This window comes from Zea mays, chromosome 5 (assembly GCF_902167145.1).
Source record: "Zea mays cultivar B73 chromosome 5, Zm-B73-REFERENCE-NAM-5.0, whole genome shotgun sequence".
In the NCBI taxonomy this organism is placed as follows: Eukaryota; Viridiplantae; Streptophyta; class Magnoliopsida; order Poales; family Poaceae; genus Zea; species Zea mays.
The window spans coordinates 12,612,373-12,684,461 of record NC_050100.1 but is presented as its reverse complement, the minus strand read 5'-3'; the positions used below and the strand labels follow the sequence as shown (position 1 = coordinate 12,684,461).

Sequence of the window (72,089 nt, the reverse complement as noted above, 5' to 3'; positions counted from 1 at the left end):
CAAGAAGTACACTCGGGGGCTTGCGGCCACCACGCAGCACCCCGAGCCCTTGTTGGAAATGCTTTCCGGCAAAGCTTCTACTGGCCAACGGCAGTGGCTGACGCCACTAGAATTGTCCGCACCTGCGAAGGGTGCCAATTCTATGCGAAGCGGACACACCTGCCCGCTCGGGCTCTGCAGACAATACCCATCACCTGGCCCTTCGCTGTATGGGGTCTGGACCTCGTCGGTCCCTTGCAAAAGGCGCCCGGGGGCTACATGCACCTGCTGGTCGCCATCGACAAATTCTCCAAGTAGATCGAGGTCCGACCTCTGAACAGCATCAGGTCCGAGCAGGCGGTGGCATTCTTCACCAACATCATCCATCGCTTCGGGGTCCCGAACTCCATCATCACCGACAACGGCACCCAGTTCACCGGCAAAAAATTCTTGGATTTTTGCGAGGATCATCATATCCGGGTGGACTGGGCCGCCGTGGCTCATCCCATGTCGAATGGGCAAGTAGAGCGTGCCAACGGCATGATTCTACAAGGGCTCAAGCCTCGGATCTACAACGACCTCAACCAGTTCGGCAGGCGATGGATGAAGGAACTCCCCTCGGTGGTCTGGAGCCTAAGGACGACGCCGAGTCGTGCCACGGGCTTCACGCCGTTTTTCCTGGTCTATGGGGCTGAAGCTATCCTGCCCACTGACCTGGAATACGGCTCCCCAAGGGCGAGGGCCTACACCGAGCAAAGCAACCAAGCCAGACGAGAGGAATCGCTGGACCAGTTGGAGGAAGCTCGGGACAGGGCCTTACTACACTCGGCGCGGTACCAACAGTCCCTGCGACGTTACCACGCCCGAGGGGTCCGGTCCCGAGAACTCCAGGTGGGCGACCTGGTGCTTCGGCTGCGACAAGAAGCCCGAGGGAGGCACAAGCTCACGCCCCCCTGGGAAGGGCCGTTCGTCATCGCCAAAGTTCTGAAGCCCGGAACATACAAGCTGGCCAACAATCAAGGCGAGATCTACGGCAACGCTTGGAACATCAAACAGCTACGTCGCTTCTACCCTTAAGATGTCTTCAAGTTGTTCATATGCCTCGCACCTACGCAAAGTTTAGTTGTCAAGGAAGGGTCGGCCTAGCCTCGGCAAGGCCCGACCCTCCCTCGGGGGCTAAAAGGGGGGAGACCCCCTCTGCGTCGAATTTTTTCCTCGAAAAAGGACCTCTTTTTAGCAGGATTTCTTCCGTGCTTCTTGACTACTTTGGAAAGCGGATCCTGGAAACGACGAGGTACACGTAAGCAGCCAAGGCTGACCGAGCCGAGGGACTCCTACGCCTCCGGGATACGGATACCTCACTCGTCCCCTTCTGCGATAAGTAACTTGCGCCCGGATAAAGCGACTCCGTGGACCGAACGAGTCATCACGTTCGGAAGCTCTCCTGCCGAAGCAGTCCTTCAAGCTTTCTCGACTAAATCGGGGACAGGGCCTCATGGACGGGTGAAAGTACGCGTAAGCGGCAAGGCCGACCGAGCCGAGGGATTCCCACGCCTCTGGGATACGGATACCTCACTCGTCCCTTCCGCGAAAAGCAACTCTCGCTCACACAAACATCCCTATTACCGACAGAATCCAGATGCTCGAAACAGGAGGAAAAAAGGACGCAGCTTCGCAAGCGCGGCGAGGGCGTGTTCTTCTGGCCTCAGCGGCCGCAGAAAGCGCACGCTACAAGATGATCTGATCCTGCAGGCTCGGGTCTTCACGCCGAAGGGAGCCGTAGCACCCTCGGCATCGACGACGTCTACAGCAAAGCCCGACCCAGCCTCGGGCGGCGCCGAGGTCCAGGGGCTCCTCCAGGAATCCGGCCCGAGCAGGCGGCTCAACCGGTTACCCCTGGGGCCTCGGGCAACCGGCTTCCAAGGGCGCTAGCCCGATCCGAGGCCTCGACTGACCGACTTGGGCGTCGGCACCGCTGACGGGCGACACGGCTAGGCTCCGGCCAACCAGGTTTCCCATTCTCGAGCCAACTCCGCCTCTGTTCATACTGATATCGCTACCCCCGGCCTCGATCCACCAAAGGGCGGCCGAGGGGTCCCTTCAACTAAGCTAGAGGAGCCCCAGACAACAAGGCCGAACGGGCCGAGGGATTCCTACGCCTCCGGGATACGGATACCTCACCAGTCACCTTGACACGGGGCAACTCATGCTTGGTAAAGCGGTTCAGATAATAAAACAGGCGAGACTTAGTGCTCGGAAATGGGGAAAAAACACGGCTCCGTGCCGAAATTACATACACGTTCAGGCCTCGACAGCCACAATGAACGAACTCACTGGCATTCGAAGTGCCATTGCAAACGAGACTCCGGTTCCGTCCCCGAGGATACAAGCGACCTCGGGCCTGCGGGGCAACGGCCTCTGCAGCGGCAGCCATGGCCCCAGGTGAACGCAGTCACCGGAAGGCTTTTGTTCGCGGTCCCACTCAAGGAATGCGAACAAGCCATCAAAGCCAAAGAGCGGGCCGCCCCCAAGCGCTCCGGTAGATCTTCGCTGCCGTCCTCGCCCCGAATGCGAGGGGGAAGACGGAATGTTGCATCCTAGCTGGACAGCAACAGTTCGCCTTCCCCGGCATGACTGGAGGACGACTCCGTCGCAGCGCGGGAGGACGATTGCCACCACCAGAAGCTGGAAGAGGAGGTGGTTCGCCGACCCGCACGTGAGGTAGAGCCCCGGCTCGCCTCGGCCCCCGCCCCAGCGAGGATGACGAACGCACCCGACGCTGAGGGCGGGACCACAGCCTGGTCTGTCTCTCCCCATCCAGGAGCTGGAGGTCACTGTCTTGGGTGGCCACCGGCGGAAGGGAGCAGCCAGGCTGCGCGATGAAAATCCTTGAAGCCGAACGATGGCTGAGAGGTACCAACTCCCATGGAGTTGCGTTCCTCCAACGAGGAGGCAGAAAGGCGGCGGATATCCCCCATCCGGGGGCTTGGAAGACGGGAAGACCCGGCGCTTAAGGGAGGAAGAAGGCATGGTTGCCTTACGAGGGGAGCCACCCTCCTTTTAAAGGCAACTCCCCCTACGTGCGCCCCCGGGCGCCGCGGGCCGAACCTTCTCCAACACGCTCCAAGGCCCTCCCCTGCGACTCGGGGGCTGGGTCCCGCATGTCATACAAGCCGGCTCAGGGCAGAAGAAGCCAAACCGCTGCGCATGGTGCGCACGACCGTCCAGCGGTTACAGGCGACCCCCCATTTTCGCCCAGACCAACGGGCAGAAGGGGCGAGCAGCCATGCAGGCGGCATGCAACCGCGCCAGATGGACGCGCTTCTCCAACTTCTGACACGCCAGCCTGGGGCCCAGGCCCACGCGTCGAGCAAATGGCACGCCAGTTGCTGCATGCAAGCAACCGCACCGCCACTTGTGCCACCATCGCGCCTCTTCGGTTGCGAAGCCTATGCCACGACTCGAGGCGACCCAACAGCGCCAGACCGGCGCGTCGGTCAAAGCAACCGAAAGTGGGACGGCAGTAATGGCGGTGGCAGGCGGGCGGGCGCAGCGGTCGCGTCGTCAGCCGGGCTCACGTCCCATCCTGAGACAGCAAGAGAGCCTCCTCTCACGGCGTGAAGACGGTGCACCCGTGACCCGTTCCTCGAACGGATCGCACACGCGTAGCGGCCGCCCCGCCAACCACTCGCCCCGTCGCATTAACTCCGCGGCGGGGCACGCGGCGCTTCTGGCAGGAGGAGCGCGCGACGCTTCACCTTCGCCTTAATAACCGCGCCAGAAAAGGTACGCCACGTCGTTTGATTTCGTATCCTTTTCCGTTTTCCTCTTTCTCTATCTCTTGCAACAGGGACCGGGGAAGGGGGATACCCCGAGAGGGATCCTTCTCCGCGAAGGAACCGGGCTCCGCGCCCTCCATTACTGATCAGGGGTTCGAAGGCTGGCCCCCCGAGGGTTCAACAGCCGCCTCAGATCGCGTGGGCCCGACACCCACTACTGGTCAGGGGTTCGAAGGCCGGCCCTCCGAAGGGCTCCACGGCCGCCTCAGGCTACTCGGGCTCCGCGCCCATTACTGATCAGGGGTTCGAAGGCTGGCCCCCGAAGGGTTCACAGTCGCCTCAGACACCGAGCGAGGGATGACCAGGGGTACGTTCGATACATAACCGAGGCTCGGGCTGCGCTCCCGAGGTACCCTAGGACATATCCGAGACCAGTGGGAACGATCTTGTAACGGAATCCCATCGGAGGGAGGCATCGAGCCCTCGGACCCCGTCGCCAGGGGACCGGGTCCGGCAAGTCACCCGCAGGTACTTTTGGGCGTGCCTCTGGGCCCCTAGCCGACCCCCAACGAACGGGGCACGGACGTCCACTCGGATTGCCCGCTTGCAGCTCACCGGAGACACCATGTTCGGTGCCCATCGAGGGTAACATGGCGCACTCCCCCCCCTCCTCCTTGCGGAAAGGCGACGTAGGGGCGTATGTAAAAAGCCGAGTCTGTCCCTGATCGTCCTCTCGCCCTGTGCAGAGGCTCGGGGGCTGCTCTCGCAAAAACCGGCTCCGGCCAAATCGTTGACAGCGTCAACATACCAGCCCGAGAGCTTGGGCCCCGACCGTGCACCCGGGCTACGGCCAGTTCGCATAAGGGAACGACCAGACCAGCCGAAGCGTTAAGCGAAGTATTAAGACCTCGAAGGAGTGTAACCACTCCTCCGAGGCCTCGGGGGCTACACCCGGCGGGTGCGCTCGCGCGCACCCACCGGAACGAAATGCAACCGAGAAAGGCTGGTCCCCTTGCAAAAAAGTGCGACAAAAGCCTCCAAGCGAGTGCTAACACTCCCTTCGAGGCTCGGGGGCTACTGTCGGGGACCATAATTAGGGGTACCCTCAAGACGCCTAATTCTCAGCTGGTAACCCCCATCAGCATAAAGCTGCAAAGGCCTGATGGGCACGATTAAGTCAGGGATCAGTCCACACGAGTGACTCGATCGCGCTTCACCCGAGCCTAGCCTCGGCCGAAGGCAGCCGACCTCGAGAGACTTCCGTCTCGCCCGAGGCCCCCTTTTTATGGCGGACACATCACCGGCTCGCCCAAGGCCTTGGCTTCGCTCAGAAGCAACCTTGACTAAATCACCACACCGACTGACCAAATTGCAGGGGCATTTAACGCAAAGGTGGCCTGACACCTCTATCCTGACACGCGCCCCCGGCAGAGCCGAGGTGACCGCCGTCACTCCACCGCTCCACTGGCCAGTCTGACAGAAGGACAGCGCCGCCTGCGCCACTCCGACTGCAGTGCCACTCGACAGAGTGAGTCTGACAGGCAATTAGGCCTTGCCAAAGGCGCCACGGCGAACTCCGCTCCGCCCGACCCCAGGGCTCGGACTCGGGCTAAGACCCGGAAGACGGCGAACTCCGCTCCGCCCGACCCCAGGGCTCGGACTCGGGCTAAGACCCGGAAGACGGCGAACTCCGCTCCGCCCGACCCCAGGGCTCGGACTCGGGCTAGGACCCGGAAGACGGCGAACTCCGCTCCGCCCGACCCCAGGGCTCGGACTCGGGCTAAGACCCGGAAGACGGCGAACTCCGCTCCGCCCGACCCCAGGGCTCGGACTCGGGCTAAGACCCGGAAGACGGCGAACTCCGCTCCGCCCGACCCCAGGGCTCGGACTCGGGCTAAGACCCGGAAGACGACGAAACTCCGCCTCGCCCGACCCCAGGGCTCGGACTCCGCCCTGGCCTCGGCCGGACGACTTCCGCCTCGCCCGACCCCCTGGCTCGGGCTCGGCCACGGCAACTGAAGGCAAGACTCAACCTCGGCTTCGGAGGAAACCCCACGTCGCCCTGCCTAGAGCACAGACCGCCACATCAACAGGAAACGTCATCATCATCCTACCCCGAATCGACTCGGGTCACGGAGAACAAGACCGGCGTCTCGTCCGGCCAGCTCCGCCAGAGGGGCAATGATGGCGCTCCACAAGCTCTATGACGACGGCGGCCCCCAGCACTCTTACGGCAGCAGGACAACGTCAGCAGGGACTCGACCGCTCCAACAGCTGTCCCTCCATCAGGCTCCGTCGCACCTCCGATAGCCACGACATCACGCCAGCAGGATGCCCAGATCTCTCCGGCTGCCACATCGGCATGTACCTAGGGCACTAGCTCTCCCTCCGCTAGACACGTAGCACTCTGCTACATCCCCATTGTACACCTGGATCCTCTCCTTACAACTATAAAAGGAAGGACCAGGGCCTTCTCAGAGAAGGTTGGCCGCGCGGGACCGAGGACGGGACAGGCGCTCTCTTGGGGCCGCTCGCTTCCCTCACCCGCGTGGACGCTTGTAACCCCCCTACTGCAAGCGCACCTGACCTGGGCGCGGGACGAACACGAAGGCCGCGGGACTTCCACCTCTCTCACGCTCGGCTCCGGCCGCCTCGCCTCTCCCCCCTCCGCGCTCGCCCACGCGCTCGACCCATCTGGGCTGGGGCACGCAGCACACTCACTCGTCGGCTTAGGGACCCCCCTGTCTCGAAACGCCGACAGCTGCATTACAAAATGTAAGGTTAGTTAAACAGGAACACGAAGCGGAGATATCAGCTACACCAATGCGAAGGTACTGACCTGGAGGGCTCGCAAGTACAACCCAGCCTTTTCACACAGCTAAGCAATACGAGGGCGATCATAATGACTGAACATACCATTAGCAAGAATGGCATCAACAACATTTGGGTAAGTCACTAAGTTTATCTCCAAAACCTACAATTCATAGATAGAAACTGCTGAGAAAAGAATAATGTAAACATCCAAGCGCAACCATTTGTGTTCAAACGACGAAGATGAAAACCTTGGTTTGAAGAAAAGCATGCTCTGGCAAGTTTGGTTTCAGAACATCCAACAGAAAAGTTGTTGCCTCCCGTATCATATTTCTCTGTTAACAGATGCATAAAGCAAAAATCCATAAGGACTCATAAAACCAAGGAATGTAAATAGACAACAAGACAGTTACCTATGATTATGAATATAAGCATAACTGAAGGAAAAGATCAGTTATTGTATTATAATCTACTGGGCAGCCTCCCTCCATTTGTGACATCATAAGAGCAAAGTTCACAGCTCCCTGGTATTATAGACAGTGAGAAAAGGACTCATAAGGTTAATGAAGCCACAATCGAATGTGTGTCTTACAAATGACCGATTATGTTTAAACAATCAATCACTTGTGGATCTGTACGCAAGATGGTCTGGAGGAGGAAGAGATAATCTGGAGTGTACCCAACCTGGAACCAAGTTGTAGAAATAAAATGTGAAGCTCAAATGAGTTACAACAACTGAAAACAGAATCAATAAAACCAAATAACGAACCTGCTTTGAGTATATCAGTGTCTTGTCAAACTCCCTCCTTTCAGCAAAAGCAGCAACAACTTTAGGGGTTGCCCTAGCCTTTATGTATATTTTCAGTGCAAGATCATTGTCCACAGTCTACATAAAAGTGCACACACTTAGCAAACAACCAATACATAAGTGAATGTAAATTGGCAAAGTATAGTAAGATCCATGCATCAACAAACACGGTATGACATGCCTCACCTTAGCTGGGACGTGTGGAACTATTGTGTGTACTGCTTGTCACCTTCAAAGCATTAATTCTGCAAAGTTAACTATGAAATCATAACCACAAGGGATAAAATTCAGAAGTTATAAAAATGAGGTGTTATAAAAAAGACAACTATTGGCAATGACAACTACTCAACTGGTAGGTTAAACTTGACTTTTTAAAATAGTAGTAGAAAAGAGTTGTGTACCAAGGAATACAACTTCAAAAAATTGATATTACGTGAGCTACATATATTTTATTCTATTTTCTCACAGCCCTGACTGTCCCTAGAATGTTTTACTTTACCTAGACCATGGGCACATTTATGAACACAATATCAAGAAAAACATATCCATGTTGTCTGATTACCATGGGCGCATATATATGTGTTAGGATACCCTTCCTTAAAAGTTTCAACTTGGTGTCTCTATTGATTCATACAACATGTTCGCGGTACCTGAAAGAAGGTAAGCAGACAAATGTAACCTCTCTTAATTCAGGCATGATAGGGAGGAATATTTTGGTGCTTGGTAGTTGGTACACAACAGAAAGCTAAGGGTGTTATCAGTGCCTCATCTCCTCAATAGCTGTTGAGCCATGGAGCGACGGCGGTGTGGACTCCTGTGCGGAGATGCCGGCGACACATCGGTGAGGGAGAGGTCCCACCACGCTCCACCACACGCATCAGCGTCCCCGGGGGGAACCACGACAATAGGTGTCATGTCATCTTCACCGGCGACTACGCTTAGGCGCATCTGTGAGGGAGAGGGGATGAGGGATGCAGGGGAGGGGAGGTGATCCTAAGCGGGGATGTAGGCGACGCATCAGTGAGGGAGAGGTCCCGGTGCGCTCCACCACACGCATCAGCGTCCCCAAGGGAACCGTAGCAGTCGGTGGGAGACGGTGGTTTAAGGGAGACCGAGGGGGCCTTCGCGAGTGGAACAGGCGGGGTTGTTGGTGGTGGTGCTGGGTCGGCGAAGGCTATTGCGAGGCGAGCGCCATGGCGGGCGGGCAATGGCGGCAGTTGTGGGCAAGTGTCGAGGGTTGAGGGGCGGCAGTTGAGAGAGAGAGAGAGAGCGCCGGCTAGCAGAAAGCAGATGTCATGCTTGGAATCCCAGAGAGCATGCGTCCAAGCACGAAGCTGCTTTCTGGGAGCTGCCTGCGATGCAGCAACGATGCTCAGCCTAAAGAGGGCTAGAGAAAAAGAATGGCCAGAGCAGCAGGATAATGGAGCCTCGCACGGCAGGCTGCAGACGCCAAGAGGAGCCATGATTGTTTTGGTTGTCCTTGACTGGATACGTAGCTAGGATGGTCAACATCTGGCTCATCTTGGCCATTCCCATTCCGCTAGTACACTGTGCTTTTCAGTTACAGACTTACAACTGGTTTAGGGTCTGAGCGCATGGTTTAGTTATGCCAGCTAATAATGCAGGAAATCACCAGATAATACAAGCGGTTGTGGTTTTGTGGGATACTTGTTCTTCAGCACAAGAAAGCACCCACCAAGCATATCTTTTCAGTGGATAACCAAAGTCACGACCGACCTGAAAACGGGCACACACCACACCTTTCTTTCTTTCTTTGCTCACTGCAGTGGGTTGCTTGTTTCAGAAGCAGGTAACAGTAACCACCCACAAAACAAAACAAAAAAACAACAGTGACTGGGGGTCACAGAGGCAGACAACACATCCTGCCTGCGCACCAGCTAGTTCTCGGAGGATCACTTGGGATGGGAGAGCATTAGGCCAGCATGTTTGTTGGGGATCCTCCGATCATACATTAGCCTAAGCACTAATTAGTGCCCAAGCGAGAGGTCGCTGTTAGAGAGTTGGGAGGCAGTGACAGGCCACTTCTCCATGTTGCTTGTGGAGGAAAAAGGGCAGAGTAGAGCAGGTCTGGTCTGGCCATCAGACGGAGGAGGGGACTGGGGGACTGGCGTCCGAGAATGAGATCCAGTGGGTTGCTTCGCTTCTTGTTCTCAGCTCAGGTCCACCCATGTTACGAACATCTCTTGTGCTCAAAATTATTGGCATAGAACACCCATCATCATGCACGAACGAAAGGTCTTCTGATTCGTTATTGGGAGGGAGCTCTAATCCGCGTCCTAATCTATCCACCTGTACATCGTACCACGCACTAACCTAACCTGGATATCCTTGTTGGCATGCAGTGATGGGATAGCAATGGCTGCAATGACAGACGAGGGCTGGCCGATGCCTTATTAATTAGACAGGCATACTGCCTGCCTGTCTACCTACCAAGCCTCTCCTGCAGTTGGGGCAGCATGTCAACTTGCTGTATTGTATCATGGCCACAAGTCATCGCAGGTTTTTATATATAGAGAAACAAAGGTGAAGTAGAGCTAGAACCTTGTGCTTCCAGCAGTGAAATGAAATGCTAACAGAAACCGAGGCTTGTAGTTAGTTAGCAGATCCAGCCTAACTTTAGGTGGGATGTTGTATCCGCTACTACTGCTAGTTGAGAGAAGTGGGGATGGGGTTCTCTTCGTCTCTATGCTGCCTACCAGAGAATCATACATTTGTCTTAAACACCTGCACAGTTTACTAAAGACATGGCTTAGCTGGCCATATTCTCTGTTTCTTTATTTTCAAACAAAGGTCCCCCTTGATTTTTCCTTTCTTTTGTAGGATAAACTTCTCTCGGGGCATGTTTAGGAGCAAGGAGAATGGAGGAGGGGCTAAAATAGAGGATTTTAGCCATTCATTCCCCTAAACAAGCCCTTGATATTCTTTTTGTGTGTGGATATTTTTCGTGTTCCAAACAAAACATTAACATAATAAAAGCAAGGCATGGCGATGAGCCAGCCAGCAAGAAGTACATATTTCAGTGCCCTGAAAGGTCGAGATCATACGACACGGCAAAACAAGCACGGTGGTAACTATATTTAGGTTTCATGAAGGTGATGGTGCATGCACTGCACCATCAACGCCGATCGTTCTTGCCCCCCCCATCATAATCATATGTCAGGGGAATCGTGGCCATGGACTTGAGGGGAAGATAGAAAGGATAGGGCACCGCATTAGCAGCTCGACTCGAAGCCTTGGAGAGAGGGGGAAAACTAACGACAACGATCGGGGTTAGCTGAGTGGATCTAATCCCAGCTTTTGGCTACATAACTGGGCTTAGCACGAGGACAGGGAGGGCTCACCACCTAATTAGTTTCTGCTCAAAGCGTTATGTTTCTTGATAGAAGGGTTAAAGTAGCACTCAGATTAATTGTTCATGGCTGAGTTCCTATTTAGTAACTTATGCAAATTATTAGCTGTGTAGAAACCAGTGAGCAAAATGAAAACCTCATTGGTAAACACTACATCGCGTCTAAAATTAGGCCCCATAAAACAGGGAGACACACTAACCAGGCTGCACACAAGCGTTGCACTTTGTTCCAAGATATTCTAAACAAAAAAAAACACCAAATGAACTAAAATGATTTGACAAGAACAAAAGAGATATTATGCTTGGAAAGAAAGTGGTACCTAGCCAACTGTGTTGCATCCGCTCCATGAAGTGGCACGTGGACCTCGACGCCATTGGAGCGAAGCAAGGAGCCAGAGAAGGCGCGCCACTCCTTGCACCCCCTGTGGGCTCCATCTACGGTGAGGCGGCCCTCGCCTCTCCTGGCCATTCATCTGTTTTCGACAATGGTTGACAACAAACATTAGTCACTACCGGGACACAGATTGGTCTTTTCGTGTGATTTTAGAAAAAAAGGTATAATTGAAAAGTATCTAAAATCACAAGAGATGATGTATGTATAATTATAGTCATTAGATATGTGTTTGTTTTTTGTTCTTTTCTTATGAACCAAGATCAAAGTTAACACAGAATGTGTATATATCAGAAACGGAAAATGAATCTAGTTTAGTTTGTGCAGGATGATGGAGTAGTTCGGTATGTTGTATTGGTAGGGGATTGATGATCGACTGACCTGTCGGAAAATCAGGCACGCCTATCTCGGAGCAGCATGACAGGAAGTCTGATGGCAATGCCGAAGAGGTTGCGATAGGTGAGGAGCGCCAAGGTTTGCTGAATGGACTACAATTCCAATTACGGGGTAACAGTAAAAAACATACACACCCGTTGCGACCTAAAGAATGGTCGGTTGGGTGGGGAGGGGGAGGATTGTACCTTGCTGTTGCGCTGGAACGAGTAGCGTAGCTCAGGGTCGATCAACTCCTCGTCAAAGTCATCGATGGCGAGCTCGAGATCCTGGCGGCGACCGTGGGGCACACTCATGGTGACAGTCTCACCAAGGTTGTGGCCTTGCAGGTGACGCTCACCTTCCCCTCGTGGCTCGGTCAGGCAGCCTCGTCGTCCTCCCTCGCTCTCCTCCTCCACCACCCACCTCAGAGTTCTGCAAGAATCAAAATTAGGATCGGACTACTGCATCTGATAATACTGAATTCAAACAAGAAAACTCACATGTCCAGCCCAAAACGCTTTCTCCTTCCCCAATCATAATCAACAGTTCAACACCAACTCCCACGCAAATCAACACGAACCCCAACCTCCATCTCGTTCCCCATCCCAAATCAACACCAATCCCCCATATTTGTTCCACTCCTTTTGAGAGTGCAAGGGCTTTGTTCCTAGGCTAGAGAGGGAGAAGGTTGCAGCAATGATTCGTGTATCCCACTCAGCAAACAACCGAACCCCAGATTCATGTATCCCAGTTAACAACCGTCAGGGGAAATCTAATAAGGATATGGGGCAGCCATGGCACTACCTCTCGCAGCTGCTCGTCGGTGAGCGCACCCTCGAAGGCTTCCTCCTCATCTACCGCCACCGTCGATGCTCACCCCTCCACACGTCGTGGACCCCCGATAGGCTAGATCGGCGGAGATCTCGAGCGGGAGGGGGATGGGGGCTAGATGCCTGTGCGGGTGTGGGAGCGAGGGGCACGGCGGGGGGGGGGGGGGGGTCCGCGAACTTGACCTCGAACCTCTTGGCTCGCGGCGGGGTGGGAATCACGCCGAGCGCCGGCTGTCTCCCGTGGCCACCATCACCGCCTGCGTGCTTGCGCTAGAGCTAGCTAGGGTTGCAGAAACGGGAAAAGTGTGTGCGAAATCTCAACTCGGTCTTCTGCTCCTCGAGTTTCTGCTGCTCGATCTGGGTGGCGAGCTCCTCCGCGGTATGCGTCGTCATTGTCTCGGTGTCGTGGGAGGGGATATGAGGGCAGAGGGACGGCGACGGTGATCGTGGGAGCGGAACGGGGGCTCTTTGCTCGCGCCGGACGGTTGCGAGCTGGCGGCGGAAGACAGGGTGGGAGAGGCTGCGTCGGGTATGGGCAGGATCGGACGGCTACGATCGCAGAACAGTAAAACGGACGGTCGAGATTACAGAATGGCAGAACGGCAGGCTACTCTTGCACTCTTAATAAGTAATAGAGATGTATATATTGACTTTGAATATAGTTTCTTAATAATAGGTTATGTGTTTTCCTAATCAAAATAAGATAATTAATGGTTTCTTTCTTTTACCTGAAAATCCACTTAAGGCCTATAACCTAACTCATCATAAATAGGTGATTAATAATATAATTAAGATCTCACATAAAAAGTTGTTTAAGCTATTTATTAGTTTTTTTATAAAAGAAATTGTTTAATTATCTATTGCATAAAAACTTATCTAGGTCATGTATAATGAAAGCAAATATAATTATCTGTTTAATCACCCTTCCACATAAAACTCGATTAGGCTTATATAATAACTTTTCATCGATAAATGTTTTACAATATGTTTTGTAATGTTTCATAAATTAATGTTTAATGGTGTGTTTTTGACTCACTAACCTTAGATATATAACATATATCTTTTCTAAAAACTTAAAAATGTTTAATATTGTTATAACGTGTTTTATCATCTTATGAACCCTTATTCTTAGACATACCACATACGACATTTATGAATGATTAAAATGGTCAACCTAATATTTGTATATTTTAATTAAGACATTTATAAGCTCATGTCTTGTTTTATAAAGTATAGGTCACACATCTTTGAAAAAAATACCTTCTTATTATATCCATTACTTACGACGTTTTTGAAAAATGAACGTTCTTTTCGTTAGGCTTTCTTTTAGATTTATGTAAGGTGAATGTTGTATGTTATTGAGTGGTGTTTGTTTCTCTTGTTTGTTTGTGTGATATTCGGTGGTTGATCTAATAGTTGAGAATCAAGTGCTATTCCGTGGAAGAACCTCAAATTTTCAGTAAGCAAGGCAAGTGGACTTCTCCCTCTGCATACTCTGTTTGATCCCAAACAATATATTTAATAAAGTTTATTCTTTTGGATATATATGCATAATTTGATGGGTTACCTATTTAGATAACCTTTTCAAACTTATTCCTTGATCAGACCTGGAAATTATACTTTACCTTCGTAGCTATGCTATTGCTACAACTTAACTTTATGCAGTCACTCCCGCTTATGATATTAATGTTCCAAAATGGTAAGTTTACATTATTGTTGTTAACCCGATGGTTAAACAAGATTATTGCATATTAATTGGAACATGGAGTGACCACCCGGGAAAGCAGTGCAACCACGAGTGCTACCATGGCTCTGGCTTTAGTAATTAGCTTTATATGCTTAGTGCCTGGCAACCTTACCTGAAATATGGGCAAGAGGGGGAGCGGTAGGTGTTGGCAGCCCACGTTAACATGGGGATGTATTCTTGGCTAAGGTACCTCACCCAGGGGGCCTCCACCATCGTCTTTAGAAACCTTAGCGGGTTGCTTCGTATTAAGTGTATTTTGTGAAAGCCTCATAGTGGATCCCTAGCCACTCACCTCAGAAGTGTTTACGGGTTTTGGCCGACCCAGGCTAGAGGGGATACACGGCTTGTGGGTAAAGTTGTACCACCTCTGCAGAGTGTAAAACTGATATATCAGTCGTGCTCACGGTTATAAGCAGCCTGGACTCCTCACATGATAATTGAACTTGAAGATGGAAATAAATCGAGATCCGATGATCTACCAATGGTTTGCTTAAGTGGTTTCACTTAAGTGTTTTTTATATACTTTTATACCTTTGTTTAATGGGAATACTTGGGATTCACACTTATTAGTAAGACAGTGGTTGTTAATAAAATGTTGACCAACTAAAATGCTTACTGCTCAACCTCAGCCTCACCTTGTTAGACTTGCATTAGTTTTTCCCCACTTGCTGAGCCCCGACCATAAGTGAGCTCACCCTTGCTTAATTTTGATCAGAAGTTGCAGATGAAGATATGATGCTGAACTCCATGGATGCTAGTCTAGTGATACCCCCTGGTCATCTTCCTGTGGATGGATGTTCATGTTTCGCTGTATTTTGATGAATAAAGGTTAAGACATTATGTCTGTTCGAAGTGTAATGTGTTAATATAATCTTATTTACGCTTTTATGCATTTTTCTTTTGATATATTACACTTGTGACGTCAACATATGTGTGGAAATAGATCCTGGCACACATATGTGATGCACCCGGCTCTGCCCCTCAGGAAAGGGTGTGACAATACCCTACTAACGGAGCAATCGGCTTAAGTCAGCGACGACTTAAGTTGGTGCGACATGCTCATGCTTACTCGACTTAGGGTGACCACTATACCCTACTAACGGAGCAATCTGCTTAAGTCAGCAACGACTTAAGTCGGTGCAAGATGCTCATGCCTACTCAACTTAGGGTGAGCAATTGGCTTAAATCGGCAATGACCTAATACGATGCGATATGCTCACGTCTACTTATCTTAGGGCGACCACTATGCCCTACCAGCTAGGCGATTGGCTTAAGTCAGGAAACGCCTTAAAACCAGCATGGCACACTTGCTTTCATGATTGTTCAGGGTGACTACTATACCCTAACAACGAAACAATTAACCCTTAAGAAAAAAAGAGAACACTTTACTTGGGGCATGTTCTGGCGCCCTGTCCATAAAATATTCGAGTTCTAACACAACCATCACATGCACATAGAATTCATATTACATCAAGTGTTTTGTAGGACATCACTGCATCGAAACATCTTTGCTAGCAATGTCTTTCACAGGAGCGATGGAAGAAGAAGGACGACTTGAAGCATCGGGCGCAGCCTTGACATCGGCGACAATATCGTCAGGCACCACGACGCTGGGCCTCCTCATCAGGATCAGTCCAGCGCGAACGACTTTGTCCATAGCCTTGTCGCGCTGAGCCTTCAAAATGGTGCAATTGTCCTCTAAAGCTTTAACAGCTAGTCGAGCGGCCTCTAGCTCCTGCGTGATAAGCTTCTTGGAAGCACGCAGATCCTTGATGGTGGAATCCTTAGTCGCTAGCAGCTGTCCAAGTCGTAGAACTTCATCTTAGGATACTTGTAGCTCACGGCGGTGATGATCCAGGTCAGACATAGTGAAGCAGTGACTCCTCTCCAATATGGTCAAGGAGTTACTAGCGTCACGATACAGCCTGTCCAGATTGTCACGGGAGGCTGCGAGTGCTCGTTTCTCCTCCTACGAATAGAAAGCAACATTCAGCACCAAGGCAACAACAACGAAGCAGGGTCAACCAAGGAAATTTACCTCATGCGCCATTTTCTCAGAGTCAAGCTAGGCATTAAGAGAGGAATTCAAAGAACATGCACCGTCCAGAAAAGCAGATGTCTAGGCCAGGTCGGACTGACTCTAAGAATACTTCTCCTCAAGGTCAGAACACGATTGAGCCATATCCTACAGTGCAACTTAGAGGGAATGCGCAATTAAGAACAAGTTGATCAATCAAAGTAGCTAGGGAAAGTTGTAAACTCACTAACCAACATTCGACGCCTTCAGATCATCGATCTGTTTCTAAAGCAGCAATGGATTCCACTGCATCAGAGATAGAGCTTGTTTAGGAACAGCGGCACCGCAAGATTTCAACTGAGCAGATACCCCATCAATGAAATCCTGTGATCATAGATAGATGAGAAGAAGAAAGATAGTTCAATAGTATATACAATGTAGAGCAGAAGACAGACTCACCTGAAGATTGGAAAGGAATAGCGGTAGACCCAGGGCAGGAGGAGCTGTGGCATAGCTTGGCGAAGGAAGATCAGCAGGAACAATTTGAAGAGCATTATCTGGAGTGACCTCAACCCTGCTAGCAGACAGCAGGCTTCTCATGTCTAGCTCGCCAACCTCTAAGACGACTTGTCCAGTTAAAGCTGCAGAAGCGCGGGCTGCCGTCGCTCCATCGGACTGAGGTGAGGACGACCCAATGTGGACATCCATGGAGGCATTGGAAAGGGAGCACACTTGAACACCCTCGGGAACTGGGTTGCAGTTTGCACTACCCACCAGAGCTAGATCTCTACCAGCAACACCCTCAGGGGCTGGGTAGCTGCCAGCACCACCCTCGGGGGCTAGGTCTTTTGCAGTAGCCACCTCTAAGGCTGAAGGCCCCTCTTCCACCTCCATGGGGGTCAGGCGACTCAGATCAGCATCTCTATATGGAAGACTGCCCTCCAAAGTCGACGATGCATGAGACACCACTCGGGTTATTTCTTGCCCAGTAGAGTTAAACAACGAAAGCCCATCGTCTAGGACCTCTGAATAGACGACTAGGATATCATCCTTAGGAGGCTCTGATAGCATATCTTTAGGAATAACCTCCTCCAGTGCCGATAGAGATCTTGAAGACTAACAAGCACCGATAGAGCTAGAGTAGGGATGTCGCTACTCCCCTCACTTCCTCTATAGTGTCGGCTGTTCTTGCGGATCAGCGGGACTTCCTCTTCTTCTTCCTCTTCATCATCGTCAAGCAAGCATCCAACAGACTGTGCACGATCACAACCCTCGGCATCAACCTCAGGAATGGTCTCTATTGGGACATCATCAGGAACTGGCACAGAAGGACCGACATCCTGACCCAAGCACGACAGTCGCTGAAGCCGTCTCTTCTTCTTAATCTCCTCGACAGGTGCAGTTGGGTGTTTCACTCGGCGTGAACGCTTTGGGTGGGCACCTTCAGGTTTATGAGTTTCCACTTCTTCACCAAATTCCTGCCCGGTCGTGATGGCCATTGGCTTGGTGCGGGTAGAGTCGGATGATTTCCTAGCCAGCAGGCTTAGCATAGCATCTATCTCATCGTCATCAGTGCTGGCTGGCATCTCGAAGTGAGTCTGCCTCTCATCTTTGGGAAGGCTCTGAAGTGGAGTGATCAAGGCTTCGATGTCTGCAGGGAGGGTCGCAATCTATGACCCGGGCAACCGTCATGAGCAGGGGGTTGGATACAAACTCGGAAAATGGCCTAAGTGGCGGCAAGTTCCATGTAGAATAGGCCACAAGAGCACCAGCATTTGAGACTCTGCCCCTTAGGATCATGTCCAATCGACTCAGCAGATCCCCAGTGGGGATTCTTCTGTTCGTGGCCCGAGTGGAGTCGTTTACACCGCTATACAAGTAGGTGGGGTAAACCCTATCCTTTAAGGGCTGAATATTCTTGAACATGAAGTCAGCAACCACAGCCTCAATAGTCAGACCTCTATCCTTCAGCAAGCAGATCTCAGCAAGCAGTGCTTTAGCTTCTGTTATCTCCGAAAGGGTCGGAGATTCTATCCAGCTCTGTGTGCGAACATCTGGCTGCCTCCCTAACCGAGGGGGAGGGACTTGTAGTGGTTCTCCACAATGAACCACTCAAGGCGCCACCCTTTGATGCTGTCCTTGAGAGGAATGTCGAGGTACTCTGTTTTCCTCCCCCGGTGAAGCTCCAAACTCGTGCCGCCAACAAGTTGGTGCTGTCCCTCGGCCATCCTAGGCCGACAGTGATAAAGATATTTCTAGAGACCAAAGTGGGGAAGAATCCCAAGAAAGGCCTCACACAGATGAATGAAAATGGAAATTTGAAGAATGGAATTGGGGTTTAGATGTGTTAAATTCAATTCATAGTAATCAATAAGACCGCGGAAAAAGGGAGAGATGGGAAGAGCAAGTCCACAAATGAGGAAAGGAACGTACACGATAGATTCATGAGTATCCTCTGTCGGAACAGTGATACCGCAGCAAATCCGCCAAGAGCAGAGCTCTTTTGGAAGCAAAACCCCAACTTCAACGAGATGAAGAAGGTCAGATTCAGAAACAACAGACATGTGATTACCAGCGAAGGGAAGCTGGCTGTTGGGGTCGATGGGCGGGATGAGCGCAGCAGCGGTGCTCTGCCTCTTCTGTTTTGGCGCCATCGCGATCTCTTTGGCAGAACGAACAAGCTCGAAATATTAGGGAAGCGGAGGAGTGGTTCGAAGGCAAAAAGTGAAGTTAGGGCTCAGAAATCAAAAAAGCACGTTGGCGCGAGTATAAATAGGGTTTCCTGGGTCGGGCACTATTCCTAAAGTGTCAGGTCGCTACTCGGGAAAGCAAAGTTTCAGGCATTACTCGGCGGTTACCTCTAAAACGCCGGCAGTTTCAGGCATCACTCGGTGGTTACCTCTAAAACGCCGGTAGTTTCAGGCATCACTCGGCGGTTACCTCTAAAATGCCAGCAGTATCAAGCATCACTCAACGATTGCTTCTAAAAACGCCGGCAGCATTAGGCACACGGGTGAACTATCAAGCATGTAAACAGAAAAAGCAGCAAAAGACAGCAACCACTCGGAGCAACTAAAGTTCTTCATTAAATATTGAAGGGGGTTTTCACAAACTCAAAAGCTGACTCATTATGAGTCAGCCTTTTTCCCCTTTTTTACTACATTACATTACTCTACATTACATTAACTTACATTACATTACCTTACATTACATTACACTACATTACTACACTACTTACACTACACTACACTACTAACTACCACTACATTATTCTACTTCTACCACTACTACTAATTATCTATACTAATATTTAGACCAGTGGCGCTTTGCCACTAGCCTTGCTGCTGCCGCTGCCGTCCTCGCCGCCACCGTCGTCGTCGCCGTTGTTGCCCTTGCCGCCGCTGCCTTCACCGCCACCCTTGCCACCGTCGTCGTCACCGTCGCCGCTGTCATCGCCACTGTCGTTGCCTTCATCGTCCCTGTTGTCGCCGCTCTCTCCCTTGGACGGGTCGGAGGAGTTCTCCTCATCCGAGGAGACCTCTGACTCATCCAAGCCTTCGAGCCCGGCGTGCTCGACGGAGCGGATGTACGTCCACATCTCGGTGGCTAACCCCTGGAAGTCGTCCGAGTCATCAGACGACACCGGGGAGGAAGCATAGACCGGCGACCCCTCGGACTCAGAGGAAACCTCCCTTGAATACTCCGAGTCGCCGAAGTCCTCCGAGGGAGGACTTGGGTCACGCTTCCGCTTGTCTCTTGAGCGGCGAGGCGAACCTCTACCTTTCTTGCCCTTGCCCATGGTCGGCCGGAGGAGAAGAGGGAGTTAGAAGAAAAGCAACAGATGATCGCAAGATGAGTGAAGAGAATGATGGTGCAAGCAGGCTATTTATAGAGGCTGGGAGTGACCGTCCACTTCCTACCACGCTCGCCGAACAGTCGCAAGTATTCAATAAGCAATTCAAGCCGCCTGAAAATGAGTCAGGCAACAGGCGCCGCTTCGCGTAACACGACACCGTTTGGACCAAGGTCAACTGCTCGGATGGCATGATTACACCCCACGGTCACATCAAGTTACTACTCTAGGATAGTGTGCTAAACGCTCTACATACCAAGACGCCCCTTGGTCACACCCATTAGGGGGCAGCCAGGAATTTTCAAAAGATTTTCTGAAGAGGTCATATCCATAAAGTATACATAATGAATGTACTAAGACAGAAGGAAGAGATCGGTAGAGATCAGTTGGGGGTATGCTTCGTTGCCGAAGATCCTAAAGAAAGGAAACACCTTCGGAAGATCTCCCAGAAGCAGCGCCGAAGCTGTCACGTATAAAGCTTCGGCACAATGGCGGATCTCATGACGAAGGGGCGAACCGACTTAAAGATGAAATGACTTAAAAGCCCATGACGTTCTGTGTCATTATTATAGTTAATTGTAAAGGGCATATTTGTAATTATACACAAGTTGTGCCCTGTGCCCATAAATAGGTGAACAGTACCCTTGTACTGTTCACGCAATCTTGTAATCGCTGACACATTGCACTGGAATTATCACTTTCTGCCAAGACGAAGGTATAAAAATGACAAAACATGTGAATAATGTTATTTGTTTTTAGCATATCACTTTATAATGTTTTACAATTTATACTTCATTTTACATTATTTCTGATCACGAAGGTATGACCTTCGTGATATTCTGATCATGGCCTTCGTCTGAAGTTCATTAAACCCTCGGGGAGATAATGCTTCAGCGGGCGAAGGACATTAACATTTAACATTCTATGTTGCCTTGTTCTTAATTTATAGCATTTGAGAACAAGTCCCCAACATTGGCGCCCACCTCCGGTGAACTCACTTCCACTTTTTGAGCTAATGGCTTCATTCAACAACCAAGCTGGAGCTGCTTCGGCTACGAAGCTGGTGCTCCCGATAACAGGCAGTTCATGCTCAGAGCCAGCCAACAAGAAGCAGAAGAAGGAGGCACAGAGAAGGGTACAACATGTCGGGGTGCAGGGACCCTTCATCAAGTCAAGATGGTCTCACATCCCAATTACCTTCTCTCAAGAGGACCTTCAGCTCAAGGATTACCCTCACAATGATGCTATGGTTATTTCTTGTGTTATCAAAGGATTTCTAGTCCACAATGTTCTGGTCGATACAGGCAGTGCAGCGGATATTATATTTGCTAAAGCCTTCAGACAGATGCAAGAGCTAGAGGATAAGATTCATGATGCTACACACCCTCTTTGTGGCTTTGGAGGAAGACAGATTGTAGCGCTTGGCAAGATCATGATGCCAGTCACCTTCGGATTCGTCAACAACACAAGGACTGAACAAATTGTGTTTGATATTGTCGACATGGAGTACCCCTACAATGCAATCATTGGTCGTGGGACACTCAATGCTTTTGAAGCAATTCTTCATCCAGCATATCTTTGCATGAAGATACCTTCGGATCAAGGACCTATTGCTATCCATGGAAGTCAGGAAGCTGCCAGAAAGGCCAAAGGAAACTGGACAGATTCAAAAGCAATCCATAATATAGATGGAGCTGAAGCTTGTGAGCAGTACAAGTATAGAAGGGAGAAGGCTGCTTCGGCCGATCAGCCGAAGCCCATGCTCTTATGTGAAGATATAGCAGAGCAGAAGGTGTTGCTGGGATCTCAATTGTCTGAGGAACAGGAGAAAAACCTAACAAGGTTTCTGTTCAACAACAAAGATGTTTTCGCATGGTCCGCCAACGATCTATGTGGTGTCAACAGGGATGTCATTGAACACTCGCTCAATGTTGATCCATCCTTCAAAACCAGAAAGCAGAGGCTTCGGAAGATGTCTGATGACAAAGCCGAAGGTGCTCGGAATGAAGTGAAAAGACTTCTCAGTGCTGGAGTCATCAGAGAAGTAAAATATCTAGAATGGCTAGCTAACACTGTTATGGTGAAGAAGGCCAATGGTAAATGGAGGATGTGCATTGATTTTACTGATCTCAATAAGGCTTGTCCGAAGGATGAATTTCCATTACCAAGGATAGATTCTCTAGTAGACGTAGCAGCTTCGTCAGAACTCATGAGTCTGCTAGATTGTTATTCAGGCTACCACCAAATCTGGATGAAGAAGGAAGATGAGCCAAAAACCAGCTTCATAACCCCCAGTGGAACATATTGTTACCTTTGGATGCCTGAGGGGCTCAAGAATGCTGGAGGAAGCTTCAGCAAAATGACAGCTAAAGTCCTTCATTCTCAGATAGGCAGAAATGTGCTAACATATGTTGATGATATCATAGTAAAAAGCACGAAGCAAGAAAATCACATTGCCGATCTGCAGGAAACATTTGCTAACTTTAGGCAAGCTGGCCTGAAGTTGAATCCAGAAAAATGTGCCTTCGGAGTAAAGAAGGGAAAATTCCTTGGTTGCTTGGTTTCGACAAAGAGAATTGAAGCTAATCCGAATAAAATCGAAGCTATTCTTCGGATGGAACCGCCGAGCACAAAGAAGTGGGCCCAACGGCTGACAAGAAGACTGGCATCCTTGAACAGATTCATATCTAGATCAGCAGAGAGGAATTTACCATTCTTCGAAGTGCTGAAGTCAGCCGAAGTCTTTTAATGGGGACCAGCTCAGCAGAAAGCCTTCGAAGAGCTGAAGCAGTATCTGATAGACCTAACGATGCTAACTCCACCTGCGCCAGGGGCTCCTCTGCTGTTGTATGTGGCAGCTTCGCACTCTGCAGTAAGTGCAGCACTTGTTCAGGAGAAGCTTGAAGGACAAACTAAAAAGCAAGCTCCAGTATATTTTGTTTCTGAAGTCCTCAGTTTATCAAAGAAAAATTATACAGAATTGGAGAAGGTGCTATATGCTGTCTTAATGGCCTCCAGGAAGCTTCGTCACTACTTTCAAGCATTTCATATAATTGTTCCTTCATCACAGCCTTTGAAGGATATTATGAGAAATAGAGAAGCTACTGGAAGGATTGAAAGTGGGCTGCGGAACTCAACGAGTTCACTATTGACTATGTACATAGATCCTCGATTCAGTCTCAGGCGTTAGCAGACTTCATCGCTGACTGGACACCAGGGGCTCGGGAGGAAGAAGCAAGTAAAGATACCGAAGCCTGGACAGTGTTCTGCGACGGTTCCTGAGGAACCTTCGAGGCAGGCGCAGCAGCTGTTTTAGTTGCACCTTCCAAAGTCAGAACATGTTATGCAGTGAAACTTGATTTTAGCTGCACAAATAATATTACTGAGTACGAAGCACTTCTATTGGGGCTTCGGAAATTAAGAGCAATGGGAATAAGAAGGGCTATTTTGAAAACCGATTCTCAAGTTATTGTTGGTCACATGGACAAAAGCAGCAAGGCATGAGATCCGAAGCTTGAAAAATATCTAGATACAGTTCGAAGGTTGGAAGCTTCTTTCGAAGGCTTTTCTGTCAAGAATATTCCAAGTGGTGAAAATGAACATGCAGATTTGTTAGCCAAATCAGCGGCTCAAGGGCTCCCTATACCTTCGGAGGTATTCTTCGAAACAGTAAAGGCACCTTCGGTTGAACTTATGGAAAGAGCTATACTTAACATTTCTCCAGTACATAGTGAGGATTGGAGAACTGAAATCATATCCTTCCTCCAAGGCAACTGTCTCTCTGATGACGAAGTTTATAACAAGAGAATGGAAGCAAGGACAAGACCATATGTAATAATAGAAGGGGAATTGTATAAATATGGGGTTTGTTCTCCACTTCTCAAGTGTTTATCAAGAACCGAAGGTATCGAATTAATGAAGGAGATACATGCAGGTCTGTGTGGATCTCACATTGGGTCTAGACCTCTGTTGGGAAAAGTTTTTCGACAAGGATTCTACTGGCCGAAGGCAGCTTTGGATGCAGCAGAATTAGTTCAAAAATGCGAAGGCTGCCAAAAATGTGCGAGAGACCAGAAACAACCTTCATCCCTGACCCAGTTAATACAGCCCACTTGGCCGTTGCAAAGATGGGGCCTTGATTTGCTAGGCCCACTTCCACCAGCATAGGGAAATTTAAGATATGTTGTGGTAGCGGTAGAATACTTTTCCAAATGGATTGAAGCGAAGCCTTTAGCCACAATAACCTCAGTCACTGTTCAAAAAAATTTTTGGCAAAATATTGTTTGTCGCTTCGGAGTGCCGAAGGCCATTACTGTGGACAATGGAACACAGTTTGATGCCGAAGCTTTCAAAGAGTTCTATGAGCAAATTGGCACGAAGATTCATTTTGCATCAACCCAGGGGAAAGTGGCCAGATGAATTAATCAAAGTGGTGTGGAGCCACAATACAACAATGTCAAGATCAACAGGCTTTTCACCATTCAAGTTACTGTTTGGTGATGAAGCAATAACTCCGGAAGAAGCTAAAGCAGGATCAATAAGAACAGTGGCCTCGGCAGAGGACGAAGCTGATTGTTCTGTGGCAAAGGATGCCTTAGAAGGGATCAGGCTTCAGGTTGTGGAGAACATCAATAAGTATCAAGCTGAAACAATAAAGTGGCGAGACAGAAAAGTTCGGTTAAAAAATATCAGGCCAGGTCACTTGGTACTTCGGAGAGTCGCCAACCTAGATACAGTAGGCAAGCTACAGTTGAAATGGGAAGGACCTTTTCTGGTAGTATCTTCGTCAAGACCTGGTTCCTACAGATTAAAGGATATGGATGGTGTAGGAAACGGGTGACGCCTAAGAGGGGGGTGAATTAGGACTTCCAAAACTTTCACTAAACTAGGCCACAATTAAATCCCTAGAACAAAACCTATGCAAGTAATCAAACTAGAAGGTGCAAACTAGGTTTTGTCTAAGTGTTGCTATCTCTACCGCAAATGCTAAGTTTCAATCTACACTAAATAAGTATGCAAAGAAAGATTGAAACTTAAATGCTTAATGTAAATGCGGAAACTTAAAGAGCAAAGTAGAGAAGCAAACTCTTGTGGATGACGCCGGTATTTTTACCGAGGTATCCGGAACCACGCAAGGTCCCGACTAATCCTCGTTTGTGCCCCTACGCAAAGGGAAGCCCACGCGAGGGCCAAGCACCACGGTTGAGTAACTCCGTAGAGAGCCGCGGGCCTTCTCCACGCGCAAGTGGTGCTCCGCTTCTGGCTCCTCTCGGACGCTCCCCGCCGTCACCACTATCGAGCTTCCGGCCGAAACGCCGCGGGCCTCGTTCCCTCCGGTACACGGTGGCGGTCGTGACACAAACGCGGTTGTCACGGTCTCGCAAGACTCTCGCCCCACTCGGTACAATTACAATGGCTCACGCAAGAGCCGAGGGGTTGTGTGGTTTTACAAAACTCACTCAACTAACTAGGGTTCACCTAGAGCAAGCGCTAAAGCGGTCTAACTAACCTAAGCACTTCGCAAAGCACCTACGCTAATCACCGAGTGATTCTATTAAGCACTTGGGTGTTTGAGCTCTTGGAATTATGCACTATGTGTCTTGGTATGTTGCTTGGGCTCCCACACTTGAGAATGGCCGGTTGGGGTGGTATTTATAGCCTCCAATCCCCAAACTAGCCGTTGGACAGAAAGCAGCAGCTTTCTGTTGTCGGGTGCACCGGACAGTCCGGTGCACCACCGGACAGCCACTGTGCAGTGTCCGGTGCACGCCACGCCAGCCGACCGTTGGCGCCTGTAGCAGTCGACCGTTGGATCCGACCGTTGCCGTCTGTCCGGTGCACACCGGACAGACCGATGCTACAGCCAGAGAGCGCCTGTCTGTGGCCTCTCTGCGCAGACTGTCCGGTGCCACACCGGACAGTCTGGTGCGCCACCAGGCGCTGGCTGACAGCCCGCTTCTTGGGTTTCTTCGCTGATTTCTTTGGGCTTCTTTTGTTCTTGAGTATTGGACTCTTATGCCTCTTTTTATGTCTTCTTTTGAGGTGTTGCATCCTGTGAACTATAATTATAAACACTAGCAAACATATTAGTTCACAGGTTGTGTTAATCATCAAACACCAAAACTCAATTAGCTAAAAGGCCTAGGGTCCATTTTCCTTACAGACGGCAACAACATTCCTAGATCTTGGAATGCGGATGAGCTTCGACGATATTATGTATAGCTTGATGTAAACTTTTTATTTTTTCCTATGGCACCCTTTTCCTTTCCGAAGGGGGAGAAAGGTTTTTAATGGGGCCATAGCATGTAATTTCCCTTTTTCTTATTACAGCTCTACAAGAGCAATATCCCCCAAAGATGTAAATGTAAAACTGAGTTCGCACCATCGAGTGCAAAGAAAAAAGAAGAAACAGGGAGAAGCTTGAAAGACGTCCCTAAGGGGATGCAGAGCATGACGAAGCTACAAAAAGTCGTTCCTAAGGGAGCGCAGCGTAAGTTTTCTGCTCAAAAGTCGTTCCTAAGGGAATGCAGAGCTTACAGCGAAAAGTCAACGCTGATTCTGCCGAAATATAAGGCGAAGCGCGAAAAATCAACGCGATACCGCCAAAATAGAAGGCGAAGAAGTTCAAAAGACGTTCCTAAGGGAATGCAGAACTTACAGCGAAAAGTCAGCGCTGATACACCGAAAAATAAACGGTGAAGCCGAAAAATAAACGGCAAATAGACTTTGTTTATTCCTAAGGGAATGAAGGCTTTGGGTGTTGCTTCGTATATGTGTTTGGACATTCATTTGCACGGTACATTACATCATAACATTTGCATTCATAAACATTCATTTAGACATATGTAGGATCATCATTATCATAACACAAGCAGTTGCTTCGGCTCTAAAGATCAGGCTTCGGCAAAAGAGAAAAAGAAGCAGTTTTTATGCTTCGCTGTGTACGAAAAGAAGGGAAGGTGTTTTTTGCCTTTGGCTCAAAAATACTAATTTCGTCCACACCAAAGCAGTTCATACATTTATGGGAAGGTAGGGATATATTACAAGGTACGACCAAAGTTCATCAAGTCAAATTTAATTACATTTACAAAAGTTATTACAAAAAGTTTTTTGAGCTTTTTCTACAGTCATCTGTTCAAGCTTCATCAGTACTCATCAAGCTTTAGCTTCGGCATAGTCATCCATTAAAGCTTTGGCGTCATCTTCCTACTCTTCAAGCTTCGGCTTCGGCTTCGTCATCCTACACGAGTTAAGGCACTGTAAGCAAAATTCAAGTTCGAAGGAAGAGGTAAGCACAAGGTATGATTTTGTTACCGGCTTAAGATGACTCCGAGTTTCGTCACTAGCTTTGTCTCGTCCACCCTTTGTCCATACCACCTTTATAAATTTATTTGTTATATTTTGAGCAAGATTGGGGATATCATCTAGATCTGCTGGTGATAAACTAAAATTGGGTCTGTTGATAATTTTTCCATGCTCACAGCCAGATTTCAGGAATGCAGCAGTGCCCCGAGAAGCTACCAGGGCATAGAAATCACCATGTCCAGCAATAACATCATCAAGGTCATCAATTTCACCTTCGATGTGTTCAAAGGCCCCTGGTAGATCTTCAGCTGAAGGAGTAAATTTTTCGCTGCTGGCCCCGACTGAATAGAAGACCTTCAGCCGTTGAGTACATCGAGTGCTGAATTCTAAGCATTTATTTTGAAGGCTCGTTAATGATTTTTGCAAATTTGAAACCTTCTGGACTTCGGCCTCAAATTTTTCATTTAGCTTCTGTTTTTCTTGTTCGAAACTTTCTGACTGGCAGAGAAGCTTCGTATTCAGTTCTGTTATTTTAGCCTCAGCTTCTGCCAATAAGCCTTCGGTCGTCTGAAGCTCGAAATCTTTCTTTTCAAGAGCAGCAGATTGGTCTTTTATTTTGCCTTCTAAATTCTCGATTATAACCTCGTGTTTTTTGTCTTCCAAGTCTTGTTGCATTTTTAAAGCTTTGCTCAGCAACATACTCTGTACATAAACAACATTCGTTAGAAAACATCTTCGTTATTACAAACGATAAAAAGATTGAGAAAAGTTGTTTACCTTGAAATTAGAATAAAACAAACTACCGACGATGTGCTGTCGTCGGTAGTGGCTGATGTCTGTTTCAAGCTTCGGAAAACCGATACTCTTTGATAGAGTACCGATAACCTTTGCTCCGGTTTGATCCCGGATACAGCCCAACTTTTCATCATCAATACCACCGAAGAGAAATGACCCCGGCCGATACCCGCAAGATATGGCATACTCTTTTAACTCTTCTTTTTCGGCCTTGGTCAGCTCTTGCCCAACTAAGTTTTGAAAATTAAAAATTTCGTCTTCTAAAGTGTTTTCGGCTATTTCCTTCTTTTTCTCGGACTCTGGGCCGAAGTCTCTTCGGTAGCTGCTGCAGCTTCTTCTGCGGCCATGTCTAGCAGTATTTTATCAATATTTGCAATGGTGGTTTCTAACTCTGTATCTTCGGCTGTGGCAGCTTTGGCAGCTATAGCCTCCGAAGGTGCAGCTTCGGTAGCCGATATGTCCTCAACAACTGGCGCCTTCGGAGCTAAAGCTCTTGGTGGTGTCTTTTCAATGACTTCCGTCACTGTAATAATTCTTTGCTTTTTTGGCCTAGCTGCCTTCTCCGTTTTTGCGGGCTCCTTGTCCTTCTGAAAAAGCTTCGTCAGATGTGACCCTAATGGACTCAGCTTGACAGACAAGGATTCAGTCATTACCTTTAAAATTTCCTCCACGACGATGGAAGAAGGTGATGCAGCAATTTCTTCTTCTTCGTCAATTGCCTTCTGCTTCGGAGTTGAAATTTTTGGCTCGGGCTTTGGTTTTTTATTTTTCAATTGATCTTCATCATCTTTAGTCAGATCATCAGCCACTCGTTTCCCTTTTTTGCCCTTCGGCACCCTTATCTAGCCGCTCGTAGTCGGGATATTCAAAGTCAACAGCATCCATTACTCTGTTCAGTCTTCACTTCGGTCGGGTGCCGAAGGCTGCAGTCATCAACTGATCTTCTTTTCGAGAGTAATTGCCGAGTATCTCGTTGCACATCACTTCGATCGTGTCCAGCCATTCTTGGCAAGGCACTTTGAAATGTCTCTTGAATTTGTAATGATAAGGCAACCGAACAAGCTCCCCTTCCTTCTTTTTTCCTTCAAGCTTCGGCATGGCCCACTCTTTCATAGTTGGGAACACTCTGAAGGCCAAAAATTCTTGCACTAAGTCCCTAGTGCTGATGTGCTCTGCAATAACTCTAAATTCAGCCAGAGCAATTTGGGTCGGACCCTCTGGTGTCATGTTGCACTGGGGTTTGGTCTCTCCGAAGACCAATTCCAATGGACTCTCGACCAATTTCTCCTTATCTTCGTCAACTTTGATGTAAAACCATTCGGATTTCCAGCCAGCTCGCCACTTGCTACGGTAACTGATCACAGGAAATTTTGTAGTCTTGCGGTAGGCAAAATTGTAGCAGCCAAAGTTTTCATGTAGCCCATCTGCTCTAGCCTTGGTATGGTAATGAAGCTCGTGCACTCGGCAAAAGCCTTCGGCAAATGGTTCCACCCCTTGGCTTCGGAGGGCCCAAATATAAACGCTAAGCCTAACGATAGCGTTAGGAGTTAGCTGATGAAGGTAGATCCCAAACTTCTTCAGCACATCAGCAATCATCTTGTTCAAAGGGAATCTTAAACCAGCCTTAAAGAAACTTTTGAAGACCACTACTTCATCTTTTCCTGGCTTCGGAGTAGCTTCTTCCCCTCCAAAGCGAATCAGCTCTTTCTTCGCTTCACTAAAATAGCCCAACTTCACCATCTTAGGTAAATCACCTTCAGAGATAGTAGATTTTCCGAAATCCAGGTGGCTGGGTTTACTCAGCACTGCACTGTTGTAATCATCTTCGGAATCAGTTTCCTCAATATCAGCCTGCTCTGCTTCAGCGGCAGGTGCATCCTCCGATGTTACCAGTCCAGACCGCTTCATCGCTTCGGAAATGGGAACAGTCTCAGTAGCTTCGGTTTCATCTCCCTCACGATCAACCCTAGCAGTGGAGCGTACCCTCGCCATTTGATTATGAATTTTTTGAAATTTTTTGTTGTTGACTTTTTTTATTTTTCCGAAGCTCTTCCTCTTGTGACGAAGCAGAATCAAAAGCGGCGCTTCGTTCGAACACGATGATCAAGCTTCGGCTTTGGTTAGATTTTTGGCAGCGAAACAGTGCAATAGCAATGAATGCTGTGGTAACTTCACACCTACCCGTCTGTTTATATAGCGCCGCAGGTGGGAAGGTGAATCGTCAAGGTCTTCCACACCGGTTAAACAGCCACCCGCACGCAACGGTGGGCCACAGGGTCCGGGAAGGTGAATCGCTAGGGCGCGCGCAACTGCTGCAAGATGGGGCCACCTCGCGCACGGATTATTTTAATCGTTTCTCGCCAACGAGCTCAGGGAAGGTGTTTTTCGGATCTTCGGCATCCCGAAGCCTAGAAGACTTTTTCACGGATCAAGCTCGTTACGATAAACGATCTAGCACCGCGAAGGGGCTACTGTTGGGGGTATGCTTCGTTGCCGAAGATCCTAAAGAAAGGAAACACCTTCGGAAGATCTCCCCAGAAGCAGCGCCGAAGCTATCACGTATAAAGCTTCGGCACAATGGCGGATCTCATGACGAAGGGGCGAACCGACTTAAAGATGAAATGACTTAAAAGCCCATGATATTCTGTGTCATTATTATAGTTAATTGTAAAGGGCATATTTGTAATTATACATAGGTTGCGCCCTGTGCCTATAAATAGGTGAACAATACCCCTGTACTGTTCACGCAATCTTGTAATCGCTGACACATTGCACTGGAATTATCACTTTCTGCCAAGACGAAGGTATAAAAATGACAAAACATGTGAATAATGTTATTTGTTTTTAGCATATCACTTTATAATGTTTTACAATTTATACTTCATTTTACATTATTTCTGATCACGAAGGTATGACCTTCGTGATATTCTGATCATGGCCTTCGTCCGAAGTTCATTAAACCCTCGGGGAGATAATGCTTCAGCGGGCGAAGGACATTAACATTTAACATTCTATGTTGCCTTGTTCTTAATTTATAGCATTTGAGAACAAGTCCCCAACAAGATCGAAGGAAATCCAAATATAGCTAACCAGCCAAAAGCCATCTACCAAACGTCGAATCTATCACCAATCAAATAAATTTCAGACCTAACAAGGTATGGGCAGATAATATTGTTTGAATTCGCAAGAGCATGAGATGAATACAAAATGCTGATTTCTAAAGCATAAGATGATGACAAAATGCTGATTTCTAAGGCATAAGACGGAGATCTTTGAGTGGATTATTTTCAAAATTCCACTCAAAGCTCGGGGGCTACACCCATTGGCGGTGCACCCAATATATTTTTAATCCCTGAAGGCAGAATGCTGATTTCTAAAGCATAAGCCGATGGCAGAATGCTGATTGTTGAAAGGGAAATGTGCCCTTGGGCAATTTCTATAAGTATTTTGGTGATTAGATGCCTAACACATATTAATTGAGTCCTCATGTGCTAAATGTGTGAAAATTGTAAATCAAGGTACAAGGTATGTTTCTAGACTTAGTACATTGTTTTTGAGTACTAACATGCTTATCTAAGTGCTAGAAATAGTGCCGAGAAGAAAAGAAATGAATTAGAAAAGAGTTGGCTCAGCTCGGCCTAGCACACCGGACTGTCATTGCCTTTTTGCTCTTAATTGACATTTTTGGTGAGTCAATGGGGTTAAGAGGGCTAAAAATGATCCCGTTTTGGTGCTTAATGCCAAAGGGGGAGAAATTAAGGCCAAATCAAATGGATCAGCCAACCACTTGTGAATTTTGAAAACACTAGAGTTAGAATTTGTGTTTTTTTCCAAAATACTCTTATTGCAAAATTTGGTCTATTATGAGGGAGAATTTTGATTATGGGAAAAAGGGGGGAGTTTTTGGCACTTGATCAATTTTACTCTTGGAATATCTCTCTATTTGCCTAAACAAGTGTGTTTGACTTAGAGATAGGAAAAAGAATTTGATTTACAAAAACAAACCAAGTGGTGGCAAAGAGTGATCCAAATATGCCAAATTATAAGCAAAAACAATTTGGTCTTCAAATGCATTGATGTTGCACTTCTTTTGTTGCTTTTTGATGTGTTGGCATAAATCACCAAAAAGGGGGAGATTGAAAGGAAAATGTGCCCTTGGGCAATTTCTATAAGTATTTTGGTGATTAGGTGCCTAACACATATTAATTGAGTCCTCATGTGCTAAATGTGTGAAAATTGCAAATCAAGGTACAAGGTATGTTTATAGACTTAGTACATTGTTGTTGAGTACTAACATGCTTATCTAAGTGCTAGAAACAGTGCCGAGAAGAAAAGAAACGAATTGGAAAAGAGTTCGCTGTGTACAGCCAACTCCAGCTCGGCCTGGCACACCGGACTGTTCGGTGGTGCACCGGACAGTGTCCGGTGCCCCAGGCTGGACGACGGTGAACCAGTTGCTCTTGGGAAACGACGGAGTTGTACGACTATAATTCACCGGACTGTCCGGTGGTGCACCGGACTGTCCGGTGAGTCATCCGCGACGAACTCGTCGCTCTCGGAAAAAGAAAAGGCGATATGACTATAATTCATCGGACTGTCCGGTGAGCCAACTACGCCAGCGTCAACGGTCGTCCACACGATCAGCGCGCGACACGTGGCTCGCTCCAACGGTCGACTGAGCGCACCGGACTGTCCGATGTGCACCGAACAGTGTCCGGTGCGCCAACTAGCCCCGAGGAGCAACGGTCGGCTGCGCCCGATATGGAAGGAGATTGCGCACCGGACATGAACAGTGGCTGTCCGGTGGTGCACCGGACTGTCCGGTGCACCACTCGACAAAAGGCAAGGATGGCCTTCCAAATTGATCTCCAACGGCTTCTAGCTGCCTTGGGGCTATAAAAGGGACCTCTAGGCGCATGGAGCAGTACACCAAGCTGTCAAGAAACATCCTAAGACTTCTAGACTCTGCCTCCACGCATTTGATTCGTTGTGTTAGTGATTTGAGCTCCATTTGAGTTGCAAACTCTGTGTGTTGTGTTTCAAGCTCAAGTCTTGACTTGTGTGCATGGTTGTGCTGCGGCTTTGAGTCTTGCGTGTGTTGCTCTCCCATCCTTACTCATGTGCCTTCTTTGTGATCATAACTTTGTAAGGGCGAGAGGCTCCAAATTGTGGAGATTCCTCGCAAACGGGAAAACACTCTAAAGGAAAAGACCGTGGTATTCAAGTTGATCATCGGATCACTTGAAAGGGGTTGAGTGCAACCCTCGTCCATTGGGACGCCACAACGTGGAAGTAGGCAAGTGTTACTTGGCCGAACCACGGGATAAAAATCACGTGTCTCTTGTGTTGCTTTATCTATGATTGTTGTGTTCAAGAGAACTCGCTTCAAAGCTACTTAGTCGTACCAACACTTTAATAACCAAGTTGTGGCTATTTAGTGTTTGATTTTACAGGATCACCTATTCACCCCCCCCCCCTCTCTAGGTGCTCTCAATTGCCAAGGCGTGAAATGAAGACCTTTGAGTGGTTTGTTTTCAAAAACCCACTCAAAGTTCCAAATGCTGACCTCCAAAGCACGATATGATGACAAGATGTTGATCTCCAAAGCATCAAATGAGGACCTCTGAGAAGACTGTTTTTACTGAGTCACTCAAAATTTAGGAGCAACACTCAATGGGAGCACCTCGGGCGCGCCCATTGTCAGAATGCAAACCATACTACAAACTCACGAGCTGGACTTAGGATCTTTGGGCTGATTATTTCAAAATCATCTCAAAGATCGGGGGCTTGTGGGGGACAAATATCCCCCGGGTCCACTAGAAGGTAAGAAGGCCCCACGAAAGGCTTTAGGCCTGTTATCTCGCTAGGCCATTCCTTCGTGGGCCAGGGGAGGACTACTGGTGGAATGGGTCGACGTAAGAATTGAAGGAAGCAGGCTCAGGCCCAAGTAGCTTGAGCGCTATCTGAAGCATCTGCTCGACTTTCCCGCGCGCAGCGCCCTAGAACATCGGAATGGTTTAGAGGTGAATCGACAAGATTATAGGAAGACAAGTCCAGTCGGTTCACTATAGTTTAGGTACTCGTTATCATCCTATACGCATGTAGTGCCCCACGGTCGATTATATAAGGCCTAGGGGGTACCCCATCATTTCCATCGATCAACCATCTACTCAACTCATTAGCCTTTCTCCATACAGGAGACTTCCCTTGTAACCTACCACATAAAGATCCACGCTAGGAAGTAGGGTGTTACGCATCTCAAAGCGGCCTGAACCTGTAGAAAATCGTGTATCGCCTCTCGTGCATCTCGCACGAACCATTGAGTTACAGTCCACGATACCATCCTACCCAAAAGCACCACGAGGGGTAACCCCGGGTGTGCGGTCGGGCTCCAAACACTGATAGGTAGCAAATATTGGACAAGAGAGAACATGTCATGCTCACACCCACTATACTCGATGGATATAGCGTGACATCAAAATTTGTTATACTCATAACCTAATAGGATTTTTATCCATTGGGTACCTGTACCCATTGAGATCTCTACGCGTTGTAGCTACCCCATCCTCAGCTTCGCGTGTTGCACTCATCCCACTTATGTCGAACGACGACTTGACTAGCACGTCTATCGTCGCCCAGCATGGCCGAGTAGGACAATACTAAATTTACTTATCACATTGAATATTTAAATACTAGTTAAAAGTATTGAATATAGTCTAATTACAAAAAACTAATTATACAGTAAAATTAGTTCATGGTTCGTACATATAATGCTACAGCATGCCATCAGCCAGTCACGCTGCCCTCAGTCTTGTTCGAGTCTTAATATGGTGTACGACTAGGCTACCGACGACTCAACCAGTCATGTTGTCCTAGGTCTTGTTCTCAGCATATCCACTATCGAGCTCGCCTCTACATGTACCGACCTGATTCATATGACCACTAAGGAGAGCCGTGTGTAGAAGAGACAGACCTACATATGAGTAGGGGTGGTAATGGACAATGGCGGATTTAGAAATGAGTTAAAGGGGGGGCTGACTTTCTAGTGACGAGTGGCAGAGACAATACAAGCTTCTTTTTTCTTCATTTTTTCTAATGGGACTACAAAATTAATCGAGAAGTTTATATGAGCTGTTCAGATCTGAATTCTGAGCAAGGATAACCATAAGAGGGAATTGTATAGATGAGTTCAAGTTGGATTTAAAGGCGGATCAGTTAAAATTCATAGAAAAAAATCTAAAATTCCTCTACTTGGCATCTCATCAAATTTCCCCATATATTTGAATATTTCCTAATCCATTTGTTTGCATGATGCATCGTTATGCGAAACAAGAAAAAACTATGTTCAAGCTGCGGATAACCACAACAGCTTAGCAACTAAAAAGAATGATAATTAACCAAAAAACACTTCATGTTAGGCATGAGCACATGTCATATTTGTTTACCATAAATTATTGCTGCATAATCGAAGTCATACCCATTCGTAGTATCATGAGAATTGAGAAGGCATGAGTATCATGAAGTACCTTTGGATAGATGCCATGTTTGTTTTCAGGACAGTTCTTGCTCAAATGCCCTTGCTGATTGTAGATAAAGCAGCTTGCAAAATTCGTACCCCCTGCACGTAGAAACCACATAAGCGATGATAACACGGCTAGTAGGCATAGAGCACCCGGAATGTCTACAATGAGTGCGTGAGGATTACCATTCTCAATGGGCTTGGGGCACTTGGAAAGAGAGTGTCCAGATTCACCGCAGTTATAGCAAAATTTCTTTCAAATGGACTGCTCAATGAGCTCCGGCTGGACAACGACGGTGAATGATACAGCCACCCAGTCGGGCGTCGGCGGTGCTCCGGGGCTCCTGGCGTCGGGCCGTCGGCGTTGGCCGTCGGGGCGTCGGGCCATGGGTCGGTGGGCGCCTAGACGATGGCGCGGTGGCCGGTGGGTGCTGCCGACGCCGTGCTGCCGGTGCTGGGTCTAGGTGGTTGTGGCTCCTTGGCGGCAGCTGGTTTAGGGTAGACGCGGGGCTGGGAATCACGACACGAGGCAGAGCTGGCACAGAATCGCGATGGACCTATTCCTCGCGTTACTGGGCCGCGACCGGGGCTGCAGCCCCGGTCGAAAATCCGCCCCTGGTAATGGATCTCCTTCATAAAATGGTAAGGTCCTAAATAAATTTTAGTTCAAAATTGAATAAAAATAGGGTCCGGTTCTAATCCGATTCGATCCTTAAATCCTATAGTGTAAAATTTAGAGTCTATTATCACCCACACATATGAGCCCTACGTTTGATATAGGACATATTTGATTACACATGTTTGAAACATGTGGGTAGTTACTTAGGCTAAACATTATAGTCAAAATATCTAAGGTTAGCTAGCTAATCAGTAGTCTGATTTATAAGACATACTCCGTTCATATGATTTAATCATTTTAGGTTTATCCTAAGTTAAATACTATCAACTTTGATCGGTTATACTGAGTATTTCATTAGATTTTACGACATAAAAGTAAAGTTACTAAGTTCATCATGACTTAAATTACCATAATATGTCATCCTTTTAGTTTAAAATAATTTAATCATATTATTGATCAAAGTTTAAATATTTTGACTTTGGACAACTCAAAACGACTAAATCATGTGGATGTAGGGAGTAGTTTAATATGGTATGATCTTCTAAATTATAATTAGACGATTCATTTATATTATATTGTGTTATATTATATTATTGAGGGCTATAAATTTTAATTATTGGATAGTGCATTTAATTACACCTAGAGAATAAGCTTTTTGAATCTTTATCTCTTGCAGGTATACTGAATGTAGTAGTATAAAATTTGTATTACAATAGTTAATGAATGTTAGCCAAATTATTGATCGAAGTTTATAAAGTTTGACTGTTGACATATACAAAATGCTTTATAAACTAGACCACAGGAGTAATTAGGTAGCAAGTAGTTACAAATTTGGCTAAAAATTATTGGCCAATACACTAGAGCTAATAGCATCAAACATGCCCTTAGTCACAGAGACGCGAGACCCAACGTAGTTCAAACACAGAGTACACTACACCCCAGTACGGTTGGGATTCGTTCGTAAAGATGGTGCATCCATAATTCTATATTCCTGAACGATTGCGAATTGTTATGGTAATGATGAGTTCATGTAAAATGACACAAGCGGCAGATGATATAACTGGATAACAGAATAGCCCCGTAGCCGTAGATGATAACATCAGAAGAACCAGTTTCCTATGCGACGAAAAACAGAAGGACCACGCGATTCAATGCTGCGGATGCTTCAACAAACCATTAAGTAAAGAATGGTGATGTCTAATATTCACAAACATCAGCTAACTGCCTAACCCTACACCAGAGGCAATTGCAAGTTTGCAACCCTTTTACCTACAAGTGTACACAAATCTACGTAGTAACCAGGAAGAAAACCCTATGCCTGATGAAGAACACCCAAAGAATACAAAAACATAGCAATGCTGCCTACCAACCCTATGTACTACAGAGATACTAAACTAACACGCCCACATAATTCTATTCTGGAACCAGTAGCGTAAATCATGATGATCTGCAAAGCGTGTATACCCATTAATTAGTGTCAGCCTTAAATACTGAGTGTTGGGAAGCTTGATCATTACCCTTGTACAAGAGAGAAACTTACCAACTATATCAATAGTACAATCAGATGGCTGGGGGAGATGAAGATTCAAATGAAGCCCGCAGTGGTCTGTTAACGAATGGGTGCTCCAAAAGTTGTGATGCAGAAGGCCGGCTCTCAGGATCAACTCTTACACATTGGCCAATGAAATCTTGTGCCTCCTTCGACAGGTAGCAGGGAATAGTAGGCTGTTCCCCTCTTCCAATCATGAAGAAAGCATTTGTCTACAGGTAACAAAGCAACATTAGGCTGTCTCCAGAGTGTGCATATGCATATGGCCATGCAAAACATAGTTTTTGCACTATAGACTGCACTGTTCACAGTGTAGAATTTGAAATAAAAGGCGCCATAGGCAGTGAGATAGAGTCTATTGGCCTTATATAGACATGGAGACGAATACTGGGCAAACTAGGTTATAGCTTCAAGGAGAAGCATATTATGTATAATGATCTCATGCACTAGCAAAGGTGCTATATTCTCAGTTCTCACACAAAGTGGTCAAATCAAGGAAAATCCTTGACTGAGACAGAAGCAAGTCCATCTTCGTAGGAGTACAAGAGATACAAGCTTGCAAGGAAAACAAATTTATATGACTTTTCCAATAGAGTTTATTTGACAAAAAAGGGGCCTTAAAAGACAGAAAAGACAGGAAACTTTTGACATTCTAGTGTTAATTTATTGCTAGTCTAATAGAGGAATACCTTTTTCCTTTTCACCATAATTTATAGACTCTTCTCAACCAAATGTTCAACATTCTAGACATTAGATAAGGCCAGCACAGTCGACAACATCTAAAAAAACTCGACCTGCAGGGGATAAGACAGCCCCGGGGCATTATATGAAGAAGACCTTCTCACGCAGGTCGAGAAACCCCCAGAACCCTTGCCCCACCCATACACAGCGGCACCGTAGCCCACGTGAGAAACGACCGTGACCGGGCCTTAGACCTGTGCTTTGGTGTGGGACAGGCGAGAGGATTTTTTTAACCACAACCTGAAATTCGCTCCCACAGGGAGTCGAACACAGGACCTGAGGAGTGCTACTTAGACCACCTAACCAACTCGGTTAGAGGCCCTTTCGTGGTCAACAACAACTAGACTTCCAGATATTTGAGAGGTATAAATAAATCAATGTACTTAACTGTAATATGAAAAATCAAAACATGACATACCCACTCAATATTAGGAAATGGTATTTGCCGGGTTAGCATTTCCAACACGGTGCAGCCAAGGCTCCATATATCAGCTGAAGGCCCATACATCTTTTTAGGATTAATAACCTGAAAATGACAAGGTATGTTCCAGGCAAGAGATACACAAGTATTATCTTGTGAAAAATAACATTGAAATAGATAATTTTCAATACAAAGAATAATAGTCACACAAAAGTAATAAGAATGTTAAGGGGCTATTGCGGATTTTCCATTGGTTTCTTGTCTTTTGCAAGAATGTCACTCAGAAGTTAAACTGTAACTTTTACCTCAGGTGCCATCCAGTAAACACTTCCTTTGCATGACCTTAGCATATTGATTTTTGACATCTGAAAGTTGAACAAGAAAACTACAACCATAAGACAATTTGACACTGAGAACATGGAAATAATGAGCAGAAAGACAAAGGGTAACCTCCTTTGCCAATCCAAAATCTGCAAGCTTTACAGATCCATTTGCATGCACCAATATATTGGCACACTTGATATCTCTGCATATGAAGCAATTGTTTCAGCTGAAGAGTGAAGAAAATATTGAGTCAAATGGAAGATCATGCAGATATATCTATGCCCCACAAAAGTAATGAACACCAATAAGAAAGATAATGCACTACCTTTACTATTTCACAATTATCACTACCAAATTTTAAAATCATCCAGGATGCACAGCTTTATTTATTTTTGAAACATAAGGGAAAACATAACCTCCAACCTCCATCACCCTACAGTGTAGGGCTGCATGGCACACTCATAAAAGGTGGACCAGGGCAATAGATAGTTCTAGAAGTATAGATGGGAAAATAGATTTGTTTCCCTGAATATGCAATTAACAACAGAATAACACATGAGCTAAAAAAACATCTTTTCCTCCCCCCATGTTACTCTTTGTTGGACATAAGATTTATAAAACAAGCTGTTACCACTACAGCATTGAAGTTTGAAAACATTAAATTATACACCAAAAATATTAGTGGATGGACAGCTTTGTACCTGTGGACCACATTTCTCTCATGCAGGTAAACCAATCCGTTAAGAATCTGCCTTGTGTATGCAGAGACTTGTGATTCTCGTAGTTTATACTTTTGATAGAGGGATGAAAGAGATCCTTGTGTGACAAGCTCAATAAAAATATAGAGTTTGGATTCTTCCTGCATTGGAACATAAACAGATCACATGAGTTCATCAATATTACTAAGACCTGCATATAAAAGAGGGTGCAAATGGCATAATAATCAGTTAAATTCAGTAATCTCTTAACTAAATGAATAAACAGGCAATATTAAAAGAAAAGCCGAGTACCTTGTCAGTTCCATAATACTGGACTATATTTTCATGTTCAAACTGACCGAGGAGTGCAATTTCCTGAAAAATACAAAACTCAAAGTTGGAGCTGGAGACAAGCAGTGACCAATGTAGCCTAACCGACAACATATGATATTGTAAGATTAATCAGCAGCTATAACCTGCTCAAGTGCAACAATAGATTGTTGTGCGTTGCTTCCTTGGTCAAGCAAAGATACTTCCTTCACAGCGAAAAAAGCACCCTCACTGCAGATTCATTGGCATAAGTTTACAATTTTCTAGTGGGGCAACAAAAAGAAGAGCACACTTTACACTATTCCAAGTGGTGTTTGACTTAAATTCTTTAATCAGGTATTCAGGTGAAAAGACGTCCTCAATATCACTCCTAAGAATCTTTTTTAGGTGAAACAAACATTCAATTTGTAAAGTATTTTTGTGAAAGAAAATCATCCATTTATCGACATTTTTTCTCAAACATGTAGGCAACTGTGTATCATTAAGAAGAGAGTAGAAACGATGCATGGAGAGGAAGAGTAGAAACTCTTAGCGCGCGCGCACACACATCCCTACTAGGAATTATATTTATTGATAATCAGTTACTACATCTTCAAAAGGTTGAGATTTCCAACTACAAAGATCCTTTTCAAGACAAATTACCATGAAGTTTACTGGAGCATTACTTGGAAATCAATAGATAAAGATCTGTTGTGAGAGTACTTGTTACCATACAAATCCAATGGTGCCATAAGTTCATAACTATGAAAAACCATGCAAATTATAAATAGCAGTATCGGCATTTATTCAGAAAAACAATAAATCAAGTTACCAACATATGACAAATGTGGTGACTATTGATTGAGACAGGACAGACCAAGGGGCGACACTCTGCCTATTTTGATATGTCGGTCAGTGCATTCTTAGTGCTTTGCGCATAAAAGAGGTTACTAAAGAATCTATTGTTAACCACACCTTCGTCTTTTTAATGTGCCAGTTTGAAGTGTGCTCTCTATAAATAAAAAATATTCATTCCACAATGTGAAAACTTTGTGACCCATATTCCAATTTCCTTGCCAAGCTATGAAACCTTAGTTCGATTCACTACATATATACTAAATAAATTGCGAAAATATAGCGTCCTCTTCACTACCTAAAACATTACTGGAAGAAAACTCAGGCGCCAGATGGAAGAGCTGTTCAAGCTTGTTACAAAGGGCTATTTGGACTAAGTTTGAATAACAGGACAACTTATAAATATGCCATATTAGACCAAAGGATGTCGTATATTTTGCGGTGTCTGATGAGTAACAAAGTAACTATGCAAACAATTTGAGCTCAAAGTAATATTCAAAAGCACTGGCACTTACTCACTGATCCCCTCGTACACCATCCCAAATGAGCCGCTTCCCAGAAGAGCACCACGCATCCATGACTTAATCTTACGCTTGAACTTGCCATTCGGTGAGATGATGAACATGGCCTCCGTGGTTGTACTGGACGCATCATCATCATTTGTCGTTGACAATGAAGAAGTTCCAGTGAGCCCCTCGAAGGTCTCTCCTATCCTCAACTCTTTCAGCTCGCCCTCCACAGCTGCCACCCCATCCTCAGCCTCACTCTCTTCCTCTGTGTCCGAATTGCAACGAGTGTCCAAACGCTCTCCCGGTTCACTTCCCTGTTCCCTGGGAGCAAACGACTGCACAATGTCCCAAGCGGACCTAGTCATGTCATCGTCAACGAAGGACCTCCTCACCGGCGGAGGAGCGAGTGCACCAATTGGCGGAGGCGGGGAGAGTAAAGGCGGCCGTGCACCCCGTATCCCTACCTCCCCGCCTCCCCTCCTTGGCGAAGGCAGGGGCAAACCCCCGACGGGAGCCGCAACAGCAACGGCAGGGGCAGCCTTGGGTGACTCCTCGGGCGCCGCAACAGTAGCAGGAATGGGGGCAGGGACGAAGCGAGTCGGCTGAACATCAGGCGCCGAGACCACACGCGCAATTGGCGAGGGTTCGTCGGCGGGTGTGGACGGGTCGGGGTGGGAGCGCGGGAGGAGGTCGGAGTTAGACCGCGACTTGCGCGCCTCCCAGGCCGCGACGGGGATGGCGAAATCCTCGGGCCCCGAGAGCCCCAGGCTGCGGCAGAGTTCGTCGACCTCCCCCTCTACGCTCCCGCTGATCCGGAGGTCCGCTCCGGGGGCAACGTCTAGGGAGCGCGAAGGCTGGAGCCCCGGGCCCGGCGAACGCTGCTGATCCGCGGAGGACGAGGACGACCACGACGCGGCCACCGACACGGACGCCCCCGCGCCCGCCTCGTAGTCGACGCGCTTCACCGCGTTGCGGCGATCCAACCGCGGGCTCCGTCCGCGGCTCCCGCTCCCACTCCCGCTCCCGCCGCCGCCGCGGCTGCTGGAGTCCATGGAGGCGTCCGCCCCGCCGCGGCGGCGGCCGGAGGAGGAGGAGGGCGAGGGCGAGCCGGAGGAGGAGGACTGCTTACGGTTCCACGAGAACATCTGGATCCATACGAGGAGCGCAGCCCACACCTAGAACCAGAGCTCCATGCGAGCGCGTCAGAGCTCGGACTCGATTTCGCACTCGCTGTTGCGCCGCAGCATCGGGGAAGGATTTGGGGAGGAGCTCGGCTGCTTGCGGGAAGGGCTATGGCGTGTGCCGTACTGCCGTGGCGTAGTGGTGGGAAGTGAAAATTCCCTTTGCTACAATATACACATGAGGTTGCCTGCAGTTACGCATGGCCCAGTGGAAGGGACATGGAGGCAAGCGGCTGGCTGATCCTTGGGTGGGTTTAAGGAAGTGGCGGACGACTGTCCAGACGCGGGTTGACTACGACGACCAAGAGGTGGAGCATTAAAGAAGGGGGTCGAGCCGGACCCACTTAGGGCCCGGGCGTCAGTGGAAGAACACACAGTAAATGGCTGCCGTTGGCGTGGATGTGAGGTCAGTGTGCTGCCTGCCTGATCCTCCGCGCGGTCGAGTGTCAACGGCTATGGCGCGCACGGCGCACGGTTGCCGGTGAGGCAGGCAAGAACACTTGGAAGGAGCTGGCTGCCTGGCTCCGGCCTCCGGTACTGCGAATCTGCGATAGCACAGCAGACGCTACTCCGAATCCAACAAAGCCTTTGGATCGGAAAGCAGCACGTGGGGATTTTGGTTGAACAGGTGGCCTTAGACGTTTATCCATCATATTTCTCATCTTATCTTGTGTTTCGAACTAAACTCTGAGTTTATAATATAAGCATTGTTTCATATGATCATCTGTACGATCTGCTGGAGACAATCTTAAGGTCGAAAGTCTGCTAATTGTTACTATTTGCTATTAAGGAGGAAATCAGCTAATATCAATTTATTTGTGGCGCTATTAGATAAGCTATTATTGCAGCCATGTTTTGATCCTCCAGCTACTAATAGTTTATAGGGCTTAGTTTGATAAACCAATCAATAGGTTTTATGAGTTTGACAATTAGGATTTGTTTGGATTCACTAGCTGCTAACAGTTGGCAAGCTAATAGATCATAAGTACTGTTGGTAGATATTAGCTACTTTGATTTAACTAGTGCAATAGTTATTAGTTAGTCTGCTAGAGACCTCTCAAAACACCTCATTCAATTGGGTTGTACATGTCCTAAGAGAATGTATGGTACAACTCTGGTCTCTGAACCATTAGATCATAAATACAGTTAAAAAATAATAATTATAGAAAGTCATAAATAGACAAACTCTTTGTAGATAGTCCATTTCTTAATTTTTTTACTTAATTTTATAGAGATCTGTCATACGTCTTAATTAATGGGGTCCTATATGTCATAGGTAATATTGATTGGGAAACTTTCGCATGTAATATTGATTGGAGAACGGACCTGTCGCTGGCTGTGTTTCGTGCGCGAGAGACCGCCTGACGTTCTGCCTTCTCCGGCGTGGCCCGTACACTACGTACACATGCGTTTGTTTACGCGCTCGACAGCGACGCGCATGTGTTCCCGGCCCACCTGCGGAGGCGCCACGGCGATGCTGGCGCGATGCGCGAGCATCATGTTCGCGACAGCGCACGCCTCCCATGCATCCGGGCACCCGGCTCACTGTCTGTCTGAGTTGCTCGGAGTGAATTCTGGTGTGACGCGGGTGGCAGCTAGCACCGAGGTGACCGCACGTGGCAAGTCCATTGGCTCTCTGGAGTTGTTTACTCATGTGACGTTCCTGTCAGAGCCAGCTCTAAACACTCCTGTGACTGAGCGACGGTACGTCGTTTACCTCAACTAGCATAGTATGTTTATACTCGATCTTAGCTGGCCTTTGTGTGTATGCGAGGAGAGATCCAGATTGTATTGCTGTTCACAGCAGTGACTCCGGCGATGGTAAAGCTCCAGAGCCACCTAAGGGCTGAGGCCACTTCGCACTGTCAGAAATTCGGGTTACAATGGCACGCTCTTAAAAGAAATTCATGTTACAAATTCTCTTAACTGTGCTGTCGAACATTTTCTAGTGAACGACCTTAGCATGGTCGAGCGTAGATTTTGTCTAAGCGTTAATATCTCTACCGTAAAATAAACTATACATCCTAGATTTTAGATCTATCAACTAATCTGTAAATAAGCTATGAAAAGGTAAATCACATAACCAAAGGTAATGCTATAGATGTCAGATGTGGAAGCTTAATTGAGATGGAGATGCAAACTCTCAATGATGCGACGTTATTCTTTATCAAGGTATTAAGAAGCGCATAAGCTTCTTACTAATCCTTGTTGGAGCTCCACGCGAGGGCCAAACTCTCGGTCAGGGGTGTGGACTTTCTCCATGCACAAGTGGTGTTCCGCTTCTGGCGTCTCTCGGATGCAGTCTACCGTCTCCACTATCGACTTCCAAGTAAAACATCGTGGACCTTATTTTCTCGAGCACTGTGGCAGGCGCACTAAAAACACAGTTGGTGTGATCTCACTAGATACAGCCCCTCTCGGTACAATACAACGACGTGCGCGAGCGCCGATAGATACAATAGTGCGGGCAAGTACCAAGGTTTTGAGTGTGTCTAACCTCATTTCTAATCAACTAGGCATGATTTAGAGTAAGCGCTATAATAGAGGACTAATTGTAACCTTTCCGGTGCACAAGACAATGAACGGTAAACTGCCCGGTGCACCAAACAGCCTCTAACGGCTCCCGGCGCCAACGGCTAGTTGGCACACCGGACCGTTTGATGGCACACTAGACTGTCCAGTGCCCGTCCGCGCAGATGGAAGACGCCAATCAAATCCCGGACTGGGGGCACGTGGAATTTGTCCAGTGGACGGTCTAATGCGCCTCCGCAGAGAGCAATTTTTTAGCGGTTTCCAAAAGGAAGGTGCAACTGAAAGGGAAATGTGCTCTTGGGCCATTTCTAAGTGTTTTGGTGATTTAGTGTCCAACACAAGTGCCTAAGTGTAAAATGGTGGACAAAGTGCAAATCAAGGATAAATGTATGTTTTTCAGACTTAGTACATTGTTTTAGAGACTAATGTATTGTGTCTAAGTGCTGAAAACAGGAAAAATCCGATTGGAAAGGTCTTGGCTCGAGCAGCCAAGAATCTGCTCAGTCTGGGAGCACCGGACTGTCCGGTGCGCCAGGCTGGCTTGAGCAAAGTGGCTGCTCTCGGGACTTCGACGGCGGTGTACGGCTAAAATTCACCGGACTGTCCGGTGTGCACCGGACTGTCCGGTGGGCCGTTCACAGGCGAACTCGTCGCTCTCGGGAATTCATCGGCGACATACGACTATAATTCACCGGACTGTCCGGTGTGCACCGGACTGTTCGGTGAGCCAACGGTCGGCCGGGCCAACGGTCGGCCGCGCAATCTGCGTGGGACACGTGGCCGAGCCAACGGCTAGAAGAAGGCACCGGACTGTTCGGTGTGCACCGGACATGTCAAGTGCGCCAACGGCTCTCAGGATGCCAACGGTCGACTGCGCTGTTTATGGAAAGAAATCGGGCACCGGACATGTCCGGTGTGCACCGGACTGTCCGGTGCGCCAGTCGACAGAAGGCAAGATCAGCCTTCCAAGATTGCTCTCAACGGCTCCTAGCTGCCTTGGGGCTATAAAAGGGACCCCTAGGCGCATGGAGGAGAACACCAAGCATTCCTACAACATTCATAAGCACCAAGACATCAATTCCGTGCCTTTGATTCTTTGCGATAGCAATTAGAGCTCTAGTTGAGTGGTGAACTCATTGAGTTGTGTTGTGAAGCTCTAGTTGCGACTTGTGTGCGTGGTGTCACTGTGATTTCTTGTCTTGAGTGCGTTGCTAATCCCTCCCTTGCTCCGTGTTTCTTTGTGATCTTAAAGTGTAAGGGCGAGAGGCTCCAAGTTGTGGAGATTCCTCGCAAACGGGATTGAGAAAAAGCAAGCAAAACACCGTGGTATTCAAGTGGGTCTTTGGACCGCTTGAGAGGGGTTGATTGCAACCCTCGTCCGTTGGGACGCCACAACATGGAGTAGGCAAGCGTTGGTCTTGGCCGAACCACGGGATAACCACCGTGCCATCTCTGTGATTGATTTCTTGTGGTTATTGTGTTTTGACTTCTCTCTAGCCACTTGGCAATTATTGTGCTAACGATTAACCAAGTTTTGTGGCTTAAGTTTTCAAGTTTTCACAGGATCACCTATTCACCCCCCCCTCTAGGTGCTCTCAATTGGTATCAGAGCCGTTCTCTTCACAAAGGGACTAACCGCCCGAAGAGATGGATCCTAAGGGGAAGGGTATCGTGATCAACGAAAAAGAGAAGGAATCCTTCGTCAACGAGCCGAAGGACGACAAGCCTACCGACTCCGGCTCGGGCCATAGACGGAAGGAAGGGAAGAAGAAGAAGACAAGGCGTATTAAGGAGATGTCTACTACGACGACAGTGATGAGTCCACTTCTTCCCACAAGGACAACGACGACAACGACTACGACAAACAAAAGACGGTTAACTCGAACTTTTCTTTCGATTATTCACGTATTCCTCAAAGTGCAAATGCTCATTTATTATCTATTCCACTGGGTAAACCTCCTCATTTTTATGGAGAGGACTACGGATTTTGGAGTCACAAAATGCGTAGTCACTTGTTCTCTCTCCATCCTAGTATATGGGAGATTGTAGAGAGTGGAATGCACTTTGATAGTTCGGATAGTCCCATGTTCATTAATGAGCAAATTCATAAGAATGCACAAGCTACTACTGTTCTTCTAGCTTCATTGTGCAGGGATGAATATCACAAAGTGAGCGGCTTGGATAACGCCAAGCAGATCTGGGACACCCTCAAGATTTCACATGAGGGGAACGATGTCACCTTGCTCACCAAGATGGAGTTGGTGGAGGGCGAGCTTGGACGATTCGCGATGATAAGGGGCGAGGAGCCGACACAAACATACAACCGGCTCAAGACCCTTATCAACAAAATAAGGAGCTACGGAAGCACGCGGTGGACGGACCACGACGTTGTCCGACTGATGCTAAGGTCCTTTACCGTTCTTGATCCTCATTTGGTGAATAATATTCGTGAGAATCCCAGGTACACCAAAATGTCGCCTGAAGAAGTCCTTGGGAAATTCGTAAGCGGGCGAATGATGATCAAGGAGGCGAGGTACGTGGACGACGCCTTGAATGGTCCGATCAACGAGCCGCAACCCCTTGCTCTCAAGGCAACAAGAAGCAAGGAGGCGCTACCTAGCAAGGTGGCACAAATTGAGGCGGCCGGACTTAATGATGAAGAGATGGCCCTCATCATCAAGAGATTCAAGACGGCGCTAAAGGGTCGCAAGGGGCGGCCAAGCAAGACCAAGACAAAGGGGAAGCGCTCATGCTTCAAATGTGGTAAGCTTGGTCATTTTATTGCTAATTGTCCCGATAATGATAGTGATCAGGACCAAGGGAACAAGAGGGAGAAGAAGAAGAACTATAAGAAGGCAAAGGGCGAGGCACATCTAGGAAAGGAGTGGGATTCTGATTGCTCCTCCTCCGACTCCGACAATGAAGGACTCGCCGCCACCGCCTTCAACAAGTCATCCCTCTTCCCCAACGAGCGTCTCACATGCCTTATGGCAAGGGAGAAGAAGGTATGTAGTCGAAACTCTACTTATGCTTCTTCAAGTGAGGACGAATCTAGTGATGAGGATGAAATAGATTATTCATGTTTGTTTAAGGGCCTAGATAGAACAAAGGTAGATAAAATTAATGAATTGATTGATGCCTTGAATGATAAGAATAGGCTTCTAGAAAAACAAGAGGACTTGTTGTATGAAGAACATGATAAATTTTTAGAAGCACAAAAATCTCATGCCTTAGAAGTTAAGAGAAACGAAATGCTTTCGTGTGAATTATCTTCTTGCCATGAGACAATTTCTAGCTTAAGGAGCATTAATGATGATTTGAATGCTAAGTTAGAAATGGCTAGGAAATCAACAACTTGTGTAGAAAATGTTGCTATTTGCAATAGATGTAAAGATTTTGATATTGATGCTTGTAGTGAACACATAGCTTCTATTGCAAAATTAAATGATGAAATGGCTAGTCTTAATGCCCAACTTAAGGCTAGCAAAAGTGATTTTGATAAACTAAAATTTGCTAGGGATGCCTACTCGATTGGTAGACACCCCTCCATTAAGGATGAGCTTGGCTTCAAGAGGGAAGCCAAGAACTTAACAAGCCATAAGGCTCCCATCTCCACCAACGAGAAAGGGAAGGCCCCTATGGCAAGTAGTACTAAAAGGAACCATGCTTTTATGTACAATGATAGAAGACAGTCTCATAGGAGTTGTAATGCTTTTGATTCACATGCCTATGATTCTTATGCTATGTATGCTTCCAGTTCTTCCTATATGCATTGTAGAGATATGCCTAGGAAAAATATTCATCATGTGCCTAGAAAGAATTTTGTTCATGCTCCTAGGAAAGTTATGAATGGACCCTCTACAATTTATCATGCTTTAAATGCTTCCTTTGCTATTTGTAGAAAGGATAGGAAGATAGTTGCTAGGAATTAGGGGCAAAATGCAAGGGTGATAAAACTTGCATTTGGGTCCCTAAGGAAATTGTGACTAACCTTGTAGGACCCAACAAGAGTTGGGTACCTAAGACCCAAGCCTAAATTTGCCTTGCAGGTTTATGCATCCGGGGGCTCAAGCTGGATTATCGACAGCGGATGCACAAACCATATGACGGGGGAGAAGAAGATGTTCACCTCCTACGTCAAGAATAAGGATTTCCAAGATTCAATCATATTCGGTGATGGGAACCAAGGCAAGGTGAAAGGGTTAGGCAAGATTGCAATATCCAATGAGCACTCTATCTCTAATGTGTTTTTAGTTGAGTCTCTTGGATATAATTTATTATCTGTCAGTCAATTATGTAATATGGGATATAATTGTCTATTTACAAATGTAGATGTGTCTGTGTTTAGAAGATGTGACGGTTCACTAGCTTTTAAGGGTGTACTAGACGGCAAACTTTATTTGGTTGATTTTGCAAAAGAAGAGGCCGGTCTAGATGCATGCTTAATGGCTAAGACTTGCATGGGCTGGTTGTGGCATCGCCGCTTAGCACATGTGGGGATGAAGAACCTCCACAAGCTTCTAAAGGGAGAACACATGATAGGTCTAACCAATGTTCATTTCGAAAAAGATAGACCTTGTGCAGCTTGTCAAGCAGGTAAACAAGTGGGAGGAGCACATCACAGCAAGAATGTGATGACCACGTCAAGACCTCTGGAGCTGCTGCATATGGACCTCTTCGGACCCGTCGCCTATCTGAGCATAGGGGGAAGGTTGAAAGTTGCCTAGAGGGGGGTGAATAGGCAAGTTAAAACTTTTTCAACAAAAACTAGAAGCAAACTGGGTAAAACTGAATTGATCTCGAAATTCACCCAGTTAACTTTGGAAATGAGATGTTCTAAATGATCCACAGGGTTCAAAGTAGTAGATCTGAGAAGGGCACTTCTCAAAATCCACACACCAAAAAGATATAAACAATCTTCCACGGAATGGTGAGAGAACGAAGAACATGAACAAACACAATGAGCAAGAACACAAGAGACACAAGATTTATCCCGAGGTTCGGTCACACCACAAAAGGTGCCCTACTTCCTCGTTGAGGCGCCCACAAAGAGCTGTGTCTCTTTCAACCCTAATCCTCCCTTTGCCGACCACAAAGGTCAAGCCCACACAATAATCTTTGCTCAAACGAGCGGGTAATACAAACTTTCTTGTGGTCTTCCACAAGATTTGGAGACTCACAAGAGACACCTAGTCGTCTAGGAGCTAGAAGCTCCAAGAGTAATGAATCCACAAAGAACTCGATGTAGTACCAAAGCTCGAATGAAGAAGAAGAGCAAGAGAAATTTAGAGATGAAGCACAAAAAACCGCAGCTCTCAAGCTCACTCAAAGATTTCTCTCCAAAGATTTGAAATGGGAGAGGCAAGAGATGTGTGAGAGAGAGAGGGAGGTGTTTCTTGGGTTAGAAATGGAGTTCAAATCGTGCTCACTGCTGTGGGGAGAGAGGTAGGAGGTAGTATATATAGGTGGAGCTCAAAACTAGCCGTTTGGGCAGATTTTTCTGCCTGAGACCGGTTGAACCGCCCCCTAGGGCGGTTGAACCGCCCTTGGCAGGCCTGGCAGCCTGTCTGACTGGCAGACTGACGCGCAGACTGACCTGCAGACTGGTCAGGGTTGACCAGACCGGTTGAACCGCCCCTAAGACCAGTTCAACCGCCTGGGGGGTCAGACTGGCAGTCAGTCTGCCAGTCAGGAGGTCAGACCGGTCAGGTGACCCTGACACCGGTTGAACCTCTCCTAGGACCGGTTCAACCGGTATTGACCAGAGAGGTCCGGAAAAATACCCCGGCTGAACTTTTCTTGGACCCCGGTTGAACCTCTCTGGACCCCGGTTGAACTTGCCCGGACCCCAGTTGAAGTTGAAGTTCAGCTGGAGTTGAGAAAGTTCAACACAGCTGAAGTTCAGCTCAGCTGTAGCTGAAGAAGCTCAACTCAGCTGAAGTTCAGCTCAGCTGAAAAGCTCAGCTACAGCTGAAGAAGCTCAACTCAGCTGAAGTTCAGCTCAGCTGCAGTTGAAGAAGTTCAGCTGCTTTTCAACAAGAACACTCTAGGTTTCTCAAACCTAACCATGGTCTACCATAGAATGTTAAAGAGATTTTTGTTTTTCAAAAATAGCTTTTGAATATAGAGGTTTGAGCTTTGGCAAACACCAACCTTCTTTTTGGATCCCCTTTATAGTACGACGATTCCTATACTCAAATTAAATAAAATTAATTAAGTAAACTCCTTGAGTCATTGGCGTCTCATGTGTGATTTCTCCATGGCATTGCTTCATAAGGATCACAAACATCTTTGTCTCACCTTTTGAAGCAAACATAAATCAAACCCTGTGACTTGTACCATATCACCATATATGAGTTCAAATCATGGTTTCAAGTCACCTTACTGATGCATCAACATGTTATAACTCTTCATAGCTGATTAGTTCATCGACTTAGTGCAAGTACTCTCTTCTTCACCTTAGCCATGGTACCTCGGTCTACAAGCCGTCGCTTGGCCTTCACCTTCGCTTAGTTCCTCGAAGCCCTTTCCTTGCTATCTTCACCCTATCAAGCCATTCTTGAGTCACATCATATTGAGCATCCATTGAGAGAATCATTTCTTCAATATTGTGAAACTTGCTTGAATGTCTTCTAGATATAACTGTCAAGATCAATCAAGCTCTAGTTTGATTCTCATAGAAGCATATATGGACTGACAGTAATATGGTCAAGCCAATTCACGATTCCTCATATCTTATTCTCTTTGGCTTGACCAATCCTCTAAATCACTTTGTCCTCTATTCTGGTCATATGTATGTAGTGATTTCTCAGGTCTTGTCCATATATTCAAACCAATATAGAGATCATATTATATCCATTTGCATTGTCTCATTGGTTATTTAACCTCGTGTTGAACCTTTGTCCACTGATCATTATACACTATTCAAGTATGTTCATCATACTGAATTTCCTGTTCAACACTTAGCAAACTCGTTAGACCTTTAAATGTGTTGTTATCCAAATCACCAAAACTCACAAAAGGGATGAATGCACTTTCAAAGGTAGAGGAGGCCTTGCTAGATCCGGACTGGGTGTTGGCCATGCAGGAGGAACTCAACAACTTCAAGCGCAATGAAGTTTGGACACTGGTGCCTCGTCCCAAGCAAAATGTTGTGGGAACCAAGTGGGTGTTCCGCAACAAACAGGACGAGCACGGGGTGGTGACGAGGAACAAGGCTCGACTTGTGGCAAAAGGTTATGCCCAAGTCGCAGGTTTGGACTTTGAGGAGACGTTTGCTCCTGTGGCTAGGCTAGAATCAATTCGTATTTTGCTAGCATATGCCGCTCACCATTCTTTCAGGTTGTACCAAATGGATGTCAAGAGCGCTTTCCTCAATGGGCCGATTAAGGAGGAGGTGTACGTGGAGCAACCCCCTGGCTTCGAGGATGAACGGTACCCCGACCATGTGTGTAAGCTCTCTAAGGCGCTCTATGGACTTAAGCAAGCCCCAAGAGCATGGTATGGATGCCTTAGAGACTTTTTAATTGCTAATGCTTTCAAGGTTGGGAAAACCGATCCAACTCTTTTTACTAAGACTTGTGATGGTGATCTTTTTGTATGCCAAATTTATGTCGATGACATAATATTTGGTTCTACTAACCAAAAGTCTTGTGAAGAGTTTAGCAGGGTGATGACGCAGAAATTCGAGATGTCGATGATGGGCGAGTTGAACTACTTCCTTGGGTTCCAAGTGAAGCAACTCAAGGACGGCACCTTCATCTCCCAAACGAAGTACACGCAAGATTTGCTGAAGCGGTTTGGGATGAAGGACGCCAAGCCCGCAAAGACGCCGATGGGAACCGACGGAAACACCGACCTCAACAAAGGTGGTAAGTCCGTTGATCAAAAAGCATACCGGTCGATGATAGGTTCTTTGCTTTATTTATGTGCTAGTAGACCGGATATTATGCTTAGCGTATGCATGTGTGCTAGATTTCAATCCGATCCTAAGGAGTGTCACTTAGTGGCTGTGAAGCGAATTCTTAGATATTTAGTCGCTACGCCTTGCTTCGGGATCTGGTATCCAAAGGGGTCTAACTTTGACTTGATTGGATATTCAGATTCCGACTATGCTGGATGTAAGGTCGATAGGAAGAGTACATCGGGGATGTGCCCATTCTTAGGAAGGTCCCTGGTGTCATGGAATTCTAAGAAACAAACCTCCGTTGCCCTATCCACCGCTGAGGCCGAGTACGTTGCCGCAGGACAGTGTTGCGCGCAACTACTTTGGATGAGGCAAACCCTCCGGGACTTTGGCTACAATCTGAGCAAAGTCCCACTCCTATGTGATAATGAGAGTGCTATCCGAATAGCGGAAAATCCTGTTGAGCACAGCCGCACAAAGCACATTGACATCCGGCATCACTTTTTGAGAGACCACCAGCAAAAGGGAGATATCGAAGTGTTTCATGTTAGCACCGAGAACCAGCTAGCCGATATCTTCACTAAGCCTTTAGATGAAAAGACCTTTTGCAGGCTGCGTAGTGAGCTAAATGTCCTAGATTCGCGGAACTTGGATTGAATTGTAGCATACATGTGTTTATGCCTTTGATCATGTTCATTCTGCATTTTGTTGCTTATTGTGGTGCTCAGGTTGTACAAACACTCCCTGGACCTCACAAGTCCTTTTTGCAAGTAATGCACATATTTAGGGGGAGCTGTGCTACAACTTGACCCTTTGAGACTAACCATATTCTTGAGTTTGGTTGTTTTAGTCTCAAAGGAGGATTGAAAGGGAAAAGGTGGACTTGGACCATGCAAGACTTCCACTGCACTCCGATGAAAAGAGTAACTTTTCCAAGTTCATCTTTATACTCTTATTGCCTTTGTACTCTTATTTGAAGATTTTGGTGAGGCAATGGGGTTAAAGGGCCAAGATTGATCCCGTTTTGGTGCTTGATGCCAAAGGGGGAGAAAATAAAGGCCAAAGCGATAAATGGATCAGCTACCACTTGAGAGATTTTGAAAATAGTAGAATAGAGCTTTTTGTTTGTCAAAACTCTTTTATTGTCTCTCTTGTCAAAAGTTGGCTTCTTGTGGGGAGAAGTATTGATTATGGGAAAAGGGGGAGTTTTTGAAATCTTGAATCAATTTCTCTTGGAATGACTCTCTTTATGTCTTAACATGTGTGTTTGACTTAGAGATAGGAATTTGAGTTTGATTTGCAAAAACAAACCAAGTGGTGGCATAGAGTGATCCATATATGTCAATTTGAATCAAAACAATTTTGAGTTCTTAGTTGAATTGATTTTGTACTTGTTCTACTTACTTTATGTTGTGTTGGCATAAATCACCAAAAAGGGGGAGATTGAAAGGGAAATGTGCCCTTGGGCCATTTCTAAGTGTTTTGGTGATTTAGTGTCCAACACAAGTGCCTAAGTGTAAAATGGTGGACAAAGTGCAAATCAAGGATAAAGGTATGTTTCTCAGACTTAGTACATTGTTTTAGAGACTAATGTATTGTGTCTAAGTGTTGGAAACAGGAAAAATCCGATTGGAAAGGTCTTGGCTCGAGCAGCCAAGAATCTGCTCAGTCTGGGAGCACCGGACTGTCCGGTGGTGCACCGGACAGTGTCCGGTGCGCCAGGCTGGCTTGAGCAAAGTGGCTGCTCTCGGGACTTCGACGGCGGTGTACGGCTAAAATTCACCGGACTGTCCGGTGGGCCGTTCACAGGCGAACTCGTCGCTCTCGGGAATTCATCGGCGACGTACGACTATAATTCACCGGACTGTCCGGTGTGCACCGGACTGTCCGGTGAGCCAACGGTCGGCCGGGCCAACGGTCGGCCGCGCAATCTGCGCGGGACACGTGGCCGAGCCAACGGCTAGAAGAAGGCACCGGACTGTCCGGTGTGCACCGGACATGTCAAGTGCGCCAACGGCTCTCAGGATGCCAACGGTCGACTGCGCTGTTTATGGAAAGAAATCGGGCACCGGACATGTCCGGTGCGCCAGTCGACAGAAGGCAAGATCAGCCTTCCAAGATTGCTCTCAACGGCTCCTAGCTGCCTTGGGGCTATAAAAGGGACCCCTAGGCGCATGGAGGAGAACACCAAGCATTCCTACAACATTCATAAGCACCAAGACATCAATTCCGCGCCTTTGATTCTTTGCGATAGCAATTAGAGCTCTAGTTGAGTGGTGAACTCATTGAGTTGTGTTGTGAAGCTCTAGTCGCGACTTGTGTGCGTGGTGTCACTGTGATTTCTTGTCTTGAGTGCGTTGCTAATCCCTCCCTTGCTCTGTGTTTCTTTGTGATCTTAAAGTGTAAGGGCGAGAGGCTCCAAGTTGTGGAGATTCCTCGCAAACGGGATTGAGAAAAAGCAAGCAAAACACCGTGGTATTCAAGTGGGTCTTTGGACCGCTTGAGAGGGGTTGATTGCAACCCTCGTCCGTTGGGACGCCACAACGTGGAGTAGGCAAGCGTTGGTCTTGGCCGAACCACGGGATAACCACCGTGCCATCTCTGTGATTGATTTCTTGTGGTTATTGTGTTTTGACTTCTCTCTAGCCACTTGGCAATTATTGTGCTAATGATTAACCAAGTTTTGTGGCTTAAGTTTTCAAGTTTTCACAGGATCACCTATTCACCCCCCCTCTAGGTGCTCTCAGCAACCACTAGGGGCTCTTTTAGGCTATAAAAGGACCTATAGGCACCCATATTCAATGCGCCAAGGCTCCCAAGTGCAGTATCACTTTGTAGACTCATTGTAAATCATTTGTCTCCATCTCTAATATATTTATCTCTAGTTTGTGTGCTGGTGCAGCTATAAGCCAAGAGATAGTAGAGAGGTGCTGCTGCAAGTTAGAGTGGGCAAGATCTTGAGAAAGCGAATGTGTTACTCTACGGGGAGTGCTGTCGAGAAGATTGTAAACATCAACGACATCGTTGTAACTCTTAGACAATGTGTTTTATGTGTAGATGGGATGTCACCACTATTGAGTTGTCGACCTATTAGGGTTAGGGTTCCCCTGAGTCTATATATTTGTATCCATCCTCTATACAATACATCAAGACTTCACATTATTACATGATATCAGAGGTCTCCCTCCCTCCCACCTTCAGTAACTGCCGGCCTCCACCTCCTACACAGCTACCTATAGTTGGCCAAATGGCACTAACACAACGGGCCGACACTGGCACGGCACGACACGGTCCTTTTAGTGCCAGTGCCGGGCACGACCCGTACATAGTGTCGTGTCTGGGCCACCACTTGGGCCCGTAGGGTCGGCCCAGACACGACACGGCAAACTGGGTTGGCACGGCGTCGGCACGGCCCACCCAGGAGCCGCGTGACCGCGAACGCGAGTCGCGTGTAACCCGCCCCAGCCGCGGCCGCGGGCGTCACCGCGTCACTCCTCACTCGCTCTCGCTCTCGCTCAAACCCTAACTCGCTCTCGCTCTCGCTCAAACCCTAACTCGCTCTCGCTCAGCTGCGCGCGATTCGACGGCGTTCGGCGAGCTCCCCTCTCCCTCGTTCCCTCCGCCTCCGCTAAGCGCTCTGGTCTCCATCACCGCCTCCGGTCTGCGGTCTCCGGCTCTCCGCCTCGGCGCCTCCGCTCGGATCGATCGTCGCTCGTCGGAGATCCTCTCCGGCTCTCCCCCGCTCGGATCTGCGCATTTGTGAACCGGGTAACTCAGATCCATAACCCCCGCTCGGATCTCCTGTCTTCTTCTCCCCCTCCGGTGTGATCTGCGGAGATCCCGGTGCTCCGGCTTATTAGGGTTTGTGAACCGGTGCGATCTGCGCTTCTGCGGAGATCCCGGTGCTCCGTTCTCCCTCATCTCTCTCCTCTCTCCTGTCTTCTTCTCCCCCTCCGGCCTCCGGTGTGATCTGCGCTTCTGCGGAGATCCTGGTGCTCCGGCTTGCTCCGTTGAGGAACCGGGACTCTGGGGTCCGGTACGGCGGCACTGGTACTCTCCTCTCTCCTAGCTCCGGTCTCCCTCTCGGCCTCTCCTCTCTCCTAGCTCTGGTCTCCCTCACCTATCTTCTTCTCCCCCTCCGGCACTGTCCGGCACTGGCACTGGTACTCTCTTCTCTCCTAGCTCCGGTCTCCCTCTCGGCCTCCCCTCTCTCCTAGCTCTGGTCTCCCTCACCTATCTTCTTCTCCCCCTCCGGCACTGTCCGGCACTGACACTGGCACTAGTACTCTCTTCTCTCCTAGCTCCGGTCTCCCTCTCGGCCTCTTGAAAGTCGCCTAGAGGGGGGGTGAATAGGGTGAAACTGAAATTCTCAAAAATAATCACAACTACAAGCCGGGTTAGCGTTAGAAATATAATCGAGTCCACGAGAGAGGGCGGAAAACAAATCGCAGGCGAATAAGAAGTGTGACACGCGGATTTGTTTTACCGAGGTTCGGTTCTCGCAAACCTACTCCTCGTTGAGGAGGCCACAAAGGCCGGGTCTCTTTCAACCCTTCCCTCTCTCAAACGGTCCCTCAGACCGAGTGAGCTTCTCTTTATCAAATCACTTGGGAATCAAACTTCCCGCAAGGACCACCACACGATTGGTGTCTCTTGCCTCAATTACAAGTGAGTGTTTGATCACAAGAAAGAATGCCAAAGGAAAGAAGCGATCCAAGCGCAAGAGCTCAAATGAACACTATAAATCACTCTCTCTAGTCACTAAGGCTTTGTGTGGAGTTTGGAGAGGATTAGATCTCTTTTGGTGTGCTTTGCAATGAATGCTAGCTCTTGTATAGTGGTTGGAAGCTGGAAAACTTGGATACAATGAATGGTGGGTGGTTGGGGGTATTTATAGCCCCAACCACCAAACTAGCCGTTTGGTGGAGCTGTCTGTTCGATGGCGCACCGGACAGTCTGGTGCACACCGGACATGTCCGGTGCACACCGGACATGTCCGGTGCGATAGCCACGTCACCAAAAGCCGTTGGGGTCGACCGTTGGAGCTCTGTCTTCTGGGCCCGCCTGGATGTCCGGTGGCGCACCGGACATGCACTGTAGATTGTCCGGTGCGCCAGTATGGGCGTGTCTGACCTCTGCGCGCGCAGCGCGCGCATTTAATGCGACGTAGGTAGCCGTTGGCGCCGAAATAGCCGTTACCCCGCTGTTGCACCGGACAGTCCGGTGTGCACCGGACAGTCCGGTGAATTATAGCGGAGTGGCCGAAGTGAATTCCCGAGGCTGGCGAGTTCCGGAGGCCGCTCTTCCTTGGAGCACCGGACATGTCCGGTGTACACCGGACAGTCCGGTGAATTATAGCGGAGTCGCCTCTGGAAATTCCCGAAGGTGACGAGTTCGAAGTCTGAGTCCTCTGGTGCACCGGACATGTCCGGTGACCAGAGGTGCCTTCGGTTGTCCCTTGCTCCTTTGTTTGAACCCAATACTTGGTCTTTTTATTGGCTAAGTGTGAACCTTTTCCACCTGTATAACTTATACACTAGAGCAAACTAGTTAGTCCAATATTTGTGTTGGGCAATTCAACCACCAAAATTAATTAGGGTCTAGGTGTAAGCCTAATTCCCTTTCAATCTCCCCCTTTTTGGTGATTGATGCCAACACAAACCAAAGCAAATATAAATGAACTAGTTTGTAAGTGCAAAGGTTGCTTGGAATTGAGCCAATATAAATACTTACATGATGTGCATGAATTGTTTCTTTGTTTTTAACATATTGGACCACATTTGCACCACATGTTTTGTTTTTGCAAATCCTTTTGTAAATTCTTTTTCAAAATCCTTTTGCAAGAAAGTCAAAGGTAAATGAATAAGATTTTGAGAAGCATTTTCAAGATTTGAACTTCTCTCCCCTTGTTCCAAATGCTTTTCCTTTGACTAAACAAAACTCCCCCTCAAATAAATTTTCCTCTTAGTGTTCAAGAGAGTTTTAAGATATCAAGTTTTGAAAATACTACTTGATCCCCCTTTAGAACACAAGGATATACTAATTTGAAATTTTCCAATTGAAAAACATTAAATTTTAAAATTAGGGCAGTGGTGCGGTCCTTTTGCTTTGGGCTCATACTCTCTCCCCCTTTGGCATGAATCGCCAAAAACGGAATCATTAGAGCCCTCCATTAGAACTTTCTCCCCCATTGGTCATAAATAAATAAGTGAAGATTATACCAAAGATGGAGTCCCTTAGCTTGGTGCTCATGCTTTCTCCCCCAAGAATGGAGAGTTGCTTGGAGTGACGGCGAAGGATTAGTTACGGAGTGGAAGCCTTTGTCTTCGCCGAAGACTCCAATTCCCTTTCAATACACCTATGACTTGGTTTGAAATGGACTTGAAAACACATTAGTCATAGCATATGAAAGAGACATGATCAAAGGTATATAAATGAGCTATGTGTGCAATTTAACAAAAGAAATTCCTAGAATCAAGAATATTGAGCTCATGCCTAAGTTTGTTAAAAGTTTGTTCATCAAGAGGCTTGGTAAAGATATCGGCTAATTGATCTTTAGTATTAATGTAAGAAATCTCGATATCTCCCTGTTGGGGGCCTTCGGCTTCCGAAGGTCCTCAAAAACATGATTTAACAGTGTTTCTAGAGTGTAATGTGTGAACAGGTACCTTCGGACTTATATCAAAGAGGGAGAACCTCAAAAGATACGAAGGTTGGCACAGTGCCGAAGCTGTGAAGCAGGAAAGCTTCGGCATGTTCGCAGAAAAGGGAACCGACTTAAAGATGAAAAGGCCATTTAGACCTCGATAGATTGCTATGGAATTATCATCAAATGTAAAGGGCATGTATGTAATTTTGTATGAGTTGTATCCCGTGCCTATAAATAGGTGAACAGTACCCCCGTACTGTTCACGCTGACTTGGCATTCGCTTTTTGCGTCACACTTGTATTTTCATCTCCTTCCAAGCCGAAGGTACACTTATAATACAATATTGTTTCTATTTCTCTATGATAATATAACAAAGTTAAATGAATAATATCATATGAATATTCATGTTATCTTTTATGTTTCATATGCTTCGTCTTTTGTATACTGTGATGATGAAGGTTCGTCCTTCATGACCTTCGTCCGGAGATCATTATATCCCAAGGGAAATAATGCTTCAAAGGACGAAGGACTTTATCGTTTAACATTTTCTGTGTTGCCTTGTTCTTAACTCATAGCATTTGAGAACAAGTCCCCAACATTGGCGCCCACCTCCGGTGAACTCACTTCCATTTCTTGAGCTTTTCGACACCTTCGGCAAGCATCAGCTTCGTCATGCCGCCGAAGAAGGCTTCAGCACCAGGGGCTGGCACGCTGCAGCCGCTGGACCCCAATCAAGACGTCCTTTCTCTTAGAGAAGCACGAAGCCAGAAGAGGAAGGCTACCAGTCCAACACCTCCGGAGGATGATCTAGATCAGGAGATTCAAAATCTGGAAATCCTTCAGCAACAGGTTCAACGCAGGAGGGAGAAGATGGCCAGGCTAGCTGAACTACAGAGGCAGATAGATGAAGCCTCTGAAGAAGTTCGTCATCTTGCTCAGGATGAGCAACACCGAAGGCCTCAACATCAAGACCTTCATCAGGAGGGCTTTCACAACGAAGATGACTGGTATGACAATTTCCATCATGGGAATTTTGTTTTTGATGATGCTTCTCCCCTGTCCGCTGAGTTGCAGGCTACACCTTGGCCTCCGTCCTACAAGCCGCCTCAGCTCCCCGTATTTGATGGCCATTCTGATCCGAAGCAGTTTTTGATGAGCTACGAAGCAACAGTGTCTTCGTACGGTGGCAATGCTTCAGTCATGGCCAAATCTTTCGTTATGGCTGTCAGAAGTGTTGCTCAAACCTGGTATTCCTCCCTTCGACCAGGAACGATCACTTCATGGCAGAAGCTGAAGGACTTGTTGTTAACCAGCTTTCAAGGATTTCAGACGAAGCCGGTCACTGCTCAGGCTCTGTTCCAGTGCACTCAGGACCACGAAGAATACCTTCAGGCATATGTCCGAAGGTTCTTGCGTTTGAGGGCACAGGCACCAACGGTGCCCAATGAAATTGTCATTGAGGCCATGATCAAGGGGCTTCGGCCAGATCCGTCAGCTCAGTACTTCGCCAGGAAGCCTCCTCAAACTTTGGAGAAGCTTCTCCAGAAAATGGATGAATACATTCGGGCCGACAATGACTTTCGCCAAAGAAGGGAGGAGGCTTTCAGGTTTTCTGAAATGACCAGGGGCTTCGGAGGGAGGTTTTACCCGAGGCATGTGAGATCAATTCACAATTCTACACAAAATGATGACAGAGGAAGCCAACAGCAAAGGCCACAATGCTCCTCACAGGCCTCTGGACAACAGCAAAGCTCTCTTCGGCCACCAGCTCCAAGAGGCAGAAGCGCCAGGGGCTTCGGAGGAAGATTTGGCGATCAACCGAGAAGAATCTTTTGCTTATTCTGCGGTGAGAACAAAGGCCATACTACCAGGATGTGCCATGTTACTATACAAAAGCAAAAGGAAATAGCTGAAGCAGCAGCACAACAAGCCCAGCCGAAGCAGGTCATGCATACAGCTTCGTATCATTCGCCCTACATCCCAGAATATGTGGGCAACCATCCTGCAGTCTCTGCTGCTTCGGCAAGTCAGCCTTCAGCTTCCTGGCAACAGCCTCCGCCTCCACCTCCGTTGCAACAAGGCCAGCAGCCAGAAGGGAGCCAATATGCTCCACATCAAAGGGACTTCAGAGAACAGTCCGAAGCTCGCACGGTCAACAGCACCGTGCCAGAGTCAAAGCACATCTATTGACAAATATCCTACCTTAATAGCAATCTTTTTCATTCAGTTTTATTCTCTGTAATAAAGGACATTGTTTAGGTTTCATGTAATTAGTTTCGTTGATTTCTACAAGAAAAATATGTTTTCTTCACAGGTTTGTGACAATAAAAAGGACCTTCGGACTATCGAAAATCCTTCGAAGCAACAAAAAGTCGTTCTAAGGAACGCAGAGTAAGTCTGACGAAGTCACAAAAAGTCGTTCCGAAGGGAGCGCAGTGTAAGTTTTCTGCTCCAAAGTCGTTCCAAAAGGAATGCAGAGCATACAGCGAAAAGTCAACGCTGATACCGCCTAAGTAAAAGGCGAAGAAGCTCCAAAGACGTTCCTAAGGGAATGCAGAGCTTATACCGCCTAAGTAAAAGGCGAAGAAGCTCCAAAGACGTTCCTAAGGGAATGCAGAGCTTATACCGCCTAAGTAAAAGGCGAAGAAGCTCCAAAGACGTTCCTAAGGGAATGCAGAGCTTATACCGCCTAAGTAAAAGGCGAAGAAGCTCCAAAGACGTTCCTAAGGGAATGCAGAGCTTATACCGCCTAAGTAAAAGGCGAAGAAGCTCCAAAGACGTTCCTAAGGGAATGCAGAGCTTATACCGCCTAAGTAAAAGGCGAAGAAGCTCCAAAGACGTTCCTAAGGGAATGCAGAGCTTATACCGCCTAAGTAAAAGGCGAAGAAGCTCCAAAGACGTTCCTAAGGGAATGCAGAGCTTACAGCGAAGAATCAGTGCTGATACAAAAATATTGTGTGGGGATATGTGTGTATCTTTCGGAACAAATGTCATCTACGTAACATAACATCATCACATCATTTTGCATAGCATAAGCATCATACATCATGTTGCATATGGCACAAGAAGGGGACACAATATTGATCTTCGGAAGTATGATTTGAAAGAGTGAAAATCGTGGTCACAAGAAGGGGAAACAATATTGATCTTCGGAAGTATGATTTGAAAGAGTGAAAATCGTGGTCACAAGGAGACACAATCTTCATCTTCGAAGTATAGCTTCGGAGAATTTTTTTCACGAAGCTTGGATATTCTTCACGAAGCATGAAAAGAAGGGAAGGTGTTTTTTCGTCAAAGACTCAAAAAAGGTACGTATGTAAGGTTTCATGCATCGTAAAGAATTGAACCATAAAGAAAAATAAAACAAATATATTACATACAGGATTACAAGATATTACACATGTTACATTTAAAATGTTTTTACAAATAGCATCTAGTCTTCCCTAAGTACCACTTCTGCAGCTTCGTTCAACAGTCGATCGACAACTTCATCCATAATATCTTTGGCCATCTTTTTAATTTCGTCGTCCCCCTTCGGCTGTGGGCCCGAAGGCGCTTTAGTTGGATCTGAAGAACAGGACACGGCTATGCTGCTATTACAAGCGGAAAATGAGGCTTAAAACTAAAAATTACAACACAATACAAACTATCAGTTAATACCTAGTTGACCTTCGGGCTCTGTGCTCTTTTCAGCAGCCTTAGCCACCTCTCTAGCATCATGGATGCCCTTTTCACTTCTCTGAATAATTTCTCTTGCCATTTCTCGGCCACCGTTATCCCAGATATCAGTAAAAAACTTTCCACCAATTATGCTAGCTTCGGCCGAAGGATCTTTTGTATCTTCAAGGGACAAAGCAGCTTCGGACTGTGCTAAAATTTTTACATGCTCACAGCCCTTCTTCTCTAAAATGGTGGCAATCCCTCTGGCGCCAGAGAAGGCACATATATCTCCTCGGCTATTTAAAATTTCTTCGAAGGCTTCAGCTTCGTGGTCAATCCATTCAATGACACTTTCGGGATTGCCCCTCGAAAAATTTTCTTCACTTGAGAATGCGCCGACCTTGGCGAAGCTAGCCTTTAATTTTTTAACACAATCTACAGATTTATTGTAGCATTTCTTTTTGGACGAACGAAGCTCTTCAACAGTCACTTCTAGATGATCTGCCCATTGATCGCTGAGTTCACGCTTTGTTTCTTCAAGTATACGTTCTTCTTTGGCTCTGGCCAGTTGTTTCCGAAGGTCTTCAATTTCGCGTTTCTGAGCTTCAGCTTGACTTTTGAAAGCAGCTTCGTCCTCCTTTATTTTATCTATCAATGAGTATAATATTTTGTCTTTTTCGAGACCTTCGTTCCTCAGTTCAATTACTTCGGAACGAAGGTTGCTCAGGGCTATAGTACATCCTTCGTCCTCAGCATCTTTCTGTGCTCTGAGGGCATTGCTGAGTATCAGGCCCTGCAGACAGGAATATGTCTGTGTCAATAGTTTTAAACAAACGAAAAATTTTGAATTCAACAAAAATATAAGAATTCCATTTGTCGCACCTTTAAACTGTTGTAAGCTAGGCTGTCAGCCAGATCGTTCTTTGACAGCACCGAAAGTCCGTCTTCTAAAGTTGGGAATCCGAAGCTTCTGCTCATCTCCCGACAGACAGAAATTTCCTTGCTGTCGGGGAGGCAATACAAGAAATCTTCTTCTCCACTGCCATTAAATATCAACGCCCCCTTTGGATATTTCAACTTTTGGGCATAGTGTTGGGCCTCTTGTTCTTCTTTTTCTGATAATTTTTTCCCCGAAGCATGACGAAAAATATAATCACGAATTTTGGATGCTTCGGGGGTAACAACACCAGTTTCTTCAGCAAAAGTTGGCTTTATTATTTTTTCTGCCTTACTTTCCAAGGTTTTTGCCTTTGAGGGCTCTGAGGGCCCAGCTTCGGCTTCAGTATCTTGCTCTGGAGCTTTAGAACCCGAAGCTTCGACTGTTGTTTCAGGAGTGACGGCAGCCTTCTTCGGAGGGGTGCTTGAAGATTTGATCGTTTCCAGCACATCTAGCACATTAGCCATTCTCCTTCTTTTCGGAGTCATTGCTGGCACTTTTTGATTTCTTACTGTTTCAATGTTTGCCACAGGACTCAAAACTTCTGATGTTTTGGAGTCCTCGGTTGCTTCCTTTACCTCTTCCATTTTTTCTGTGAATGGCGCTTCGGCCTTCTCTTTCGTTTCTGGTAACAAAATTTTTGATTGCTCCAATTTTGCCTTCGTTGGTATTTCGGCTGTTTCTGTGACTTCTGGCAGCAAAGTTGGCTCGGCTGGTTTTTCAGCTTCGGTGGCCGAAGAAGTCTCTCCGGTAAACTCAGGCACCGAAGCTGGTTCAATATAACGCGGTCGATGCGTAAGAACCTTTATCTTCTTCCTTTTCGGTTCTGGCTCGCTAGGAGCAGCTGCAGTTTCTTCTTTTGCAGAGGTTGTATTTTTTCTCTTCTGCCTTCGAATGGGGTAGCAATAGTCAGGGTAGACAAACCCGATGGCATCAAATACCCGATTCAGCCTTTTCTTTTTTCGGCCTCCGAAGGCTGCTGACATTGCAGTATCTTCGGCCTTCGAGTATGTCCCAAGCAGCTCATCACTTAAATTGTCAATGCTTTTCAACCACTCATCATCTGGCTCAATAAATTTATCTCCAAATTTAAAAGTGTACTTAAATCTGACAAGTCCACCTTCGTCGGCCTCTTTAATGGTTTCTTGTGGCATTTCCCATTTCTCCGCAAGCGGCCACACCCTGAAGGCAATATGCTCTTGTACTAAGTCCCTTGTTCCTATAAAAGAGCAGACAACGCCGAAGGCTCTTTGGCACTCTTCGGCGGCTTCGTTCATTTCAACCTTCGGCCTCCGAAGGCCGAAGCTTTGCCAAATAGGACGCATAATTATACCTTTGATGTCTTCTCGTGCTGATAAGTCATTCTTCACATAAAACCATTCTGTCATCCAATCCCCGGGCCATCTCTTCCGAAAGGTTGGTACGGGACAGCTTGCCCCGGACCGAGAGACGAAGCTGTAGCAGCCAAAGTTGTTATGGTACTGTTCTTTGCCCCAAGGCTTTGTTTCATATAATAATTCATGAACATTACAGAAGCTTCTTGCGTCAGGCTTCAGACCTTGGCTTCTCGCGGCCCACACGAAGATATTTAGCCTTATAATTGCCTCGGGAGTAAGTTGATGAAGATAGACTTCGAAGATTTTCAACACCTCCACGACGAAGCTGCTCAAGGGGAATCGCAATCCAGCTTTCAAAAAGCTTCGATACACCACAACTTCATTTTCTTCAGGGTGTGGACAAGTTTTTTCCCCCTCGTCCGCCCTCACAATGGACAGATCCCGGAAATACCTTCCTCTCATATTAACAAGATGATTCTCTTTGATAGTTGATTTACCATAAACTGAATGGCTTGGTCGCCAGGGGCGATCTTCGGAGTCTTCGCCACCGCTGTCCACATCATAACTTTCACTGTCACCAGTATCTTCAGACAGCCCTTCCAGAATTTCCCTGGTGATCTTTTCTGTGTTGGTCTTCGACATTGCTATAAGAAACCCTAAGTTCTTCTCTTCATCAAGACTCAGCTTCATCTCAGCAGCAGCCTTCTTAGCAGCTTCAGACATCTTCGGAAACACTAAAAAACTGTTTTTAAAAGCCGAAGCTTCAAAGCTAAAAACTTAGCAGATCACAGTGCACAAGAGCTAAAAAATGAGTGAGCAGGAGTGGTTGGCCAGAAAGCGTGCAAAATAAGTTTGCGGTATGGCCGTATTTATACGCTTGATGTGTTGAAAGTTGAAAGACCCCACTTGTCATTGAATGTTGCTATTCTAGCAAAGGGAAGGTGTTTTTTCGGACCTTCGGCATAAAGCCTTCGTTCATATCGCAATCTGAATTTATTATTTCAAACAAATTAATATTGCGAGGGGCTACTGTTGGGGGCCTTCGGCTTCCGAAGGTCCTCAAAAACATGATTTAACAGTGTTTCTAGAGTGTAATGTGTGAACAGGTACCTTCGGACTTATATCAAAGAGGGAGAACCTCAAAAGATACGAAGGTTGGCACAGTGCCGAAGCTGTGAAGCAGGAAAGCTTCGGCATGTTCGCAGAAAAGGGAACCGACTTAAAGATGAAAAGGCCATTTAGACCTCGATAGATTGCTATGGAATTATCATCAAATGTAAAGGGCATGTATGTAATTTTGTATGAGTTGTATCCCGTGCCTATAAATAGGTGAACAGTACCCCCGTACTGTTCACGCTGACTTGGCATTCGCTTTTTGCGTCACACTTGTATTTTCATCTCCTTCCAAGCCGAAGGTACACTTATAATACAATATTGTTTCTATTTCTCTATGATAATATAACAAAGTTAAATGAATAATATCATATGAATATTCATGTTATCTTTTATGTTTCATATGCTTCGTCTTTTGTATACTGTGATGATGAAGGTTCGTCCTTCATGACCTTCGTCCGGAGATCATTATATCCCAAGGGAAATAATGCTTCAAAGGACGAAGGACTTTATCGTTTAACATTTTCTGTGTTGCCTTGTTCTTAACTCATAGCATTTGAGAACAAGTCCCCAACACTCCCTTTTGTTGGTGATCCCTAAGAAAGTGATACCGAATGGCTATGTGTTTAGTGCGGCTATGCTCGACGGGATTATCCGCCATCTTGATTGCACTCTCATTATCACATAGCAAAGGGACTTTGGTTAATTTGTAACCGTAGTCCCGCAGGGTTTGCCTCATCCAAAGCAATTGCGCGCAACAATGGCCTGCGGCAATGTACTCAGCTTCGGCGGTGGAAAGAGCGACCGAATTTTGCTTCTTTGAAGCCCAAGACACCAAGGATCTTCCCAAGAACTGGCAAGTCCCCGATGTGCTCTTTCTATTGATTTTGCACCCCGCCCAATCGACATCCGAATAACCAATCAAATCAAATGTGGATCCCCTAGGATACCAAAGTCCAAACTTAGGAGTGTAAGCCAAATATCTCAAGATTCGTTTTACGGCCGTAAGGTGAGCTTCCTTAGGGTCGGCTTGGAATCTTGCACACATGCATACGGAAAGCATAATATCCGGTCGAGATGCACATAAATAGAGTAAAGAGCCTATCATCGACCGGTATACCTTTTGATCCACGGACTTACCTCCCGTGTCGAGGTCGAGATGCCCATTAGTTCCCATGGGTGTCTTAATGGGCTTGGCATCCTTCATCCCAAACTTGTTTAGAATGTCTTGAGTATACTTCGTTTGGCTAATGAAAGTGCTCTCTTGGAGTTGCTTCACTTGAAATCCCAAGAAGTACTTCAACTCCCCCATCATAGACATCTCGAACTTTTCTGTCATGATCCTACTAAATTCTTCACATGTAGACTCGTTAGTAGACCCAAATATAATATCATCAACATAATTTTGGCATACAAACAAGTCATTTTCAAGTGTTTTAGTGAATAAAGTAGGATCGGCCTTTCCGACTTTGAAGCCATTAGCAATAAGGAAATCTCTAAGGCATTCATACCATGCTCTTGGGGCTTGCTTGAGTCCATAAAGCGCCTTAGAGAGCTTATAGACATGGTTAGGATACTTACTGTCTTCAAAGCCGGGAGGTTGCTCAACATAGACCTCTTCCTTGATTGGTCCATTGAGGAAGGCACTTTTCACGTCCATTTGATAAAGCTTAAAGCCATGGTAAGTAGCATAGGCCAATAATATACGAATTGACTCAAGCCTAGCTACGGGTGCATAAGTTTCACCGAAATCCAAACCTTCGACTTGGGAGTATCCTTTGGCCACAAGTCGAGCTTTGTTCCTTGTCACCACACCATGCTCATCTTGCTTGTTGCGGAAGACCCATTTGGTTCCTACAACATTTTGGTTAGGACGTGGAACTAAATGCCATACCTCATTCCTAGTGAAGTTGTTGAGCTCCTCTTGCATCGCCACCACCCAATCCGAATCTTGGAGTGCTTCCTCTACCCTGTGCGGCTCAATAGAGGAAACAAAAGAGTAATGCTCACAAAAACGTGCAACACGAGATCTAGTGGTTACCCCCTTACGAATGTCGCCGAGGATGGTGTCGACGGGGTGATCTCGTTGGATTGCTTGGTGGACTCTTGGGTGTGGTGGCCTTGGTTGTTCATCCTCCTTGTCTTGATCATTTGCATCTCCCCCTTGATCATTGCCGTCATCTTGAGGTGGCTCATTTGCTTGATCTTCTATTTCATCAACTTGAGCTTCATCCTCATTTTGAGTCGGTGGAGATGCTTGCATGGAGGAGGATGGTTGATCTTGTGCATTGGAGGCTCTTCGGATTCCTTAGGACACACATCCCCAATGGACATGTTCCTTAGCGCGATGTACGGAGCCTGTTCTTCACCTATCTCATCAAGATCAACTTGCTCTACTTGAGAGCCGTTAGTCTCATCAAACACAACGTCACAAGAAACTTCAACTTGTCCAGTGGACTTGTTAAAGACTCTGTATGCCCTTGTGTTTGAATCATATCCTAGTAAAAAGCCTTCTACAGTCTTAGGAGAAAATTTAGATTTTCTGCCTCTTTTAACAAGAATAAAACATTTGCTACCAAAGACTCTAAAATATGAAATATTGGGCTTTTACCGATTAGGAGTTCATACGATGTCTTCTTGAGGATTCGGTGTAGATACAACCGGTTGATGGCGTAGCAAGCGGTGTTGACCGCCTCGGCCCAAAACCGATCCGAAGTCTTGTACTCATCAAGCATGGTCCTTGCCATGTCCAATAGAGTTCGATTCTTCCTCTCCACTATACCATTTTGTTGAGGGGTGTAGGGAGAAGAGAACTCATGCTTGATGCCCTCCTCCTCAAGGAAACCTTCAATTTGTGAGTTCTTGAACTCCGTCCCGTTGTCGCTTCTAATTTTCTTGATCCTTAAGCCGAACTCGTTTTGAGCCCGTCTCAAGAATCCCTTTAAGGTTTCTTGGGTTTGAGATTTTTCCTGCAAAAAGAACACCCAAGTGAAGCGAGAATAATCATCCACTATTACAAGACAATACTTACTCCCGCCGAGGCTTATGTAAGCAATCGGTCCGAATAGATCCATGTGGAGTAGCTCAAGCGGCCTGTCGGTCGTCATGATGTTCTTGTGTGGATGATGGGCTCCAACTTGCTTTCTGAAAAGGAAATGTGCCCTTGGGCCATTTCTAAGTATTTTGGTGATTGAGTGCCAACTCAAGTGATTAAATGTGAATTTATGCAATGGATGAATAAAGTGCAAATCTAGAGCAAATGTATGTTTCTAAGTCTTAGTACATTGGTTTTGTGTACTAATATACTTGTCTAAGTATTGGAAACAGGAAGAAAAAGAAAGGGAAAGAGGTGGCTGTGTACAGCCAAGGGGCTGTTTCGGTCTGGGGCACCGGACTGTCCGGTGGTGCACCGGACAGTGTCCGGTGCGCCAGGCTGCCTCGGCCGAAGTGGCCACTCTCGGGAATTCGCCGACGGCGTACGGCTAAAATTCACCGGACTGTCCGGTGTGCACCGGACTGTCCGGTGAGCCAATGGTCGGCTAGGGCCAACGGTCGGCCGCGGATTCTGCGCGCGACACGTGGCCAAGCCAACGGTCGGAAGGGGGCACCGGACTGTCTGGTGTGCACCGGACATGTCCGGTGCGCCAACGGCTCCCGCATCTACAACGGTCGACCGCGCTGTTTAAGGAAGGAAATCGGGCACCGGACAGTGTCCGGTGTGCACCGGACTGTCCGGTGCGCCCGACGACAGAAGGCAAGATCAGCCTTCCAGATTTGCTCTCAACGGCTCCTAGCTGCCTTGGGGCTATAAAAGGGACCCCTAGGCGCATGGAGGAGCACACCAAGCAACCTAAGAGCATTCTTGATCATCCACACTCAGTCTTTGCGCATTCGTTTGTCATTCTAAGTGATTCGAGCTCCGTTCTAGTGAGAACTTTGAGATAGTCTTTTGAGCTCGATTCTTGGCCGTGTGTGTGCGCATTTTGCTGTGGATTTGTGTGTGTTGCTTCCCTCCCTTACTCTGTATTTCTTTGTGAATCTCAAGTGTAAGGGCGAGAGACTCTAAGTTGTGGAGATTCCTCGCAAACGGGATATTGAAAGAAAAGCATAACACTGTGGTATTCAAGTTGATCATTGGATCACTTGAGAGGAGTTGAGTGCAACTCTCGTCCGTTGGGACGCCACAACGTGGAGTAGGCAAGTTTTGTACTTGGCCGAACCACGGGATAAATCACTGTGTCTTCTCTGTGTTGAACTCCTTGTGATTGTCATATTGTGCAAGATCTTCTCTCTAGCCACTTGGCATTAACTGTGCTAACACTTAATCAAAGTTTTGTGGCTTAAGTTTTGAAGTTTACAGGATCACCTATTCACCCCCCCCCCTCTAGGTGCTCTCAATTGGTATCAGAGCCGTTCTCTTCAAGAAAGGGACTAACCGCCCGAAGAGATGGATCCTAAGGGGAAGGGAATCGTGATCAACGACAAGGAAAAGGAGTCCTTCGTCAACGAGCCAAAAGATGATAAATCCAACGACTCTGGCTCGGGCCACAGACGTAAAGATGGGAAGAAGAAGAAGACAAGGCGCATCAAGGAGATCGTCTACTACGACAGCGACGAATCCTCTTCTTCCCAAAAGGACGATGACAACGACTACAGGAAGACGGTCAATTCGAACTTTTCATTTGATTATTCTCGTATTCCACATAGTTCGAATTCGCATTTGCTTTCCATTCCTCTCGGCAAACCTCCACACTTTGATGGGGAGGACTACGGATTTTGGAGTCACAAAATGCGTAGTCATTTATTCTCTCTCCATCCAAGCATATGGGAGATTGTAGAGAATGGAATGAAATTTGATAGCTCGGATAGCCCTATGTTTATTAACGAACAAATTCATAAAAATGCACAAGCTACTACTGTGTTGCTAGCCTCTTTGTGCAGGGACGAGTACAATAAGGTGAGCGGCTTGGACAATGCCAAGCAGATATGGGAGACCCTCAAGATTTCTCACGAGGGGAACGACATCACCATGCTCACTAAAATGGAATTGGTAGAGGGCGAGCTTGGAAGGTTTGCAATGATAAGGGGCGAGGAGCCATCTCAAACATACAACCGGCTCAAGACCCTCATCAACAAAATAAGGAGTTATGGAAGCACGCGATGGACGGAC

At 47.0% G+C, this 72,089-nt stretch overlaps 1 protein-coding gene and 1 pseudogene across 1 annotated transcript; both read right to left on the bottom strand.

The window, feature by feature from the left end:
• LOC103628006 (clathrin heavy chain 1-like) overlaps window positions 1–8,729 on the bottom strand; it is a 17,961-nt pseudogene extending 9,232 nt beyond the window's left edge.
• Window positions 8,730–37,350: 28,621 nt separating this feature from the next.
• LOC103625964 (mitogen-activated protein kinase kinase kinase 1-like) lies at window positions 37,351–42,829 on the bottom strand. The gene is made up of 9 exons (NM_001301613.2): window positions 41,611–42,829; window positions 40,408–40,492; window positions 40,244–40,306; window positions 39,935–40,092; window positions 39,360–39,435; window positions 39,215–39,274; window positions 38,907–39,014; window positions 37,739–37,959; window positions 37,351–37,645 (listed from the first exon to the last, which is right to left on the bottom strand). The coding sequence occupies exons 1-8, from the start codon at window positions 42,747–42,749 to the stop codon at window positions 37,759–37,761; spliced, it is 1,890 nt and encodes a 629-aa protein (NP_001288542.1). The 5' UTR covers window positions 42,750–42,829; the 3' UTR covers window positions 37,351–37,645; window positions 37,739–37,758.
• Between the last annotated feature and the right edge of the window lie 29,260 nt (window positions 42,830–72,089).

Bases quoted from the DNA above. Each gene is read 5' to 3' on its own strand.
- LOC103625964 (NM_001301613.2), bottom strand. From the start codon at position 42,749: ATGTTCTCGTGGAACCGTAAGCAGTCCTCCTCCTCCGGCTCGCCCTCG. The intron at 39,275-39,359 runs GTTACCCTTTGT...TTCAACTTTCAG, and splicing joins ATTTTGGATTGGCAAAGGAG to ATGTCAAAAATCAATATGCT. The intron at 37,960-38,906 runs GTATGTCATGTT...TGTTACCTGTAG, and splicing joins CATTTCCTAATATTGAGTGG to ACAAATGCTTTCTTCATGAT.